Source organism: Solanum lycopersicum, chromosome 1 (assembly GCF_036512215.1).
Source record: "Solanum lycopersicum chromosome 1, SLM_r2.1".
NCBI classification, from domain to species: domain Eukaryota; kingdom Viridiplantae; phylum Streptophyta; class Magnoliopsida; order Solanales; family Solanaceae; genus Solanum; species Solanum lycopersicum.
Genome location: NC_090800.1, coordinates 71977846 through 72049934, shown reverse-complemented (window position 1 = coordinate 72049934; position 72089 = coordinate 71977846). Strand labels below are relative to the sequence as shown.

At 34.3% G+C, this 72089-nt stretch overlaps 5 protein-coding genes and 1 long non-coding RNA gene across 8 annotated transcripts; 4 read left to right on the top strand and 2 right to left on the bottom strand.

The window, feature by feature from the left end:
- Window positions 1-30670: 30670 nt before the first annotated feature.
- Window positions 30671-39089, bottom strand: LOC138340869 (uncharacterized). The gene is made up of 2 exons (XR_011213713.1): window positions 38957-39089; window positions 30671-30947 (listed from the first exon to the last, which is right to left on the bottom strand). It is a non-coding gene; the product is annotated as an uncharacterized lncRNA (long non-coding RNA).
- An 873-nt stretch (window positions 39090-39962) lies between these two features.
- On the top strand, window positions 39963-40863 carry LOC101247655 (fruit-specific protein). Its single transcript, XM_004229172.5, has 2 exons — window positions 39963-40308; window positions 40412-40863. Exons 1-2 carry the CDS (start codon window positions 40242-40244, stop codon window positions 40699-40701), a joined length of 357 nt encoding a protein of 118 aa, XP_004229220.1. The 5' UTR covers window positions 39963-40241; the 3' UTR covers window positions 40702-40863.
- A 5635-nt stretch (window positions 40864-46498) lies between these two features.
- On the top strand, window positions 46499-48814 carry LOC138340868 (uncharacterized). The gene is made up of 2 exons (XM_069293043.1): window positions 46499-47086; window positions 47159-48814. The coding sequence occupies exons 1-2, from the start codon at window positions 46582-46584 to the stop codon at window positions 47587-47589; spliced, it is 936 nt and encodes a 311-aa protein (XP_069149144.1). The 5' UTR covers window positions 46499-46581; the 3' UTR covers window positions 47590-48814.
- Window positions 48815-57315: 8501 nt separating this feature from the next.
- Window positions 57316-61712, top strand: LOC101247363 (CASP-like protein 1). The gene is made up of 3 exons (XM_004229171.5): window positions 57316-57624; window positions 60869-60995; window positions 61271-61712. Exons 1-3 carry the CDS (start codon window positions 57386-57388, stop codon window positions 61493-61495), a joined length of 591 nt encoding a protein of 196 aa, XP_004229219.1. The 5' UTR covers window positions 57316-57385; the 3' UTR covers window positions 61496-61712.
- LOC101247061 (divinyl chlorophyllide a 8-vinyl-reductase, chloroplastic) lies at window positions 60709-65199 on the bottom strand. 3 transcript variants are annotated; one of them, XM_010322908.4, is made up of 2 exons: window positions 63568-65199; window positions 60709-61943 (listed from the first exon to the last, which is right to left on the bottom strand). In XM_010322908.4, the coding sequence occupies exon 1, from the start codon at window positions 64871-64873 to the stop codon at window positions 63611-63613; it is 1263 nt and encodes a 420-aa protein (XP_010321210.1). In that variant the 5' UTR covers window positions 64874-65199; the 3' UTR covers window positions 60709-61943; window positions 63568-63610. The 3 variants fall into 3 exon arrangements, with proteins under 3 accessions (XP_010321210.1, XP_069154890.1, XP_010321216.1); XM_069298789.1 differs by having other exon boundaries at window positions 61636-61933; XM_010322914.4 differs by having other exon boundaries at window positions 61636-61895.
- Window positions 65200-68422: 3223 nt separating this feature from the next.
- On the top strand, window positions 68423-68914 carry LOC138346988 (uncharacterized). Its single transcript, XM_069294766.1, has one exon. The coding sequence runs from the start codon at window positions 68423-68425 to the stop codon at window positions 68912-68914; it is 492 nt and encodes a 163-aa protein (XP_069150867.1).
- The last annotated feature ends 3175 nt before the right edge of the window (window positions 68915-72089 follow it).

The window sequence follows — 72089 nt, the reverse complement described above, 5'->3', positions numbered from 1 at the left end:
TTTTTTTGGGCTTGTATTACAATTTCTTGATAACGTATGCCCCAATATTTAGAGTTTGAGGATAAATATATGATCTTGATAACGTCACCAATAAAGGGAATCATGAGGTTTAGAAAAATAGAAAAATTAAAGGAAAAATCACTCACACATCTATTTAGGGCTTAATATTACAATTTTTAGATAAAGATATTCTTTTTTTATATTACTACTTATAATAGTTTAATTACAAATATAAACAGATTAGTTTTAATCTATAATTTAATTTAATTCATTTAATTAATTAATTATTATTTTTATAATTACCTTATATAATTGATAAGTAAGAGAAATAACATTAATATTGAAGAATCAATTGTCATTAATATTGAGCCCCATGGATGTGGAAAGAAAAAAAAAATAAGATAACATACTTTTCTTTCTGTATGAAAGTTTTGTTATGTTTGATAATTGAAAGAAGCGAATGCTTACTTGTGCCCCACTAGAAGTGGATATGTATTCGTTTTAAAAAAAGAAAAAAAATAAGATAACATACTTTTCTTTCTGTATGAAAGTTTTGTTATGTTTGATAATTGAAAGAAGCGGATGCTTACTTGTGCCCCACTAGAAGTGGATATGTATTCGTTTTAAAATTAGCACATATTTTAAATATTTTATGTGCAGAAAAGAATGTCAATTATAAATTCTGATTTTTTTCTTTCTTTTCTTTTGTTCTCTGTATCAACTCTTTTGATATGTATTCTATTCATATCGATGCAAAATATCATCATCAAAGATATGCCACAATCATATGACATTATAGAAAAACAAAGAATGATGATGGAGCCCAGTAATAGTGAAGTAACTAGAATTGTTTCTAGCAAATTTGGTAGACCTCGCATAGCAAAAAAACATGCTTTGGACACCAACAATTATCCTACACCTAAAGCACGGAGATCAAATTTGAGATAGTAGATTGCACCTTAGACTTTTTAGAATCATGAGTTTTTTTTAAAAAAAAGTTTTTGACGATATTTTGAGTTTTGATACAATTTTAAGTATTTGATGACATAATATCCACTGTTTTCTTCCAGTCAAATATCAACTACATAGGAATTATAAATTGAATATTATAATTTCAGGATACTAGTTATATACAGACTGCAATACCAATTAGATACACCATTCTAAAGATAAATTACATATTGAGTATAACAATTTTCGGGATAACAATTATATACAAACTTTATACCAACTGGATTCAACATTTAGAGTTCGTGATTTTACAATGTCTTATTAACTGAATAAAAGCTGCAAATAAAACTTTCAAGTTGTAACAAGAAAAAAATTTGCATAAAATTTAAATTTATATACAATTGAATCGAATTAAAACATATTTATATAAAGTCTCTCTATGCACGCGCTTTATACAACACAAATTATACATTGTAATTTGTGTTTGTATAAAGCAAGAAAGAGAGAAAGACAAAATATGAACTGGGTAGAGGAAGATCCATAATATAAGTATATATGACGAAAAAGATATGTATTTGTATTTGTATTTGTATATACACCTCTCTCTAGCTTTATACAAACGCAAACACAATTTATATATATATGTGTTAGTATAAAGTGCGACGGATGAGTGAAATTCTCTAAATGGCAAAATGTTTGTTACAAATTAAAACTAAATGAAACTCTAGTTGTAACATTTATTTTGAATTAATAGGTTGCTATAATGCATAATTTTCCCTATTATATATGATAGATATATAGAACTAACAATTCTTATGATTTGAGTTTCTAAGAAGAAAAGACTTTTTATTTTTTTCTTTCTTTATTTATTTTTTGTCTTTATTTATTTATTTTTTATTTGCTCTTTTTTTTTTTTTCATTTTTTAAATTTATTATTGCTTCAATGGAGTTCTTGACCAAACTACGCCATTATATAAAGCCATTCACCAAAATAATATGTTTTTCTAAAATTTTACAAAACTAGCATAAACGTATTACACAATAACGTTTTAGGATATATTTTATTTTTTAAAAGTTGATGGCATCAGATTGATATACGTTACTCACAGTAACATTTTACTCCTAAAACGTTACTCATAGTAACGTTTTAGGAGTAAAACGTTACTGAAAATAACGTTTTAAGAGTAAAACGTTACTTACAGTAACGTACATCAACCTAATGCTGTTAGTTTTAAAAAAATAAAATATACCCTAAAATGTTACCGTGAAATATGTTTATACTAGTTTTGTAAAATTTTAGAAAAATGTATTACTTTGATAAATTATTTTATATAATGGCTTAGTTTGGTTAAAATACGAAGTTTGCAACTTGATTTGAAGAGTTGCAACTGGTACATATTAATCAAAATGAATACGAAAATTAAATTAATTAAAATGACATCAATCAACATGAAGTTGTTAAGTGGAGTGCATTCAACAGGAAAAACAAAAGCAAATTAAGGGCTAAAAATACGTTTCCTTCTTCCACAAGACAAGTCTTTTACTTACATGGATTTTTTAGGACATACCTTTCTTAGACTTCAAAATAAAGCTGCAAGTAAACTTTCCAAAGGTGAAGAATACATAATTAGGGCAAGTAACGATGAAATATGTAACTATATAATAAGTTCAGTGAAATAGAAAAATACCAAATTTGATGTATGAAGGAAATAGTCTATCTTACTGAATGGTCAAAAAGGAAGAAGTTAATGTCTTAGTTTCACTTCCTTGAAAAGGCTACTAGCGTGCAACATGCTACTTGTGGTTTGTTAATTAATCAATTTCAAAAAGAGGAGTGTACCATGACAAATAATTGGTCGAAGGAAATGCCCATCATAACTCCCAACAAATATAAACTGTTGGCAAACCAATATTCACAGTTGAAAAATCAATTCTTATCACCCCTTCAAAGGTGACACTTTCAAGAAAACCCAATTATCAAACTGGAACTCTAATTCGCTTCTCCTTAAATTTGCATAGGTCTTTTGGTGCCTTTGGGCTATCTTAAGTCTATCTCTAATGAGTTGCACTTTCTTCATAGCATCATGAACTTAATTTGGCCCTACCAAGTATGCTTCACCTACTTTAAAACAACCTACTGGAGATATATGTTTATGCATATACAATGTTAGGATCGAATTCACGCACACACACTAGATGAATGAAGAACACAAGAACTTTCAAGAGAAAGAGATGAGAGATCTAGAGAGAGAAAGAGAAAACCCAATATTTCGTGGTAACACCCCGTGAGTAAACTTCCACGGCGGTGAGGTATATTTATATTAATAAATCAGAGTATTTTTTGATTATAGAGAATAAATAGAGAATAAATAGGAACGCCTAAAATAGAGAATAAATAGGAAATCCTAAAATAGAGAATATATATTAATCAGGCTCCACTACCTAACAATTTTTCCACTTGGAGACTGACTCAGTCATCCAAAAAATACATTCTCAAAAAAAATCTCTTCATCATCAACATCTTTACCGCATCGCAACATCTGTAGGAACAACTACAGAAGACCAACCGAGGTTTTACATAACCTCAGTTTCCCAACATCAACACATTTCGTCAACATGTCTGTCGGTTTCTTTGCACCCTCTATCTTCTCCAAGCACATATCACCATCCCTCACTGCCCTGCGAGTGAAATGGTATCGCCTTCTGATGTGCTTTGTCTTCAAATGATAGACTGTATTTTTCACCAAATGTATGACACTCTGGCTATCTGAGTAAAGAATCTTCTCGCTCTCCTTCTTGCCCAATTCCTTAAGATAATCTGCCAGCCATATCATCTCTTTCCCAGCTTCAGCTATTGCCACATACTCAGCTTCAGTAGATGAAAGAGAAACACACTTCTGAAGCTTGGACATCCAACTCATTGCTGTTCCACCTATGGTGTAAACGTACTCGGATGTACTCTTGCTCGAGTCAACATTTCCACCAAGATCAGCATCCACAAAACCCTGTAGAGTCACATTGCCTTTGCCAAAACAAAGTGAAGTACTGGATGTACCTCTCAGATATCTCAGAAGACACTTCACAGCTTCCCAATGCTTTTTCTCAGGGTTCGCCATGTACCTGCTAACAACTCCCTTGGCATGTGCTATATCAGGTCTAGTGCAGACCATAGTATACATCAAACTACCAACGTCTGAAGCATATGGAACAGTGCCATGTGATCACGCTCCTTGGCAGTCTTGGGTGACTGCTCCTTTGACAATTTAAAGTGATTTGCCAAGGGAGTAGTCTTGGGTTTAGCATCATTAACCCTGAATCTGCTCAGCACCTTCTCAATGTACAATTCCTGAGATAGATTTTAAGTGCCAACAGATCTATCCCGAGAAATCTTCATCCCCAAAATCTGCTTTGCTGGACCCAAATCTTTCATCTCAAACGCTGTAGACAACCTTGTCTTCAGATTATTAATCTCCCTCATACTAGATCCTGCAATCAACATATCATCCACATACAGGAGTAGAAAGACATATGAATCAATGTGTTTCTTGAAGTAACAACAAGGATCCTTTTCAGCTTTGCAGAATCCAGTCTTGGTCATGAAGGAGTCAAACTTCTTGTACCACTGCCTTGGTGCTTGATTTAGTCCATACAAGCTCCTGGTGAGCTTGCACACCATGTGTTCCTTGCCTGGAACCACAAATCCTTCCGGTTGCTGCATATAGATCTCTTTGTCCAGATCTCCATGTAAAAATACTGTTTTTACATCCATTTGCTCTAGATGCAAATTCTCCGATGCAACAACACTCAACAAAATTCGAATAGAGGTTAACTTCACAACAAGAGAGAATATTTTGGCATAATCAATACCTTTCCTTTGTGAATATCCTTTAACCACTAAACGAGCCTTGAACCTTCTTTTGCCATCTAGTTCAGTCTTGTTTTTGAACACCCACTTGTTCAGCAAAGCTCTATTCCCTTCAGGTAACTCAGTCAACATCCATGTGTCGTTCTTCTCAAGTGACCTCATCTCATCATCCATGGCTTGCTCCCACTTGATCGAATCCTCCACCTGTAGGGCCTCATCAAAAGACTCTGGTTCCCCCTAATCAGTCAGCAATAGATAGTGTAATGAAGGTGAATACCTATCTGGTGCCCTGATGGATCTGGATGATCTCCTTAACACCTTCTCAGGTGTAACTTGCTCCACGTCACATTCTTTAGTAGGAGTTGGTTGAGTATCTTCTTCGACATCTTTGGGTTACTCTTCTCTAACTCAACCTCAACTCCCACTTGCTTTGTAATCTCTAGAACCTTCTGCTCTCTGTCCTTGTACAAGACAGACTCATCAAATGTCACGTCACAATGTCTCAGGATCTTTCTGTTCTTATCATCCCAAAACCTTTAACCAAACAAATCAGAAGCATAGCCTATGAAGTAACACTTCACAGTCTTGGCATCAAACTTGTCTCTCTTTTCTGGATCAACATGAACATAAGCAGTGCAACCAAATGTCCTCAAGTGTGAGTACTTGAGTTCTTTTCCTGTCCATACCTCCTATGGAATCTTGAACCCTAAAGGAACTGATGGTCCCCTGTTGATCAAGTATGCAGATGTGCTCACAGCATCCACCCAAAGTGTTTTGGGCAGCCCACAATGTATCCTCATACTCCTTGCACGCTCATTCAATGTTCTGTTCATCCTCTCAGCAATTCCATTCTGCCTTGCCTTACCAGGAACTGTTCTCATCAATCTAATTCCCTCAGCTGCACAGAATGCCTTGAACTCTGATTTGTCATACTCTCCTCCATTGTCAGACCTTAGGCATTTGACTATCAAACTGGTCTGATTCTCAACTTCAGCTTTCCACTTCTTGAAAGTTGCAAACACATCTAACTTATGCTTCAAGAAGTGAACCCATACCTTCCTGCTGAAATTATCAATGAAGGTAACATAGAATCTGGATCCTCCAAGTGATGATACTGGAGGTGGTCCCCAAACATCTGTATGGACCATTACCAACCGCACTTTCTTTGGCTCTCTAGGAGTCTTTGTGAAACTTACTTTTTTCTGTTTGCCCATAACACAGCTCTCGCAAAGACCCATATCAATAGACTTCAGACCCTCTAATGCTCCTTTTGCAACCAACATCTTCATTCCTTTAGTACTCATGTGTGCAAGTCTATTGTGCCACAAACAAGAACCGGAAGCACCTTCAGCAACAACGGCCATGTTTATACACCCTGTAGTGGTGTACAAGGTTCCAGATTTGGTGCCACGAGCTACTACCATAGCACCTTTCACGATCTTCCACGAACCTTTCCCAAACTCTGCTGCATATCCCGTGCTATCCAACTGACCAACATATATAAGTTTTTTCTTGATCCCAGGAATATATGTGACATCCTCCAATGTCCACTGGTTTCCCGAGGTGGTCTTTATGTAAACATTCCCCTTTCCTTCAATCTCTAAGGCTTTATTGTCAGCAATATATACTTTTTCAAAATTTCCAGATTTGAAATTTTGGAACAACTCCTTGCTTAGAGACAAATGGAAAGATGCACCAGAATCCAAAATCCATGATTCAACCGGGCTGTTCACACTAAGGATTAGAGCATCCCCAATGTCCTCTGCTGAATTTACGGGATCATTGTCATCTCCAAATTTCTGATTCTATTTCTTTTTTGGCTTTGTACAGTTCGTCCGAAAGTGCCCTTTTTCTCCACAGTTCCAACAAGTCACATTTGATCTGTTCAGGGATTTTCCTCGATTCTTTGATTTTGATCGACCGTGTTGATTTTGGCCTTTCATCTTACTTCTCCCCCTTCGATCAACGCTGAGAGCACTGCCCGATGAATATCCCAATTCTCGTTTGTAAATACTTTTGCTAAGAACAACATCACGGATTTCATCAAACTTCAGTTTCTCCGATTCACGAGAACTGCTATTCACAGCAACAACAGTATCCCAAGACTCGGGCAGAGATGACATCAAAATCAACGCCTTAATTTCATCTTCGAAATTAATATCCACAGAATTGAGTTGACTCACAATCATGTTGAACTCGTTTATATGATCAAAAACGGATCCATTCTCAGACATCTTTAAATTGAACAATCTACGCATCAAATATACCTTGTTCATAGCCGATGGTTTTTCATACATGTTTGACAGTGCCTTTAACAGACCGGACGTAGTCTTATCCTTCACGATGTTGAATGCCACATTTCTTGACAAAGTTAACCGGATCAACCCTAGAGCCTGACGATCCTTGAGTTTCCACTTCTCCTCCCTCATGGATTCCGGCTTCACCCCGGTCAACGGTTCGTGAAGATCTTTCTGGTACAGATAATCTTCGATGTGCATCTTCCAGAAACTGAAATCGGATCCATCAAACTTCTCAATTCCAAGCTTCGAACTAGCCATCTTCAGTGATCGTGTTGAATCTCCTTAGCTCTGATACCAGTTGTTAGGATCGAATTCACGCACACACACTAGATGAATGAAGAACACAAGAACTTTCAAGAGAAAGAGATGAGAGATCTAGAGAGAGAAAGAGAAAGCCCAATATTTCATGGTAACACCCTGTGAGTAAACTTCCACGGCGGTGAGGTATATTTATATTAATAAATCAGAGTATTTTTTGGTTACAGAGAATAAATAGAGAATAAATAGGAAAGCCTAAAATAGAGAATAAATAGGAAAGCCTAAAATAGAAAATATATATTAATCAGGCTCCACTACCTAACATACAATGCCTCACAAGGGGCCATCTGAATGCTGGAATGGTAGCTATTATTGTAGGCAAACTCTATAAGAGGAAGGTGATCATCCCAACCACCTTTGAAATTGATCATGCAATCTCTCAATATGTCCTCTAAGGACTAAATGGTATGCTTTGCCTGGCCATCCATATGTGGATGAAATGTTGTGCTAAGGTTAACCTGAGTACCAAGATCTTTCTGAAATGACTTCCAGAAATGAGAGCTAAATTGAGGACCTCTATTTGAAATGATAGACAAATGAACCTTATGCAAACTGAATATCTCATTGATGTAAAGCTTGGCGTATTCCTCCACCAAATTTGTAGTTTTAACGACCAAAAAGTGCACAAACTTAGTAACTCTATCAACTATAACCCAAATGGAGTCATGCTGTCTGTGAGTATGAGGTAAGCCTGTAATGAAGTCCGTATTGATCACTTCTTACTTCCAAGTACGAATGTTGATCTCTTGAGGCATACCTCCTGGTTTCTGATGTTCAAACTTCACTTTCTGGCAATTAGGGCACTTACCCACAAAATCCGCTTTATATTTTTCCATACCATTCCACCACAAGACTTTCCGCAGGTCACAATAAATCTTAGTGGCACCTGAATAAAAAGAATATCTGGAATTATGAACTTCTGCAAGAATCTACTATCTCAACTCACCCACCTTAGGAACACATAATCTACCCTTATAGCGAATCACACTATTTCTCCCTTGGAAAAGAACTCAACTCTCTGCTGATGCACTATACCCTTTAGTTGAAGTAATATCATATCATTGTCTTTATTTTCCTTAACCTCCGCTTCTAATGAAGATTCTAACCCTTTCTGAAATGCTACACCACCATTTGATATGCTTATAAGACGAACTCCTAAGTGAGCAAGTCTATGGACATACTTTGCTAGTTTCGTTCTTTCTTCCTCAACATGTGCTACAGTACCCATAAATAGTCTAGTAAGAGCATATGCTACTATATTGGACTTACCAAGATGGTAATGCACACTCATATCATAATCCTTGAGATACTCAAGCCATCTTATCTGTCAAAAAATCTAACTCTTTTTATGTGAAGTTATACTGAAGGCTGTTATGGTCTGTGAACATATTGACATGAACACTATACAAGTAATGTCTTCAAATATCAAGTGCAAACACCACTTCAACAAGCTCGAGGTCATGGGTTGGACAATTTTTTACATGCACCTTAATTGTCTAGAAGCATAAGATATAACCTTACCTCACTGCATCAACACACAACATAATGAAACTTTGGATGCATCACAATAGATAACATACCTGTATGAACCCTCTAGTAGAGTTAAAAACAAGAGCTATAGTCAACCTAGTTTTCAGTTCTATGATGTTTTTCTCACAATCATCTAACCACTGAAACTTAACCTTTTGCCGTGTCAGCTTAGTCAATGGAGAGGCTATGGATGAAATTCCTTCCATGAACCTTTTGTAATAACATACTAGACCTAAGAAACTTATGATATCATTTGGAAATGTAGGTCTTGTCCATTGTTTCAGTGCTTCTATTTTCTGGGAATTCACTTCGATCCCTTCGCTAGACACAATATGCCCAAGGAAATCAAAAGATTGCAACCAAAACTCACATTTGCTAAACTTAGGAAATAACTAGCAATCTTTAAGAGTTTGCAAGACAACCCTCATAAGATTCACATGTTCCTTCTTTTTCGTAGAGTAAATGAGAATATCATCAATAAAGACGACAATGAACAAGTCCAAATACTGCTTGAACACTCTATTCATTAAATTCATAAAAGTTACAGGAGTATTGGTTAATCCAAATGACATAATACAAATTCATAGTGGCCATACCGAGTTTTGAAGAATGTTTTCGGGATGTCAGTATCTTTGATTCTAAGCTGATGATAAACAGATCTGAGGTCTACTTTGTGAAATGACTAGCACCCTAAAGTTGGCCAAATAAGTCATCAATCCTAGGGATGGGGTGCTTATTATTGATGATAAATTTGTTCAACTGTCGATAGTCAATTCTCAATATGAGAAAACCATATATCTTTTTCACAAACAACAGTGATGCACCCCATGAGGAAATACTTTGTCTGATGAAGCCCTTATCTAGAATGTCTTTCAGAGGCTATTTCAATTTCTTAAGCTTAAATGGAGTCATTTGGTAGGGAGGAATAAAAATAGGTTGGGTATCTAAAAAGATATCAATTCCAAAGTCGATTTCCATACCATGAGAAACTCCGGAAAGATCTTCTGGAAAAACATGAGGTACTCATTAACTACTAGGATTGACTAAAAATTTGGGGTTTCAGAGCTTGAATCCTTAACTCGAATTAGATTATAGAAATAACACCTAGATATTATCTTCATGGCTTTTATGGTGAGAAATGAATTAACCCATAGGTGCTAAACTACGACCCTTCCATTCTAAGATTGATTCGTTTAGAAATTAAAAATGAACAATCTTAGTTCTACAATCTATTGAGGCATAATAGGAATGTAAGCAATCCATGTCTAGAATTCTATCGAAACCTACCATTTCTAACTTTACAAGATCTATTGAGGTAAATTTTTAGGAGATTGTGATAGGGAAATTTTTGTATATTCATCTAGCTATAACTGGGTCACCGACTATAGTAGAGACAGAGAAAGGTTTTGAGAAGTTTCTACATTGACACCGAAGCTGACTGCTATATAGGGAGTTACGAAGGAAGAAGTAGCCCCTAGATCTAACAAAGCATATAAATCTAAGTTAAAAACTCATAATGTACCATTGACTATATCAGGAGAATCTTCCTGAACTTGGCGAGCCTAATGATCATGCATCTGTGTTGGCGCTGTCAGCCACTTGTACATAATGAGTTACCTTGCTTAGTTGGGCGACCTACTGGTTCTACTGAAGTTGTAGACTTAGCTCTACTATTATTTCCCCCTAAACCATGATTAGGATAAGGACAATATCTCAACCTGTAACCAGATGGAACATACGTAAAACATCTGTTCCTTTCGTACAAGACACTCGCTCGGATTGTTTCTACCATACTTTGGACAAGTTGGGTAGGTTCTGGTGCTTGAAACACTTTCCCGAGACTTATAGCCTGATGCTGTACCATTCTAATCGTGTAGAAACTTGGAGGATGGAACACTAGCTTATGAAGGTGAAGAATTTTCCTAAAATTCTGAGTGATTTCCACCACCCGATTTAAGTTGAAAATCCTCATAGTTGACTGTTCTAGACTTGTTATTATCCTTATCCTGTTCCCTAAGCTTATCTCCCTTAGCATACTGAGCATGAGTCATGATCCTATAGATGTTTATATTTTCCAACAACATAACATTCCTACACTCTATTTTCACTAAGTCGGATACTCCATATAGAAACTTGTTCATTTGAACCATGGAATAGACAACCATGTGAGATCATGCCGAGAGAATTGGGTGAGATTGAGTCCATACTCTTGGAATGTTATGTTATCATGCCTCTAATTCATGAGCTCCTGAGCTTTTGCCTCCCTCAACTTTCTTGGAAGAGTCTATCCAGAAAGATATCACTAAATCATATCCAAGTGATAGGAGCTACATTTATACCCATGTTCTTTTTCCATTGAGTACACCAGATATGAGCTATATCCTTAAGCTGTTATAGTGCCAAGTCTATCCTATTATTACGAGTGACTTGCATCACTTTGAAGATCTTCTTGAACTCATTTATGAATTTTTGGAAATCCTTACCAATCTGTGATCCTAAGAAATCATGCATATTCATCCTAACAAAATCTAGAACTCTAGTTGCAGCTGATCCACCACTAGAAGTTGTAGGAACTAGAACCTGCTAATTGTTATAGTTCGTAACACTGTGAGCCAAAAGTTTAATTACGTTCCAAAACTCTACATTTGAAACTTCTTGATCTAGGACGGGAGGAGACGAATTAGCATTACAGTCATTCACATTCTTAGCGCATTCTCTATGATGAGGCATGATATGAAACACATAACGTCGAATAAGAAACAAGAAGTTGGATTATATCTTACACATAATAAGAGTAGCAAAGAAAGTTATGTTTCCCTACACACTTGTAGCTCACTTTCATAAGATTTGGTGCACTTTACACCCATGAAAAGAGCTATACTTAGTGCGGCTTTTCAAACATTTTTATCACACTTAAACCTAAGGCTCTGATAGTAAGTTTATCAAGCTCTGAGTCTACCCCACTGGATGCTGACATGGGACTTAAGATCACGAGTGACCTCAAGCTAATTCTACTGGCATATCATAAGCATAGTAAAAGACTTAAAATGGAAATATAACATATGAATCGTCCTCAAACAATGAAGACTCACCACTGATGTTGTTAAATCGGAGATCAAGAACCAATGTATGTGTGATGTAAGTGTTGAGGACTTGAACCTACATCATGAGTAGATGTAGCACAAAGTATACGTTAGTAGTTGAAAGGTATTGAGCATGCAAGATTGAATAAAGCTAAATAAAATATATAATTGAACAAACAAATAAACAATGATATAATCTGAACATGATAAGAATATTGAGGTATACTGAATATGAACTAAATTGAATGCAATGACCAAGTACATGACATGCTGAGACTGAATACCAAACTGTAAGTGATAACCTGGTCAATGCACTAGAATATCACTGTGGGAGCTACTAATAACCGACATAAACCACGTGAGCTAAATGTGGAGTCTGATGTATATGCCTCATCGAGAAGACCCAATATACCTTGCCAAGGGTGTAAAAGCATGAGAATTCGATGTATATGCCCCATCGATAGGACTCAATATACCTTGCCAGGGGTATAAAAACACGAATGATGTGATCACTTAGGCAGATGCCACAAATGGGATTTAACCTATGGGAGCACATAGTTATTGGACTATAAAGGTGAATGACCCTTGTCCAACTTGGTATTAAGTCCAACTGATTATGTAAATAATACATTTAATTTATTTAATACTTGATAGCTTAAAATATTGACTTGCTAACTGAAAATGCAACATTTATATACTAATAATGAAACATTCTTAACTGGAGCATGTGTAACTGAATAAACTAACCTAGCAAGTATAATTCATGAACTAAAAGAATCTGCACAACTAGGGTTCTTAGTTTCAAGGAAGAACTAAGTAATAATTCCACGAAAACATGATAGTCTTATTTGGATTAGTCTAATAGCTTAATCACAACATAAATATAAAATTCTAGAAACCCTAGATCTAAACATGATATTGAGAATCAAGAATCTCACTGAATTCTAAGGACGTAATGGGCGAAAGAAATCACTAGTAAAACCCACATACCCGGTGATGAAATTCATGATGAAATCTTTTCATTTTGGAGCAAGAATTTAAGAAATTTTTTTGCGTTCTTGGAAGGGTTGGAGTCATCTCTTTCTCCTCTATTTTTCTTTACGTTTGATGAATTTTTGGTGAATAACTGATTAGGTTAGGTTTTTAGTAGATTATTAGGCTAAAACTGACTAAAATTACATAATTTAGGGGTTAAACGATGTTGTTCAGGGGTCCAATGCATGAGGAAAATACCAAATAACCCCTAAACTAAAATATGCTAAAGCCACATACGAACTAATTAATGGTCCGTGGACTTATCCATAAACCGTCCTATCATTTGGTCGATTGTCTTCTAAGGATGGGTTCTATGGGGTAATGAGGGTCTCGACCTATGGACTGACCGATGATCAGTTCAATGATCCACGGTTCATGTTGTCAATCCATCGATCATCTTTGAGATGGGTTCTGAAGGGTCTCGACTAACGGACTGATCGACGATCCATGGACTGATCCACAATCTATCTTGTTTGTCTGTTGATTATGTTCAAAGGATGGTTTCTGAGGAGGGTTGCAGGTGGCCATCCACGAACCACCAAGATGGACTATGCCTTACCCTACGGTCAGTGGGTGAAAACTGTTGGTTGCATCTGTAACTTCTAGAAATGTGTTGGTTCGGTTTATTTTCTGATATGGGGTTTCACACTAGTCAGATATTGTAAAGTCATAAATTTAATTAGAACCCCATTTGTATACATATGATCTTTGGTACACCTCCTAATTCTTTTGTTAATATAAGGACTTAGCTACACTTCACTATTCTTCTAAAAAAGTTAGAATCTCGTTCTTGTACCTCTCACATTCATTGTAACTAATCTCTTAATTCATCACCTACTCTATGTCAAACCTACCACATTAGGTCAAACTAACATCATCATTCTCATGTTTTCATCTTTTTGGAAAAACACTCATCTCAAATCCAAGATTAGTGTTTATTATTAAATACGGACCTAAATATGACTGCTCACTTACTATTCTATCTTACAACTACTAGATAAATTTAAGAAACACTCGCACACTAAGATCTCATGATGATTAGGCAATCCTTATCTCTCAGTCTACATGCTTACACTGTATTGTCACATTCCATTTCACAACTTATGTACTATTTACCGTTTTGCTATACATCAACTCCTAATTAGTTCTACAACCCTCTCAATATCATAGGGTTCTCCATTTATAAATACTAAGCCTAGATTAGGTCTATCACCTCTTGAATACTGTACTCTTTTATTTAATAACTATAATTTATCTTCACTAACACAATGACACATCAACAAAAACTCTACCCTGGTTAAGGTATACTCCAACTTATCTTGACTAGTTACTTTAACACTATCTACTATCATGAAATCAACACAAACTCATCACTTCTTAGTATATATAGAAGGGAAAACTTCTTATTAATAACTTACTAGGTGTATGACTACAACAACATAATTTTCTTCATCAACTATCTTTCTTTCTTAGATTGCTATACCTCTACATGCATTTTTCTAACTTCGGGACCTTTTACTATTATTTCTTAAAACATCATAATTCATACTCTTATTTCAGGTGAAATTACTATCCAATCTATAAAAAACATTTCCTCATAAAGGCCTCAACTAAATCAAGGTTTAAATAAGAGAGTCTAGGATCATATCTTTCTTTTAGATTGAACACAAGGTTCATATCAACAAGAGTGCACTCTTTCAAATCTAAACACTTAAGCCTACTCACAGGTTCTTTCAAGCCCTTCTATAGTCTCATGACTTTCTGAATTCTTTTGCTGAGAGTACCTCATTTAATGGATCCATGATTTGCTTTTCAACTACCTTGAGTATGAGGGGTAGTCAAATGGATCTGGGAAATGCACGAGTTTGAATAAGTTCGTGATGACACAGTTCCATTGCACAATTCAGAGTATGAAAGAATGTTAAATTTTCTTAAGTGTCCGCAGTCCCTCATTTGTAGAATTAGGCTCCCCACAACCATAAATAAGATCATACATGGCATGACTTCATAGACACCTTAAGACACTTGAATTTTGTGCTCTAATACCAAGTTCTTCACGATCCGTCCCTATACCCTAGACGTGGTCAGCATTAGAGAACCATTGCTGGGCCTTAAGCAAATCCCCATCCTGATTGACTACAAGTGATAGATTAAATAAAACATACATAAGCATAAAATTAAAAAAATGTTTAAAAATAATTTACTGAATCTCAAAACTTCGTTGAATATACTGAGTATGAAACATACGTTTAGTGAAAGACTCCAAATTTTTTCATCTATGAAGCCTTTACTATAAAAAATGATTGTCAGGATAGAACCACTACTAGAAATTTGACTTACTGCAACGCTTATGTAGCAACGATTATATTATCGTAGCAATAGCTCACCTATTACAACGATTATAACCGTGGCCAAATATCCTTGAATCGAATAGAATAATTCTTAAAATAAACTGTTGCATCATCCTTATAAACGTCCCTATGGAGAATCTATAGCAACAAGTTTTAGAACTGTCGCAATAGATAACTCTATGACAACAGTTATTTTTAGAAAAATAATTCTGATTTTTTAGTGCTAAATATATTTCCCTCCTAAAAATATATTTCCATCCAATATAATTTCGCAAATATATTAGTCCCTTTTAAAAAAATGTAAAATAAAAAGAAAAACCCTTATTTCCATAACCTTTCATCCAAGAGCGATGTGAGAGCCTTTCTAAAGCTTTTGTAGAGAAAAACGAAATCTATAGGTGAAGGTGTTAGTGAAGGTGTTGGTGAAGCTCGTTGGTGAAGCTGCTGGTGAAGCTCGTTGAGAAAAACAATAAGAAACAACCAGCTCGTTCTTTTTGGTGATGTTTTTGAGGTTTCACTACAAATTCGTCTTAAATGTGAATAATGTTTAAGTTTTCTACGCTAGTTCATGATTTCTAAGTCCCTATTGAATTACTTTTGAAAAATCTTTAGGAATAATTCATGGGTTAGTCTTAGATCAATGTTATTTGCTCTAATATAGGTAGTGTATAGACTTCCCCTATTTGATTTTATGATATATGGTGAAATAGGAAAAGAAAACACTCTGAATTTGAAGTTAAAGTTGAGTATTTAGGGTTAAGCATGAAGTGAATTTAGGGTAAAAATTTAAGAGGATTTGGGACTGAGTAATGCTCTAGATTCAAAACATTAATGCTTTTTGGTTGTCTGCGCTATATGCAAGCTGACTCACTATGCCTAATGACTTTAAGATAAGCTAGATTTCTGTTGAACATACCCTCTTTATTGTTTAAGAGTTGTCTTGTCTTTATTGAAATGAATTTGATGGACAATCTTTGAGGGTATGGTAATAAAATATTTATTTGCATTGCAGAAGTCACAAAAGATACAAGAAGCCAACTCTTGGTAAAGTAGTACTGTAGAAGAATCAATTAGAAACCTTGATGTGTTCTCGTCTCAGTGTCGCTGCCACAAAAAGGTAATCCTTTTGACCTCTACTTATTTTAGCCGACATTTTTTTTGGTAATATGAAGCTTATTCTCCTTCGCTCCAATGCTTATTTTCTTCTTTGATTACTGTTGATGTCTAGTGATGGACTGTTTTATTTCAAATTGAGTGCGTCTGAGTTATTGGAGGTATAATCTATGCTCTTATGTTTGTTGTTGTTTTGTTCGTGAAAAATATGGTTTTAATCACTAGTTCCGTCAAATTTTTTAGTCATTTATGTTTTAGGAGTTATCTATCAATTTTATTTATGTTTAGTTAGCATGGTTTATAATTTTCTGGTTGGTTTACTGTTTCTATAGTTTGGCTTGTGTGCTTGCTTCCTTTTACACACCAAAAATCATTTGGCTTGATCTTCGGGTAGTTTGGTTTGTGCTTTTTTGTTTCTTGAGGTAAGACTTTTTGAATATTTTTGTGTTATTTTTTTTTGTCAAATATGGATTTCAACCAGAAAGAATCTGAACTGGAACTGGTCCAAAAACTATTGGTGTAGTAGTGGGCCTTGTTCATGCTTTTCTCTATAAGCTCTTGGGTGATAACATACTCAGGATCCATATAACCTAAATAACAAAGCAAAGTTCCCTATACATCATCAAGGTAATGAATTATTCTTGAATGTTACTCAATAAGTAGACAATTCCCCAACCTAGAGTTCCCTTGATCTCGGTTTTTACTGGTTCAAAGCAAATAGAACCATCATTTAAAGCATGAGCAAGGCCAAAATCTGCAACCTATCATATTACAATATTGAAAAGAATAATCTGTTGTGCCAACTGATTTTATAAAGCAGTAGAGAATGTTTTAGAGTTAACTTTTTACCAAATCAGCAGGCAATAACATAAGAAATATTTGACTTTCGTCCTTGTAAAAAAAAAAAGAAAACTAGGCTAACCCTTGAATTAATGTAATTTACCTTTGCAACAAAGTTTTCATCCATTAATATATTGCTTGATTTGTACAGAAGTGTTTGCAACATCAATATCTTCTTGATATCTAGTATGCCAACTGAAAGGAGTTGTACCTGGATCTTCACATATATTTAGAAGTCCAAACAAGAAAATCAGCAAATACTTTAATATGCAATATGTATTTGTCAACAATAAATAAGACTTTAAGATTAAGAGCTTACTGTGAAGCTTATCCTTTAGCTTCCATTTGGCATGTACTTATACATGAGAAACCTGCTCCATAATAAATGTTCAGTAACGAAAAGAAAATATTAATGTGTGAACTAGTTAATAGGTCACCTTACATCAAAAGATAGACAAAGAGAGAAGGTAGAAAAAATAAATAGAGAAATTTACAAGTATGATTCCCAAACCTCTCAAGCCTTTTAGTGCAAAATCCCCTTAGAGAAACAAGTTGACAATGATGTAGTTGAGCAAGCAGTTCTATTTCTCTGCAAAACTCATACTCATGCTTCTCAGAAACCTTGTTCATTCTTTTCACTGCTACCACGGAACCATCCTTAAATTCATCTTTTTATATGTCAAATCCTCTCTGTCCAATAACTATGCTGAAGTTGTTGGATGCTTTCTTTTTCCCCTTATAGCTGTATTTAGTAAGAAAAGAAGTTGTACCTGTGTGAATTTTACTTACAAATAAGTAAACAGGATAAGAAACCTAAAGAATCAATGAACAGATCTTGTAGTTCGAATAATACACAAATTGTCTAAAATAACAATAAATTAGCTTCCTGGAATATTTTTGGTGGATGTGTGAAGGATTTGGAAGCTATCTTATTAGTTTCATCATAATATTCCAGTTCTTTGCTTTTACTCCAAATCAGAAAAATTAAGATAAACAACATCACGACAACCACAACTGTAACTACTATGCTAATGACTGGAAATAATATAAGGTGGTAAGTATGGTTTTTTATGAGTGTTTATGCTTTTTTACGTGTGTTCATGCTTCTCTGTCTCACTGTTACCATATGGGCGCTGCAGGTCGAATCTAGTTACAAGAAACCTTGTTTTTGATACTAAGCTAGTAAAAATGTAAAATGTCAATAAAATTACATTAGATAATCACTTTTCAATCCTTTAACATAAACTAAGATGTGTTGGCTCTTATTGTAAACAATCATCTTTGTTACTATTTTAGAACACATGAAATGGTTTGCTAGAATTAAAATAAATGTATTGAATAGTTATTTGCTTGTCTTGATACAGCATGTTGCATTGTGATGTGACTACTTAAATTTTGTTCAAGAGCACGACCAATAAAATTGTACACTTTCTACAACTGGAATTTCTAAGGTAAGCAATTTGTTTGAGCTTGCCCTTATTGCTAAATATAATCTATGTTATTTTCTCTAATATAGGTTTGCCATATAATTTATATTCTTTTCTCTAATATAGGTCTGCCATATAATCTATGTTATTTTCTCTAATATAGTCTTGCCTTTTTGCTTTGAAATTTGTTTTAGCAAGCCTTTTGTTGTTCATTTGAATTAAGTTTCTTAAATGGTAGAATCCTCTAATAACTTTAACTTGTCAATTGTGATCTACTATTAACTCTATCAATTTTTGGAGTTGAATTGATATGAAGGTATGAGATTCGATTAATCTAAAAGTTCGAAAGGTTAAGTACTATCGATATTGCTTGTACTCATGAATTTATTGGATTTAATGTTTTTCTGATGTCATGTAGGATATATATTCAATGGATTTGGGAGATAAAAGTTGGATGAATCTCCGAAGATCCACCAATGAATATATTCATGGAGTTAATGATTTTCTTGATAAAGCATTTGAACGGGCTTCCCAAGGAAATGAAATATTGTGTCCTTGTGAGAAGTATTTTAATAGTAATTGGCATTGTCGAGATATGGTAGAGGATCACTTGATTTGTCATGGATTTATTCATGGATATACCAAATGGGTTTTTCATGGAGAAGGATTTTCCTCAAGAAATACGCCACATTCAACCAATGACGAAGACACTTCTAACATGCATGACGACATTGATAGACTACTTCATGATACTTTTAGAGATGTAGTAGATGACCAGAGACATGAAGGAGTGAGAGAGGGGCCACCGAAAGATGCAAAAAGACTTTTAAATTAGTGGAAGAAGGGAAAGAAGAGTTGTATCCAGGGTGTAAAATTTTTTCTAAGTTGAGTTTTACCATCCGGTTATACTTGTTTACATGCATTCACAAGTTCACTGATTTGGCATTTTCAGATTTGTTGGACTTGATAAGAGAGACGTGTCCATTTGCTCAGATACCCGAGTCATTTTACAAGACAAAAAAGGTCATAAAAGATTTGGGTCTTCATTATGAGAAAATCCATGCTTGAACTAACAATTGCATGTTATTTTGGAATGACAATGCAAAGTTAGATAATTTCTCTTCAAGATGGAAGAATGTTCGTAATGACCTAACTAATAAGGTCACTAAAATCCCATTGAAGGTTTTAAGTTACTTTCCTTTGAAGACTAGACTTCAGAGGATATTCATATGTTATGAAACTTCTGTAGCTATAAGATGACATGATACTGACAACTTAAAGATGAAAATTTAAGACATCCTGCAGATGGTAAAGCTCGGAAGGATTTTAATTCCTTGCATTCTGACTTTGATAATGATGCTTGTAATATTAGATTGGGTTTTCAAGTGATGGTTTCAATCTATTCAGAACTATGAGCATTTTCCATAGCACATGGGTAGTAATGTTGATGAACTATAATTTATCACCATGGACTCTCATGAAGTGAGAGAATATTATATTGTTAATAATTATTACAGGTTCATCTTCTCCGAAAAATGATATAGATGTATACTTGCAACCACTGATTGCATAGTTGAAGAAACTATGGGAAGCAGGAGTTGAGACATATGATGTTGTAACTAATCAAACATTTCAAATTCATAAAGCTTTGTTGTGGACAATTAGTGATATTCCAGCTCTAGCGATGCTTTCTGGATGAAGCACCAAGGGGAGATGGGCATGACCAACTTGTAATAATAATACATGTTCCCAATATGTCAAACACAGTCGTAAGATGTGTTACTTGGGTCATCAGGCATTTTTACCTCCTGGTCATCCATTCAGAAGAGATAAAAAATCATTCAATGGTAAAGAGGAGCATAAAGTTGCATCTACTCCATTATCAGGGGCACAAGTTCTTGAAGAGCTTCTTTAATTCAATAATGTTTTTGGAAAGAAAAAAAAGAAAAGAAAACGAAAGAATGATAGTCCATGGAAAAAATCCATATTTTTTGAGTTTCCATATTGAGCAACAAACAAATTGAGGCACAATATTGATGTGATGCACATAAAGAAGAATATTTGTGACAATTGGATATACTTGGAAAGTCCAAAGATCATATAAATTCTTGCTATGACTTGTACGAAATGGGGCTACGTAAAGATCTTCAACCTCTAAAAGATTGTGATACAGGAAATATCCATCTAGCTAAAGCTTGTTTCTCTATGACCTTAGATGAGAAAAAGTTATTTTGCACTGTTCTAAAAGATGCCAAATTACCAAAAGGATGTGCTTCTAATATATCAAGCCGTGTGCAAATTAAAGAGATGAAAGTCTCTGGATAAAAAAGCCATGATGCTCATTTGATAATGCATTATTTGATCCAGGTTGCAGTCAAAAAAGTGTTACCCAAGAATTTAGCCATAGTCTTGATTAGATTGGGGAATTTTTTTTAAAGCCATATGTAGCAAGGTAATCAGAAGAAGCGATCTTGATAAGATGAACGCAGAAATCATAGATATTGAATGTGAGCTTGAAATAATTTTTCGTCCATCTTTTTTTTATATAATGATACATTACCTATCCATCTAGTAGATGAAAGTAAGCTTGGAGGCCCGAATCATTTCCGTTGTATGTATTCTGCTGAGAGAACTATGTGTGACTTTAAGGGGCTCGTTCGTAATCAAAAAAATCTAGAAGGATCAATAGTAGAAGGTTTTTCGATTGTAGATTGTTTGAACTTCATTTCGATGTACCTACATAATACGATGAAAGCTAAATTAAGTAGGTATGAGATAGATAATGATGAGGACATTCATACAGATGAAGGTGGTGTTTAACCTTTATTTCCTAAGACAGGCCATCCAATAGGAAGTGAGAATATAAGGAAAGGCAAGGTTATTAACACGGAGCAAGTAGAGGCATTTATCAAGTAAGATAAAATAGTCGTCTGTTTTTAAACTTCATTTAGATGTTATGATAATTATTTCATATTTCATTTATTTCTTCTTTTACGATCTCTTCTCTGTTGTGACATGTTGCAGCTTCTTTCTTCATTTGTTGTGATGGTCACATGCGTTAAAACAACTTGTTTACAAGACATATGACTACTATAAAGGATTGGCAGACTGATATTGACCTCGTTTAGTACACTATAACACTAATATTCTTTGGTTAACATTATTGATTCCTTTCTTTGCATAAAATGTCAACAAATGCAAGGAATCGAAAAAAGCTGATGAATCCACACAGTGCTGGCAAAAAGAGTTTCTCTCTAGTTCGTAATAAGCTGGTGTTTTATCTTATGTATTGTCTAGTCTCAACATGACATTTAAAGAATTTCTGATATACATTTAATGTGACTAGAGAAAATTAAGGAGACAGTAACATCTAAGGATCTCTTTGTGGTTACAAGAACAAGAAAATCTGGGCGTTTGTACAAGGCTTCAAATGAAAATACTACAAGTAAAATTGTATGTGTACTGTGTATTTTCATTTTTTTTATTGAGATCAATTATTTATTTCATAAGATTGTGTTTGTTGGATATGCTTTGGTAGGCTGAAATGGAGGAAATTGAAAGACACATTAGTATAAATGGTGAGTACGTTGATGCGTTTTCAAGCATCATGGGTCCTGAACATCCGGGATATCTAAGACTATATGGTGCAGTAGTTACAAAGACTACTTTGAAAAAAAAGTTGGCAATTCAAAATCAACTTTAAATGCAACAACTGATGGAATGCAGCAAATGCAGAAAATGGAGAAACAAATGGAGGAACAAAAGAATATTGTGCGACAAGAATTTATTACAGATGTAATTGCACAATTTAAGCATGCGAGATTAGTTGATCCTAACATACTGGAAACATTTTCCACTCCTTCACCAAGAGAATCTACTTCTGTTCAAGGTGCTGAACAAGGTTGGTGTCGCTAAATCTATGTTTTGATTGTTTTTTGTTATTGCTACTTGTTCTAGGATTAGAATGGAAAAGTTTCTGGAGTTATAAACAACAACTATGACTGTTACTATGCTATTGATCCAAGGAAGTTGTGGAAAAGTTAGGCGGAGGATCAGTAAATATGGGATATTAAGGTTGGGTTCTCGAGATGGTGTTCAATTAATGCATGTTTGTTTTCTGATAGTTTAATGACTGAGTTGCTTCTTGTAGTCTGGTTCATGAGTTTTATGGTACTTGCTGCTTGTAGTCTGGCAGAGGACCAGTTGTTAGATTCATGAGTTCTCTGGGTTTTGTTGCTTGTAGTCTGGTTCTTTTTTCTGCTTATTAAACATGTCTCTTTTCCTCTCTTTTTATATTTTTCCTTTTTATCTAAATGTTGCTCCTTTTTGTTGGGGTTCTGGATAATCGACCTAATATAGGACAGAAGTTATAAGACAACTGCATAGATATAAGAATCAGTATATCTTAGCATGATTGTGTCACGACCCAAATCCGGGCCGCGACTGGCACCCACACTTACCCTCCTATGTGAGAGAACCAACCAATCTAGACCTTAACATTTCAATGTAATAACAACAGAAAATAATGCGAAAGACTTAAACTCATTAATAAAAACCAATTCAATAACTATCAATATTCAACATCTACTATTCCCAAAACCTGGAAGTCATCATCACAAGAACATCTACGATCAAATTACTAGACTAAGAGTATTCTAAAAGCTAAAACAAGTAAAAGCTAGTCCATGCCGGAACTTCAAGGCATCAAGACATGAGGAAGAAGATCCAGTCCAAGCTAGAAGCATTAGCTCACCCTGAAGATCCGATGTGACGAAGACTGGCTAGAGTTGCGGTTGAGTTGAAGACGATGGCACGTTTGCTGCACTCCACAAATAAACAAGAAGAAAACAATAAAAGTAGGGGTCAGTACAAAACACGGGTACTGAGTAGATATCATCGGCCAACTCAAAATAGAAAACAGTATGTATTAAGCAATATCATAAAATCAACTAATATCCTTAGCATGCAGCATTTATAGTTACCATAACCCTTGGTTACAACACCAAGCACATCAATGAGGACTCACACCTCCTCATCATACTCATTTGGGAATTTAGTTCATTAGATTTGATATATTAACATATTTCAAGATTCATTATCTTTATTCCCCTCGTGTCGGTACGTGACACTCCGCTCCTCGATATACTATCCTGGTGTCGAAACGTGACACTCCGATCCTCATTCTATCCTGGTACCAGAACGTGGCACCCGATCCATATTCTATCCTGGTACCGGAATGTGGCACCCGATCCATATTCTATCCTGGTGTCGGAACATGACACCCGATCCATATTCTATCCTGGTACCGGAACGTGGCACCCGATCCATATTCTATCCTGGTGTCAGAACGTGACACTCGATCCATATATTCTATCCTGGTACCGAAACGTGGTACCCGATCCATATTCTATCCTGGTGTCGGAACGTGACACCCGATCCATATATTCTATCCTGGTACCGGAACGTGGCACCCGATCCCCTAATCTCACCACTTTCGTTCATCGAGCCTTCTTTTATACCAAGGCATCATCATTAACAAAGTAGATTAGGGTTTCTTTTCAAGATTTTGGGATTCAATAGCTTCATCATGCTTATTTATTCACAATTACATAATCACATCATTCATGCAAGCATACAATTAAGCATATAGAAGGTTTACAATACTACTAACACATATCATTCGCTATTAAGAGTTTACTACGAATAGCATGAAATAACCATAACCTACCTCCACCGAAGAATTGAAATCAAGCAAGTTAATCCTAAAAGCTTGGTGTTTTCCTCTTCTTCTCGATCGCTTCTCTCTACTCGTTCTCTTTCTTTTTCTGTCTCTCTTCGTTCTTTCTATTTTTCTTATTCAAACCCTCTTTCTTTTACCCTAATTAGTATATAATTAAGAATAAAAGGTGGCAATAATACCCCACTAATTAACTTAGGGTTACCTCTTTTAACCCCCAAGAATTTGAGTTATTAATATAAACCCACGAAATCTATAATTAAGGAAAGAATAGTCCAAAAACGTCCCTTAAAACTTCACCAGAAATCCGACTCTGCCTGGGATTTGCGCAACCTGTGACGGGCCGTCGTGCCTGCGACGGGCCGTCCTGCAGGTCGTCGCAAGGTTCAGAGACCCAATATTTCCACCAAGGGTCTGTGACGGTCCGTCCTGTCATTCCGTCACAAAGTTCAGAGAGTCGTTCCCTGTGCCAAATTCTCAAGAGTTGAAGTGTTTTGAAACGGTGGATCACGACGGTCCGTCGTGCCTATCACGGTCCGTCCTGCGTGTCCGTCACAGAGTTCAGAGAGTCGTTCCCTATACCAAATTCTCAAGAGTTGAAGTGTTTTAAAACGGTTGATCACGACGGTCCGTCGTGCCTATGACGGTCCGTCCTGCGTGTCCGTCACAGAATTCAGAGAGTCGATTTCAGCACCTAAATTTCAGAATTTCTAAGTGTTTTGAAACGAGACCCTGCGACGGTCCGTCGTGCCCATGACGTTCCGTCGTGGGGTCCATCGCTTCTGCCAGTTTTTCCAGAATTGAAGTCTGTTGCTCAAAACGACTAAACGGGTCGTTACATTAGATACCAATTTACCCATCGTTCGTCCCCGAACGATCAAAAGAAGGAAAACAAGGGCGAAAAGGAGTACCTGAATCTGTAAACAGATGTGGGTATTTTTCTCGCATATCCGCCTCCTTCTCCCAAGTGGCTTCTTCAACCGGTCGATTCTTCCATTGCACCTTGATGAATGTAATCTCTCTTGACCTCAACTTGCGAACTTCTCTATCTAAAATAGCAACAGGCTCCTCCTCATAAGACAAGTTCTCATCAAGCAAAACTGAATCCCAACGGATAATGTAGTTTCCATCCCCGTGGTATCTTTTCAACATCGACACATGGAATACCGGGTGTACTCCGGACAGCCCTGGAGGCAAGGCTAACTCATAAGACACCTCCCCTACTCGCTTAAGTACTTCAAATGGTCCAATGTACCTTGGACTTAGTTTACCCCTTTTACCGAACCGCATCACCCTTTTCATGGGCGAAACCTTCAACAAGACTTGTTCACCTTCCATGAACTCTAAGTCTCTAACCTTTCGATCTGCATATTCTTTTTGTCTACTTTGCGCCGCTAGAAGCTTTTCTTGAATAGACTTCACTTTCTCTATCGAGTCCCTCAAAAGGTCAGTACCCCAAGGTCTAACCTCGAACGCATCAAACCAACCAATGGGAGACCTACATCTCCTACCATACAATGCTTCAAATGGAGCCATATCAATGCTTGAGTGATAGCTATTATTGTATGAAAACTCCGCTAAGGGTAAGAAGCTATCCCAATGGCCACCAAATTCTATCACACACGCACGAAGCATATCCTACAACACTTGAATCGTTCGCTCAGACTGACCATCGGTCTAGGGATGGAATGCAACACTAAGGTCCAACCTAGTACCCAATTCTGCAAGCAATGTTTTCCAAAACTTAGAAGTAAACTGCGTACCTCTATCTGATATGATGGATAGTGGAACCCCATGCAATCGCACCACTTCCGAGATGTAAAGTTTGGCTAACTTTTCTGCATTGTAAGTCACCTTGACCGGAATGAAATGAGCAGATTTAGTTAACCTATCAACAATCACCCAAATGGAGTCATACTTCCCCACTGTCCTTGGAAGACCAACCACAAAGTCCATTGCAATTCTTTCCCACTTCCATTTCGGAATGGGCATTCTCTGAAGTGTTCCTCCGGGCCTTTGGTGTTCATACTTTACTTGTTGACAGTTTGGACACTTAGCAATAAAGTCAACAATATCACGCTTCATTCTACTCCACCATGTTGTTTTAGGTCACGATACATCTTGGTTGCACCCGGATGTATAGAATACCTTGAACTATGAGCCTCTGTCAGAATAGTGTTGATCAAATCATCGACGCGGGGTACACATACCCTTCCCTTGATTCTTAAAACACCTTCCTCATCGATTTGTGCTTCCTTAGCCTCCCCTCGCAGTACTTTATCTTGAATTCTTCTTAGTTTTTCATCATCAAACTGTTTTCCCTTAATTTTGTCAAGAAAAGAAGATCTTGACTCCACACAAGCCAACAATCCTCCCTTCTCATTTACTTCTAATCTCATCAAGTCGTTAGCTAGAGTCTGAACCTCTCTAGCTAATGAGCGTCTAGAGGCTTGCAAGTGAGCTAGATTTCCCATGCTTCCCGCTTTTCTACTTAAAGCATCCGCCACAACATTCGCCTTCCCCGGATGATACAAAATGGTGATGTCGTAGTCCTTCAGTAGTTCCATCCATCTTCTCTGTCTCAAGTTCAAATCTTTCTGAGTAAAGACATACTGAAGGCTACGATGATCCGTGTAGACCTCACACTTAACCCCATATAAATAGTGTCTCCATTGCTCTAATGCAAACACTACCGCAGCCAATTCCAAATCATGGGTTGGATAGTTACGTTCATGCACTTTTAATTGCCTCGAAGCATAAGCAATCACACTCTTCTCTTGCATTAGTACTGCACCCAAACCCGAATAGGATGCATCACAATAAACAATGAAGTTCTTACCCTCTACTGGTAAGGTAAGGATAGGTGCGGTAGTCAACAAAGTTTTGAGCTTCTGAAAGCTTTCCTCACATTCGTCCGACCATACAAATGGAACATTCTACTTAGTCAAGTTCGTCAATTGGGAAGCAATAGAAGAGAATCCCTTGACAAATCGACGGTAGTAGCTAGCTAACTCAACAAAGCTCCTTATTTCTGACACATTAGTAGGTCTCACCCAATTCTTCACTGTCTCAATCTTAGAAGGATCCACCATCACTCCATCCTAAGAAACCACGTGCCCCAAGAAGGACACTGCATCTAGCCAAAACTCACACTTAGAGAACTTGGCATAAAGCTTTTTCTCTCTCAACATTTCCAATACCATTCTCAAATGCTCTTCATGTTCCTTCTTGCTCTTTGAGTATACTAGTATATCATCAATAAATACGATCACGAAGAGGTCCAAATATGGCTTAAAAATCCCGTTCATCAAGCTCATGAACGCAGCAGGGGCATTCGTTAGACCAAAAGACATCACTACAAATTCGTAATGCCCATACCTCGTTCGAAAAGCAGTCTTTGGCACATCCGCTGCCCGTATTTTCAATTGATGATAACCGGATCTCAAATCAATCTTAGAGAAGACACAAGCACCTTGTAACTGATCGAACAAGTCATCAATGCGGGGAAGAGGATACTTGTTCTTTATGGTTACCTTGTTTAGTTGTCTGTAGTCTATACACATTCGAAAACTCCCATCCTTCTTCTTTACAAACAAAACCGGAGCACCCCAAGGAGATGCACTTGGTCTAATAAAGCCTTTGTTCAATAACTCTTGAAGTTGTGCCTTTAACTCTCTTAACTCCGCGGGAGCCATTATATAAGGGGGTATAGAAATGGGGCGTGTGCCCGGTTCGAGATCAATACAGAAGTCAATATCCCTATCCGGTGGCATACCAGGAAGATCTGCAGGGAACACATCCAGAAACTCATGAACTACTGAAACCGACTCAATCGAAAGTACTTGGGTAGTTTCATCCTTGAGATGTGCCAATAAAGCTAAACACCATTTACTAATCATTTTCTTAGCACGAAGAAAGGAGACGATGCGGATCGGATTGGAAGTGTAGTCACCTTCCCACACTAACTGGTCTGTCCCAGGCTTGGCTAACATCACCGTTTTAGCATTACAATCCAAGATTGCAAATTGTGGAGAAAGCCAAGTCATACCCAGAATCACATCAAAATCATCCATTTCTAAGATAACCAAATCTACATAAGTGTTGCTCCCCACAAAGTTTACCAAACAAGACCTATATACCTTTTCAACTACCACAGACTCACCCACCAGAGTAGAAACACGAATAGGCATATCAAGAAATTCACAATGTAAATTTAGACCATTAGAAAATGAGGAAGATACATACGAAAACGTGGATCCAGGATCAAACAATACGGAAGCCATGCAATCACAAACCAGAAGATTACCTGTGATGACAGCATCAGATGCCTCCGCTTCAGACCGCCCAGGGAAAGCGTAACAATGGGCCCTATCGTTCGTCTGTTCGTTGCCCCTACCATGTTGTGATGTGGTGGCCCCAATTTGCCCATTACCTCGGCCGTTTTGGTGACCACCATTTCCTCGACCACCACGTCCTCCAGAATAACGGCCTCTGCCATGACCACCTCTACCTCTAACATTTGGAGGTCTGTAACTCTGTTTTGGACAATATCTCTTAATATGTCCAATCTCCCCACATCCATAGCACTCTCTGGGTTCATGCATAGGTCTCTCAGAGAAGTGTTGACCGGTCGGAGGTGGACTCCGAACTACAGTCTGTAGTGAAGACTGAATTGGTCGGACTGAGTAACTTCCCGAACCCTGTCCTCTAGTGTAAGTACCATTAAACTCACCTCCCCTTCGAAACCTTTTTGATGTCGATGTCGTAGTGAAGTCGTCTGGCTTCACTCCTTCCACTTCTATCACAAAGTCTACCACCTCTTGGAAGGATTTTGTCGTTGCCGCTATCTGTAAGGCCGAAATCCGCAATTCTGACCTCAACCCCTTCACAAACCGGCGAATTCGCTCTTGGGGACTGAAATATAATTGAGTGGCATATCTGGATAGTGAGCGAAACCTAGCCTCGTAAGCATTTACCGACATCCTACCTTGCTCTAGGCTCAAGAACTCATCCCTTTTCCTATCCCTCAAAGTTCAGGGGATATACTTCTCCATAAACAAGCTAGAGAATAAGGCCCAAGTCATAGGTGGTGCGTCTGTTGGTTGACACTCAATATGTGACCGCCACCACATTTTGGCGTTCCCTTGAAACTGATAACTCACAAACTCCACACCAAACCGTTCTACTATACCCATCTTGTGTAGTAGCTCGTGACAGTCAACCAGAAAATCATAAGCATCCTCCGATTCAGCACCCTTGAAGACTGGAGGTTTCAATTTCAAGAACTTACTGAAAAGTTCATGCTGATCATTTGTCATTATAGGCCCAGTATTAAGACGTGGAAACGTGCCTATTTCCAATGGAAAATCCATGCGGGGAACCATAGTAGCCGCATGTGGTACCTCCGGAGCCTGAGGTGCTGGTGCAGAAAACACTAGGGTGTCTGGCCCTGATCAGACAACCCGCTAAGATAAGCCAGAACCTGATTGACCATCTCTGGGGTAGGTTGGGGTGGCATTTCCTCATTTTGCACTTGTTCAGTTTCCCCATCCTCCCCTTCTCTTATTACCTCCTCAGTCGGTGGAGGAGTCACTGCCCTAGTATCAGATGGGCTAGGTGCTCGTCCTCTTCCCCTAGAGGACGTCCTCCCACGACCTCTACCACGGCCTCTTGTCGTTGTTCTTCCTCGAGCCACAGCCCCAGTGGCTGGCTCAATTGTTTCTTGTCTGGCCGGTGTTGGTGTTGGCGTAGTCGTTGCTCTAGTTCTAACCATCTGCGAAAGAGAGTGAAGATGGTCAGATACCAATTTGTATCGCCTAGATACCAATTGGACTCAAGTAGTAGCACGAAAGAAGGAATGAAAGAGTGAAATTTTCCTAAAGTCTTATAGCCTCTCAAGGAAAAGTAAAGGCGTCCCCCTACCGTTCCTTAAGACCCTATTAGACCTGTTCTTGTGTGATGAGACCAACGAACCTAATGCTCTGATACCAAGTTTTGTCACGACCCAAATCCGGGCCGCGACTGGCACCCACACTTACCCTCCTATGTGAGAGAACCAACCAATCTAGACCTTAACATTTCAATGTAATAACAACAGAAAATAATGCGAAAGACTTAAACTCATTAATAAAAACCAATTCAATAACTATCAATATTCAACATCTACTATTCCCAAAACCTGGAAGTCATCATCACAAGAACATCTACGATCAAATTACTAGACTAAGAGTATTCTAAAAGCTAAAACAAGTAAAAGCTAGTCCATGCCGGAACTTCAAGGCATGGAGACATGAGGAAGAAGATCCAGTCCAAGCTAGAAGCATTAGCTCACCCTGAAGATCCGATGTGACGAAGACTGGCTAGAGTTGCGGTTGAGTTGAAGACGATGGCACGTTTGCTGCACTCCACAAATAAACAAGAAGAAAACAATAAAAGTAGGGGTCAGTACAAAACACGGGTACTGAGTAGATATCATCGGCCAACTCAAAATAGAAAACAGTATGTATTAAGCAATATCATAAAATCAACTAATATCCTTAGCATGCAGCATTTATAGTTACCATAACCCTTGGTTACAACACCAAGCACATCAATGAGGACTCACACCTCCTCATCATACTCATTTGGGAATTTAGTTCATTAGATTTGATATATTAACATATTTCAAGATTCATTATCTTTATTCCCCTCGTGTCGGTACGTGACACTCCGCTCCTCGATATACTATCCTGGTGTCGAAACGTGACACTCCGATCCTCATTCTATCCTGGTACCGGAACGTGGCACCCGATCCATATTCTATCCTGGTACCGGAACGTGGCACCCGATCCATATTCTATCCTGGTGTCGGAACGTGACACCCGATCCATATTCTATCCTGGTACCGGAACGTGGCACCTGATCCATATTCTATCCTGGTGTCAGAACGTGACACCCGATCCATATATTCTATCCTGGTACCGGAACGTGGTACCCAATCCATATTCTATCCTGGTGTCGGAACGTGACACCCGATCCATATATTCTATCCTGGTACCGGAACGTGGCACCCGATCCCCTAATCTCACCACTTTCGTTCATCAAGCCTTCTTTTATACCAAGGCATCATCATTAACAAAGTAGATTAGGGTTTCTTTTCAAGATTTTGGGATTCAATAGCTTCATCATGCTTATTTATTCACAATTACATAATCACATCATTCATGCAAGCATACAATTAAGCATATAGAAGGTTTACAATACTACTAACACATATCATTCGCTATTAAGAGTTTACTACGAATAGCATGAAATAACCATAACCTACCTCCACCGAAGAATTGAAATCAAGCAAGTTAATCCTAAAAGCTTGGTGTTTTCCTCTTCTTCTCGATCGCTTCTCTCTACTCGTTCTCTTTCTTTTTCTGTCTCTCTTCGTTCATTCTATTTTTCTTATTCAAACCCTCTTTCTTTTACCCTAATTAGTATATAATAAAGAATAAAAGGTGGCAATAATACCCCACTAATTAACTTAGGGTTACCTCTTTTAACCCCCAAGAAATTGAGTTGTTAATATAAACCCACGAAATCTATAATTAAGGAAAGAATAGTCCAAAAACGTCCCTTAAAACTTCACCAGAAATCCGACTCTACCGAGGATTTGCGCAACCTGTGACGGGCCGTCGTGGGCCGTCCTGCAGGTCGTCGCAAGGTTCAGAGACCCAATATTTCCACCAAGGGTCTGTGACGGTCCGTCACACCTGTGACGGTCCGTCCTGTCATTCCGTCACAAAGTTCAGAGAGTCGTTCCCTGTACCAAATTCTCAAGAGTTGAAGTGTTTTGAAACGGTGGATCACGACGGTCCGTCGTGCCTATGACGGTCATTCCTGCGTGTCTGTCATATAGTTCAGAGAGTCGTTCCCTGTACCAAATTCTCAAGAGTTGAAGTGTTTTGAAATGGTGGATCACGACGGTCCGTCGTGCCTATGACGGTCCGTCCTGCGTGTCCGTCACAGAGTTCAGATAGTCGATTTCAGCACCCAAATTTCAGAATTTCTAAGTGTTTAGAAATGAGACCCTGCGACGGTCCGTCGTGCCCATGACGTTCCGTCGTGGGGTCCGTCGCTTCTGCCAGTTTTTCCAGAATTGAAGTCTGTTGCTCAAAATGACTAAACGGGTCGTTACAGATTGTGTTGAATCCTAGCTTGACGATTATGTGTAGTCGAGCCAACATAGTAGACAGGAAGACCATATGGGGATATTAAACATGAAAGTTAAAGAAATTGGTTAAGATGTCCTTGAGCTGGAAATGAAACCATAACTATAGCTACTCCATCTTGTTTCTCATCGCTACACATGAATAATATGATAAGAGAAAATTCAGACCTTTGAAAGAAGCATACAAGTTTCCCAAATCAAGGGGATCTTGGCTGTGTACGGAGGATTTAAGGTGTTGGGTCGAACCATAGCCTGATGGTTGTAGTTGGCTAAGCCAACATAGTAAACAGATCTAGAGAAGAAATTAGACAGGCAAACAGATCTAGAGACCAACTGAGTAAACAGATCTAGAGACCATGAGATTATCGACACAACATAATACTAAAGACATTATGAAGTAAATTACAGTGAACAATAAAAACTACAAATGTAACAGGCTAGGTTTCATAGGAAAAAGACATATTATCGCTAGTCATATACTATAAAAGAGATAAGGAAGAAACCATAGTCTCTGGGCTTAATCACTCCTAGATTAAATTCAATATCTGTAGCTTAAATTCATTATCTAAAACTAGTTTGAATGTGCAACCTTCTAGCTAAATCACTTCTCTGGGCTACCTTATTGGTTGTTACTGTAATTAATTCCCAAAGTCTCCCACATTACACTCATCGCAATAAAACATGAAACACTCATGATTAGATTAGTCCATACTCCAAATAGTATATTATTTGAGTTTATTGATTTCATATATGTATGTATTATATATATATATATATATATATATATATATATATATATATATATATATATATATATATATATAGAGAGAGAGAGAGAGAGAGAGAGAGAGAGTAATAACTTTCTACTATATAACTATTGTGGATCCACTAAGATTTTGTGAAAAATTTGCTAAATTATTTATTTTTCTTCTAATTGTATGTAGGTGATGAAATCGAAGAAGGCGATGAAAGTAGTAGTGAAGACTTGACATAGGAGCTGAAGTATTGATGTTAACTTTATTGATGTTCTAGATATCTTATATTTTTGAAGATAGAAAACTGTGTGGTGCATGTGTTTCACCTTTTTTAAATGCTATAAAAAGATTTGTATATTTTATTTTTATTGATATTAGAATCACGGATCTTTAATTCTAATTTTGGTGATAAATATTTATTCTCGTGAATGATTTATGTGTATTTTTATGTTATAAAATCACTACAATAGCTCAGTAATATAATATTTGTGGAAGTGGACCAATAGTATATATACGTATCAATATAGCTTAATAATAACTGTTGCATAAAAATCGTTGCAATACCATGTAATAACCGCTGCAATAGACATTAAGCAACAATTATATAATTATTTAAAAGTGTTGCATTACAATATAACAACCGTCGCAATAGAATGAAATGGTATGTTCAATCGAAAGAAAAACTATAGCCATAGCCTCAATAGAACTGATGCATAAACCTCTATTCCAACGATTCAAAACCGTACCAATACGACCATAATTGTTGGAAATTTAATTCAAGTGAGAACCGTGGCAATAGGTCCATCTATGAATATGGTTATATGAATCATCGCACGAAATTCTAGCAACAGATCTATTGCTACGCGATCTATTATAGCGGTTAACATAACCGTAGACTTAGACCTATGACTACAGTAGGAATGTCTATTGCAACGGTAAGTGAACCGTGATAGTAGATCAAATTTCTAGTAGTGAACCCACGACTCATCAAAATAACTACTACTAAAAACTTATAAAATTGGAGTACTCTGAAAAATAGTAGGTCTCACTCATAAGAATATGAAAAGACAAATTGATCTCAATAAATTCTTGTTGATGATCCTAATAGCCTGTATTTGTATAATTAAAATATGCAGGTCGATTGACATCGGTACACTGAATGTACGAGCATGTAATATACCTGAATAACAAATAATTGAAAAAAAGACTGGAATAGATAACAATGTACTTAAGCTGAATGCAAATAAATAACGAATCTAAATCATTTAAATCTTTACAAAATACTTTCTCATCAATAAACTCAACATAATAAGTGATATAAAAATACACTTTAACTCTATTGGGATATCCTCCAACCGACAACTATCACTATGAACTATCTTTCCCATGCATCCAGTACTATCTTATACCTTGTAGGGATATAGAAAACCTCAACTAAGTGGATCCACTAAACTCTGTCCGAAGGCACATAGGATTCATCTAAAAAGTATGATCATGCCTATGTTGGCATACATGGTTTACAAGGAATGTGAGTTGTCTGAACTTATCCCCTATATCAGTGCTCAATACTACTCCCAATTATATAAATACTCATGACCAATGTTAGAAAACATACTGTTTCTCTTGCTTGAAATAATTGCTCAAACTATCCTCTTAAAAAAGGTATCTGCTCTTGAAATACTTTTGAACTCATAACTCATTTAGAAATCAATGTTTTTCTTTTATCAATGTAAAAACTTATACATTTGGAAATACTTAGTTTCCTTATACTCTTACTTAATTCATTTTTGAAAACTCTTCCTAAAAAATTAATCAAAATTATATTGTAATATGATCATTGATGACTCGGGAAGTCATACTACATAAACATTGATGACATAATTAGATACCATATTGCTTAAACATTGATGACATACTCGTCTGTCATACTAATCATGTTTTAGAATCTCTTTCTGAAAAAATATATCAAAATTATATTGTAATATGATCATTGATGACTCGGGAAGTCATACTACATAAACATTGATGTAATAACTAGATACCATATTGTTTAAACATTGATGGCATACTCATCTGTCATACTAATCATAATTTAGAAACTCTTTCTCAATACTCATCTTTACTTTCTCATAAACTCAGTTTAAAATTCAAGTGTTGACTTTAAAAAACATGTTAAGATTTATAACTCAAGTCATAGGGTTCATGCAGGATTGTAGACATGAACGACTCAACTCAAGGATACTAATAGCAAGATGGAAATGCAATACTCAGAACTCAGTGATACTACTCATCTAAAAAATACTTAATTCATAGGGTTAATTTTGAAATATAGACATGAACGAATTAACTCAAGAATCTTAATGAATAACATATAGCGATTCAATATTAAGAATAGAATTTCAAAAAGAGTATACTCATGAACTCAAAGTTAACTCATCTCAATAATACTCAAATCTAGGGATAGAATCCTAGATTACTTTTTTACTCATTTGAAAGTAGATGTAGGGCATGAGGACGAACAAGTCCAACACTATGATAGTCTTACATACCTAAAAAACAAGGTTCTTGAATAATCTTAAAAAAGTACTTGAATAGAAATCTTTAAACCCTAGCTTGAAGGTAAAAAATCAGGAAAACCTTTCTTGGGATTCTTGAATTAATTTCTTGAAATCTCTATTGCCAAGAATTATAGTTTTCATTAATGATTCATAATTATATGAAACAGTGAATTGTAAAGAATATAATTAGGGAGACAGAATCATCTTGAAAATATGAAAAGGATCTTGAATGAAGTCTTTAACATTGAGTTTTTTCCCTTAGGGTTTTGTCTTAGGGTTTTAGAGAGACGAGAATATTGTATTAATAAATGAAAATCTGATTGGTTTTACTCTTTAATTACACATAAAATTACTTTAGGGTTTTCTTACATGTAAAAAGACAAAAATGACCCTTGTTAATGTTTTCCGTTGATTAATTCGTCACTATACTCTATCAGGTTACTAAAATGGACATACCTTTTGACTAGAAACTTGGATTGATGCAAAATTGGTTGTGTTGGAAAAAATATTCAAATAGCTTTAATTTTATAGGTTATGCGCCACATAACTCTTTATATTCAAATATATATGATCAATTAAAGTTGATCAAGTAATATCTTACATCAAAACTTAATCAGTACGGAAAATTTTAACTCAACTTAGTGCTAGGAGATTTTAGTGATCTTAATTGATATCCAAAATCATACCCAAAGTAAAAAATCTACCTCTACACACATAGAAAATTTAAGAATCACCTGATATGATCCTACATATTAATGAATAATGGTTTAGGTCTTAGAAATTTTTGGGGTGTTACAACATTAGTAAGGTTTATGCTTTGAGATTACAAAATAATCTTGAATTGTTATGACATTCTTCCTTAGACTCATCCGTTCTTGTTTATCTATTTCTGAAAACTTAAATTGCATGTATTCCATATTGATTCATGAAGAAGTTGAGATTGTGAATGTATATTGTATTCTAATTGTATAGTTACCTTCAAATTTTACTAGTGTAAAAATCTTTCAAATTCTACAATTAAGTATGTTGTAACGGAAAGAAATTATTGAATAAAAATAAGGAGTCTTGTGTAATGAATGTAAGGATTAATCTTGTCACGCCTCGAGCCTACACCCTAGACGTGGCCGAAACCCAATGATCATTGTTGGCCTTGAGCAAACCCTTGACGTGGCTTACTTAACTCAGTGGAAGACTTAACTCAATGGTAAAACGAGAACATTCTCATATATAACTTAAATTAATGTTTGGCCAAAATGACACTTTAGTCTAAAAATGAAATATTTGAAATAAAAGAGACACACATGAACTAACTGATTATCTATCTATGAAACCTCTATAAATACTAAGTTAAGTGTAGGGACAGACACCACAACATTCTAATAAAGAAACAAGACTGAAAAGCATAAAATGGATCCTCCGGAACGTAAGGAGGCTCACCAATGACTCTGAGTGCTCAAACAGGATCAATTAGACATTGGATGATGATCATGGTTACCTGTGTTTGCATCATAAAACGATGCAGGCCAACTGGCATCAGTACATTGAATGTACGAGTATGCGAGTTGGAATTCTCAACAACAGCTTAGGATTGATAAAATAAGATGAACTTACCTTGGCTCTGCTCACTCATGAGTAATCAACTCAATGTATATATACATGAGGATATTAAAACACATGCGATGTATATAAACTTGTAAAGCAGTAAAACAACTCAGATCATTATAGAAAATGCAATAACAAACTACATTTTACTTATGTATGAAAGTAATATAGTTTCTGTGGGAGATTCTCTAACCGACAACCATTACTATGAGCCTAAATGGTAGTACAACATCTTACATCACCTTGTTAAGGACCATGCTATACCTTGCCAACAGTATAGGTCCTTACTTAACTTAGTGGATCCACTAGCTTAACTTACGTGATCATCTAAAAAGTATGACCTGTTAATACCTATGATGGCTACATGGGGACTTGAAATTATATGAACTCTTATCCCGACATTGGTTCTCAATACTACTTGCAAAAATATAATTTAACTTATGCTTTTAGAATAATGTTCTTTCTTTGGGTTGAGATAATTTGCTTAACACTTTAGCTTTAAAAAGCTATCCTGGAATCAATGTTCCCTTATCTTATTTGAAACTCTTTTGGGAAATCTTAGTTCCCTCTTAACGTGAATATGAAAACATTTATTAACTTTCTAGGGAATATTTAGTTCCCTTATAGCTTTTGAGAAATGAACTCAACTTCTTACTCTTTACTTTAACTTTAAAACTTGAAACTTAAAACGAAGTCAAAACGTTTAATAAGGACTTTTGAAACTATAAAAAACTTTGCATTGAATTACTTCTTAACTTCTATTTAACTCTAAACTTTTTTTACTTTGAACTTAACTTTCCTTGAATTGGATTATGGATTCAACATTCATGATTTCATTTTTATGAATGATTTCATGATGTTTAGATGTACCTTGGAGTATTGGAATCGATTAGGAATTGTTGGTACATCACTTAGGAACTAGTACGAAAAGATATGGAAAGAACGAGGTCTCCAGGCATCCTTAGGGGCTCTAGTAAGCACGACGCCCCAGGGTCTTTCAGATGAGACCTCTGACTTTTCTTCTCCATTTTTCATCTCCAAACATCCTAAACTTCCAAGGATCTCACCCCAATCACTTAGGATCACTAATAATTTCAATACCCAATATATACGACTCAAAAAATAACCCAGAAACATGAATAAAATTGACTAGCATGCTACAACTCAACCAACAAGAGTTCAATAATTATTCATCAAGAACTTCGATATTCATTGACCAATCTATTCAGAACTCACCGAATCAAACATGTTAGTGTGTGGGTGAACGAAACCAACACACAAAGATCTCACATACCTCAATAGGGATCACCCCCGACGAATTCCACTCGTGAAACCTTAGCTTTCTTGGTGGATTCTTGATCTTTCTCTCCTTTTCTCCTTTTCTATATTTTCTCCCAAGCCCTAAGTGTGAATTGGTTTTCTAAAACTGACTTAAGGCTTATTTTACTCCTAATAAACCCTTAATCAAATTAGGAAATAGTTGTGTGAAATGACAAGTTTACCCTTACTAAAATCCGGATTGGGACCTACCTCAATTCAACAACCCAAATTCCGATGGGCATATCTCCCTCATACGATATCAAAATTGTGCAAATTCATCGGCGATGTGAAGATCTATCCAAGGAATTTACAACCATATAAAGATTTACTCTAACTTATCCTGAGCTAGAAGTTATGACCGTTTGAAAATGACGAAGGAAATTTTTCAAATTTTTCCTGTTCTTTTCAAAAGTGATTATTTTTAGTTTCTTCACTTATTCTTGGCTATACGAGTTACGAGATGTTACAAATCTTAACATTGATTTTTTTCTGAGGATCTTCAATCAATTGAAACGGTTTTGGCTTTTGCACACAATAATGTTTTTTCAATATTGTCTTTTTAATGATGAATTAAGAATGGTCATAAAAATCAATTGTGGATACCATGTAGGCTTGATTATATATTTAATGCATCAGTATTTTACTAATCTATTTAATTAGCACACATGGATTAGTTGTTTTTGGGAAACTTAGGATCGTTAGTTTGGTTTCTCTTTCTTTTGGCCTTATTTTGATTGCAATCTTAGCCTATTTCTTTGGAAATTATCCACCATTGATTATTGTTATAGCCCTCAACTAATTGACTATTTTACCACTCTACATAAATTATTTTTATAGCCTTCAATTAATTAAATCTAAGTTATTGATACAATATTAGACATATGAAAATTGACATTCATTCGAGAATATGTTGAAAAATAAGAATGGTAGGTAAATCCTTTTTTTACAAAAATATATTTCTCTTTACACTATAACAATTTTCCCCTAAATAATAAGGTAAAAAAAATGTAAATATAGATAAAATAAAAATAATAGAACTCACACAACATATTGTACAATTAAGTACTACAATGTTAGTCCTTTTTGTTTTAGGCTTCACAAATAATGCTTCATAAAATATCTTTATTTTAAAAAACCAAAAAAAATATGAACCAAGTGTAGTAATATGATCCTATAAATACAACATTGGTTGAGAAGGAAATTCACCCTTCACATATTCTTCTTTTTTCCATTTTCCAATCAAAGTAGCATCACATAATATGGATGGAGCACGTGCTTTGCTTAACTTTGCATTTTACTTTGTTGTGGTCCTAGCTGCAACTACTGGTTCATTATCTTACCTTCCATCTTATTATAAAATTTATGAATTTTAATTGATTAATGTCCATTTATATTATCAATATTTGTTAATTATATTCATGATATGCAGTTACCATGTCCCGTTCACCAAAGATGCAAGCAATGGGTGCACGCGATATGTCAGTTGATATTGTAGAGATTGAACAAAAATTAGTTCCGGTTGGTTCTATACTAACTTGCTTGAAAAGATGCTACAAGCATAGTGATTGTCGCGATGGATGGTTTTGTAAAGATTGTGCAAATGATGCATTTGATCAAGGTGGAAAACATTGCGACAAATTTACTTCTTCTGGACAAGGATATTTTGCGATGCTCAATCGTCGTCAAGCTAATCACGGGGTTTATGAATTTGCAGTTTGATGATGCAAATGAAGAAATAATTTGCAGTTCACTTGATGTATTTATCTAGTTTTTTTTTCCATGATGGCCTATGAGTCCTTTATCCTTATCTTTGTTCCTCTTTGTGTAATAAATAATAATGCAAGTGAACTTATAAGAACTTTTATGGTTCTTTTACAATAAGTTAATGTGAGAAATTTGACTTTTGATTGCCATTGTTTGTGATCAATTAAACGGTTGAGTTTCCCTTTCATCCCTAGTATAATTCTTAGCGAAAGACTTATTTTGAAGAAGAATTTTGAAAAACATGGAAATAATCTTGAATGATATCTTCTACTTTGATTTTTTCCTCTTAAGATTTAAGATAGAGGAGGGTAAAAAGACAAAAAAAAACAGTTTAATATTTTCTCGTCGGTTAATTCGTTGCTGCACTATAGTTACTAAAATTGTCATTGGCTTGATGCAAAGTTGGTGTCTTTAGAAAGTGGACCACCTAATTCTTTGTATTCTAAGAGATATGTCTATTTAAAGTTGATCCAAGTAAAATCTTATATCAAAACTTAATCAGTAAGGAATATTTCAACTCAATTTTGTGCTAGGAGCTTTTAGTGATGTTAATTGATATTCAAAATCATACCCATACTAAATAATTTTTCTTACACATATAAACATTTAAAAATTACCCGATATGACCCTATATAATAATGAAGAATAATTCGGGTCTTAACGTAGAATTTTTTGGGGTGTTTACAGTATTTGTGATGTTCATGCTTTTAGATTACAAAATAATCTTTGAGATGTGACATTCTTCCTCAAAATCGTTCTATATTGTCCATCTATTTCTGAAAATTTATATTGCATTAATGTAATGATCCATTTGGTCGTTTTTAGTATTAGAGCTTTTTAGTTTATAAAATATTTTTCGATTGATTTTAAATTGATATTTTAGACTATTCGTAATTACATTTATGCATTTAGTGGGGTACTTTTAATAATTAATTTAGTTGATGGTTAAAGAAAATAAGACTAAAATTAATAGAGGGTCACTTTCACACTTTTATAGTTGGTCTTATATAATAATTAAGGAGTAAATATTCTGCAGAAAGAATAAGGGTTTAGGAGAAAACCACATCTGCAACAATCACGAAGCGGTTGTTCCATCAGGTAATCAAGCTTAAAGTTGTGTATTTGATATATTGGTATGGATCGTTTGATTGTTAATATTATTATTGTAATATTGGGGTAAAAGGATGAAAGTGTAGTACTATATGTATATATTACTGTCAAGTGCAATTTGTTGTTGTGATGAAATTGATGTGAATTGGTGTGGATATTCAGGACATATTTTATTTAGTGTGTCATAATTTTGGTTTTAAAGAGAAAATGATCTTGATCTTGAAGAATAAATGTACTTGGAGATGATTTTTAAGTCCAGTGAAGAATGATCTTGATCTTGAAGAACGACATAAACTTACTTGATTACTGATATACAAAAGATATGTCTTAGATTGTTGATTAACATTCATCTTCTCCATACTTTTTATTCATATTAACTCTTTTATATGTTTAGTTTCTATCTTTAGTAGGATTGGAAATTGAAGTGTCAGATTTATTATCAATTAGTGAACATAGAACGTGTGCCAGGCCTGTTCTTATGAATTGGTGCAAAAATTAGAAGGAAATACAGAAAGAAATATTTTCTGAAAGATTTGCAAAGTCTTTATTTGAAGTTGAATTGAGGGACTACATAAAGGCTTTGAAAAAATTGAGAAGAGGGTGCTTGAATGGTCTTTTGTATTACAATTTAGAAAAATGGTGCAAAAGGTACTTCAAATGACATAGTAGATGTGACTCTATTGATAACAATTAGTTTCCGTGCACGCGCTTTGCGCGTGTAACCCATGAGGGTATTATTTCTTAAAAGATAATACTACTAAATAATAAAATATGTCTAATTGAGATTTTTTACTTTGTTTTACTACTAATTGTGACACTTCAATTTTCTGACCTCCAAGTGAATGCATCGAGATAATAATATGAGAAATTAATAAAATAAACTTTGTTTGTAATTCAAAAAATAAGTTTGCAAAGATAAAAGGAAAAATAACAACTATCTAAATTAAATTTCTTGATAGTTCCATTTTATTGATAGAATAATGCTAGATAGTGTAAGATTAACTTTGAGTGAAGGAAAACAAAACCTTTTAACTTTTTTAATGAATGTGTTTTAAGTACTGTATTAAATTTTTATCCACAAACACATTAAACTAATTAGTTTACTATAAATATTTAAAACTAAGATGTAAAAAGTTTTATCATTTATATTTTAAAAATCATGATATTTATGAATAACTACTATTTTTATATAAAATTTAATTTGTCATACATAAATTATCCACCATTAATCTAATATTATATGTTTCACCTTTTTCTTCTATAAAAAGAAAAGAAAAGAGTAAACATCCTATTTTATCACATTCATTCTTAAAGATGAAAATTAATGTATATGTAAAAATTATAAGTATGGAGAAAAGAAAAAAAAGGTACACATGAGCAAGATAATTAGGTATTTCATTTTGTTTGTCTCTATAGTGAAACTGAACATTTGAGCATACAAAATACAAATATAAATTTAGAGCAACTTGCTAATAAAACAAGAATTCAACTATATGAAGAGAGACAAAAAAGTCTTATTATAATTCTTACTACAAATAAGTATAAAACTAACACATCAAGCTCCGATGCTTCAGTAATTGAATTCTTTGCTATTCTCGTAACTGAATAAGGGAATCTCACAACTTTCACCTCAAATTGTGACATAATATCACATGTTTAGAGTTCCTACATACAAGAATTGTAGGAGTGGTAAATAAAAGTTCTTATTGAAAAAGTTAAATTTATAGAACAAAATTATGGAAACATGAAAAGTCACATGAATTATTGTTAAAATAAATATAAAAAAGATAGAGATGAAATTTAATTTTAAAGATACATGAATCTACTTTAATTTCTTGATAATTACTCATTTTTATTTTTATTTTTATTTTTATTTATGTTAGAAATTTGAAAGGTCATTAATTTATTAGAGGGGCAAAATGGTAATTCAACTTTTAAGTTTTGAGCTTCATGCTTATAATAATATATGATATGATATGTCGGGAACTTGAATGCGTGAATATTCATTAAGTTCTTTTAATCTACTAGCTAGCGTAGGTTGCTGGGAACCTCGCCCATGAACTTCTTGGATGACTTATCGAATAATGCTTCCCAATGGCCTTTGTTTCTTTTGAAATATTCTACAGTTCCGTTGTATCCACAAACAATATAATGCGCTTGCAAGTGTCACTCTGTATACCTGCATCATACTACTTTTCCTTCTCATGTTCCTCAATGCCCATCGAACTTCCTCCTGCCAGTTCAGGCTTTGCCTCCGAACACCTTGCCAAACCAATAGTTTAGACCATAGACTTCCAGCATAAGAACATTGGAAGAAAAGATGATCAATATCTTCATCTGACACCTAACAGAGTGGACATGTTACTTCATCAGCTAATCCACATTGTATCAATCTGTCTCTGGTCAGCAATCTCCTATTCAGAGCAATATACATTATAAACAACCATTTACGAGCTCCAAAATTTGCCCATACCAACTTCATCCGTCCACTTTATCCATATCACCTCTCATCTTATAGTAGACCCTCTTAATAGAGTATTTATCCATCAAATCCTGCTCCCTATAACCAACTTACTGGAAATATTTGTGGATCTTCAAAATTCTCTAAAACCAGCCAGGATGTTTGCTTGGCCTGCACACCCCACACGGAGTTCTGTCTTCCATAGTAACTATGCACCCATATCACCCACAATTTGTCTTTTTTCTTGCTTAAGTTACATAGTAGCTTCCCAAGAGCAGCTTTGTTCCAGGTATGGATGTTGAGGAAATTCAAACCTCCATTATATTTGGACTTGCATAATATCTCCCAAGCGATTAGTGCTTTTTTTAATAAATCAACATTTTCTGACAATAGAAACCTCATGCATATAGACTCGATTTCTTGTATAATGTTCTTTTACAAGAAAATTATGTATAAAATAAGTTCAGGGGTAATAGCACCTTAGTATAGTATAAACGTGTCTCTGAGATTTTAGGCATAGTTTGAGGGGATACTTATATATTTTCCCCGATAAAAATGATAAAAAGAATTGGTCAATTAAGAAAGTTTCCAAAAACATGGATCGCTGATATTTCTCCAATGACTTTGAAGATTTTACAAGAAAACAAAAATAATCCAATGCAATGTAACTTATCATGAAATGGAGAAAGATGGTTTGAAGTTGTAGACAAGAGCTTTCCACGTTGTGTAGACATTGTTAAACACACTTGTAGTTGCAGAGCTTGGCAGCTTAAAAACATAGCATGTCCTCAAGATTTTGTTGCCCTACGTTACAAGCAATATGAACCAATTCATTATACAGATAATTTCTCTAACAAGGAAACCTATGTGAGAACATATGAATATTTTTTTTAGACTATATGAACATGTTGCCACCATCTGGTAATTCAATAGTTCAACAACCAACAATTAAACAGTTACCAGGAAGGTCAAGTAAAGCTAGAAGGAAAGAGACAAATGAAACAAAGAAAACTGAAAAGCTTAACAAATGTGGAGCTATTATCACTTGTAGCAATTGCCATGCAAAGAGCCATAATAAAAGAGGATGCCATACTCCTCCAACTGTTTCAAGTCAACCTGCAACAACTTCTTATTATGTTAGGATTTAGCAAGTGTGAATGGGAAAAGAAAAGAGAGAATATGAAAAGTGAGAGAACTACTTTGGAGGGAAAGTCATTTGCAAAGTGCAAATGAAAAGTCATTTGCAAAGTGCAAATGAAAAGTCATTTCTCTCATATTGGCAAAAGAAAGGGAAATTGTTGTCTTTATAGAAGGAAACACTTTCATTACTTCTTAAAGAGCTAAGAAGAAGATGCCCCCTCGCGCCGTCGTCGCTCGACTTCGGCTTCGGCTTCGGCAAATGATGTGACTGATTGATAAATTTTTTGGACAAAATTTATTTAATCAGTTTTTTTGTTAAATCAAATAAATCCTGTTAAAATTATCTCTTATAAATTTGCAGGTAACGGTAACATTCCGAAAAGTGGTTACTTTCCAAAAAATCGTTACTTTCCAAAACAAATGTTATTTTCCTAACAGACACAATTTTTTAAAAAGTTATTATTTTTTCCAAAAGACACAACTTTCTGGATAAAATGGGTCTGAACAGATTTCACTGAACAGACATGTTCCTTGCTGAAAATGGCTATAAAAGGAAGTCAATTTTTGATTTTTTAATACACTAAAATTTTTTCTTTCTCTGCATTTATTTTTCTCTCAAATAAAATCAAAGTGTCGATCGACTGAGTCTGTGTGACTTGTTGTTGTTCTTAAGTTCGTTGAAGTTAAAGAAGTTTGAGGTACCGCTATTTCTTTAACAGGTTTAATCCCTTTTATCTTGGGAGAAATTAATCCATAACCTTGGTACAGTGAGGGGATTAAATTTCTTAAGGACACACAGTAGTTTCTGTGGACTCGGATTAATTTTTGTATTTTATATTTTGTATGACTTCATCTTATTTCTGTTTCTGTTTATTAACCTTATAAATACAGGTTATTGTAAGAATAACAATCTTAAGAAATTTAACAGTTTCTGTATTTGAGGTTTCTGGAGATTAAAACCTTCATGGTTTTCTACTCTGCTTGAATTTTTAAAATTCATTCGATTAATGATTAAAAGAACATAAAAACTTTCTCGTTAAATCAGAAACAGTTTGTGTAAAGATTTTTTCCTTACTGTTAGTATTTCAAATACTTAACTTATCTGCCATTTGTGACAGAAAAAAATGACTAATTCAAGTCAAACAAATGCTGGAACAGTAAGTGCTGCAACAACATTGGTTGCACATAATCGTTCAAATGTTGCCTTAGCGCCGGCTGAGAAACCTGTAAAGTTTTCTGGAGTCGACTTTAAGAGATGGCAGCAAAAGATGTTCTTCTATCTCACCACAGTGAGTCTGCAGATGTTCATTAATGAGAATGTTCCTGTAATGTCAGATGAAACTCCGGCTGATGAACGGTTCTTGGTTACAGAAGTATGGACACACTCAGATTTTTTGTATAAAAATTATATTTTGAGTGGTCTGCAAGATAATCTGTACAATGTGTACAGCAATGCCAAAATCACAAAAGAACTCTGGGATGCTTTAGAAAAGAAGTACAAAACAGAAGATGCCGGAATGAAGAAATTCATTATGACAAAATTTCTGGACTATAAGATGATAGACAGTAAGACTGTCGTCACCCAAGTTCAAGAATTGCGGGTCATAATCCATGATCTCCATGCTGAAGGTATAAATTTATTTAATGCCTATGTTAGAAATATTAAGTTTTCCCTTAATACTCACATAACCTTTAATGTAGGATTGATTGTGAATGATGCTTTTCAAGTGGCTGCAATTATTGAAAAGTTACCTCCATTATGGAAGGACTTTAAAAACTACTTGAAACACAAATGCAATGAGATGACTGTTGAAGATCTCATAGTAAGGTTGAGAATTGAAGAGGATAATAAGGCTGCAGAAAAGAGATCACATGGTAATTCAGCAATATCTGGAGTAAATTTTGTTGAAGAAGATCCCACAAAATTAAAGAAAAGAAAGAAAGCATCTGGTCCAAAAAACAATCCTCCTAAGAAGAAATTCAATGGAAACTGCTTTAATTATGGTAAACATGGTCATAGGGCTAATGAATGTCGGGGTCCTAAGAAAGACAAGAAAAAGAAGGATCAAGCAAACTTGGCTGAATGCCAACGAAGAATTATTTTCATCATATACTCTAGCACTTACAGATGAAAAATTGTTTATGAAAAACTCTGTTGTTGCAAAGGTGGAAGGAACTGGCAAAGTCCTATTAAAGATGACATCAGGCATGGTGGTGACTTTGAATAGGGTCTCATATGTTCCAGAATTGAAAAAGAATTTAGTTTCAATTCCAGTTCTAACCAAGAATGAATTTAAATGTGTATTTGTTTCTGATAAAGTAGTAGTAAGCAAAAATGATATGTACGTAGGAAAAGGCTACCTTAGTAATGGTCTTTTCAAACTCAATGTAATTGTAGTTGATATGAATAAAGATTTTGCTTCTTTTACTTGCTTGAGTCTAAATGCTTATGGCATGAACATTTGGGACACGTTAATAACAAAACCTTGCGAAAATTGATTAACTTAAATATTTTGCCAAAATTTAAGTGCAATAAATGAGAAAATGTTAAAATTGTGTTGAATCTAAGTATGCTAAGCATTCTTATAAATCTGTTGAAAGGAATTCAAACCCTTTAGAATTGATTCACACTGATATTTGTGACATGAAGTCAACACCATCACGTGGTGGGAAAAAGTATTTCATAACTTTTATTGATGATTGCACTAGATATTGTTATGTCTATTTCCTAAATAGTAAGGATGAAGCAATAGATGCATTTAGGCAATATAAAACTGAAGTTGAAAATCAGTTAAATAAAAAGATCAAAATGATCAGAAGTGATAGAGGTCGAGAATATGAATCTCCATTTGCAGAAATATGTTTAGAAAATGGAATAATCCATCAAACTACTGCTCCCTACACTCCTCAGTCTAATGGAATTGCAGAAAGAAAAAATCAAACTTTAAAAGAAATGATGAATGCATTACTTATAAGTTCAGGTTTACCACAGAACTTGTGGGGGGAAGCTATCCTTACAGCAAATCAGATACTTAACAGAGTGTCTCACTCAAAGAAAAATGTAATTCCATATGAGAAATGGAAAGGTAGAAAACCCAATTTGAAATATTTCAAAGTGTGGGGGTGTCTAGCCAAAGTCCAAGTTCCTATACCTAAGAGGGTAAAAATAGGACCTAAGACTGTGGATTGTGTATTTATTGGATATGCCACAAACAGTAAGGCATGTCGATTTTTGGTTCATAAGTCCGAACATCCGGATATTCATGATAATACGGTAATGGAATCAGATAGTGCTGAATTTTTTGAACATATCTATCTGTATAAAACTAGACTTGAGTCATCTAGTGGGGGATCTAAACAACCCGGAGAAGAACCAAAAGAGAATGAACAAAATGAAGAAAGTCCAAGACGCAGTAAACGTCAAAAGACATCTACTTCATTTGGATCAGATTTTGTAATATTTCTTCTTGAAAGTGAGCCTCAAACATTCAAGGAAGCAATGTTGTCTAGCGACTCAACCTCTTGGAAGGAGGCTGTTTATAGTGAAATTGAATCAATCTTAAACAATCATACTTGGGAGTTGGTTGATCTTCCTCTAGGGAACAAACCCTTGGGTTCAAAATGGATCTTTAAAAGGAAGATGAAAGACAATGGAACTATTGACAAATATAAAGCAAGACTTGTTGTCAAAGGTTTTAGACAAAAAGAAGGTCTTTATTATTTTGACACATACTCGCCAGTGACAAGGATTACATCAATTCGGATGTTAATTGCACTAGCTGCAGTATACGGTCTTGAAATTCATCAAATGGATGTGAAAACAGCCTTCGTAAATGGAGAGCTTGAAGAGGAAATTTACATAGAACAGCCTGAGGGTTTTGTAGTTCCTGGTAAAGAAAAGAAAGTGTGCAAACTTATTAAGTCACTTTATGGGCTAAAACAAGCACCAAAACAATGACATGCAAAGTTTGATCAAACCATGTTGTCAAATGGATTTAAGATCAATGAATGTGATAAATGTGTTTACATTAAAGATACTCCAGATCAGGAAGTTATTTTATTTCTATATGTAGATGATATGATTATAATGAGCAAAGACATTGCTAATATAAAAGATACAAAGTGTATGCTTGCTAGTAAGTTTGATATGAAAGATTTAGGAGTTGCTGATGTGATATTAGGAATTAAAATCCTTAAAACTCCTAACAGTTTAGCATTGTCTCAAACTCATTATATTCAAAAGATACTTGAAAAATTCAAATTTTTGAATTTTAAAAGGGCAAAGACTCCAATTGATGTAAATCTTCATCTTGCAAAGAATAAAGGTGAAAGTCAATCTCAATTGGACTATGCTAGCGTATTGGGAAGCTTAATGTATGTCATGAATTGTACACGACCAGACATAGCTTGCGCTATCAGTAAACTGAGTCGATACACAGTAATCCTAATCATAATCATTGGTTGGCAATGAAGAGAGTTTTGGGATACTTAGATGACACTCAAAACTATGTTTTACATTACAATAAATATCCAGCCGTTCTTGAAGGATATAGTGATGCAAATTGGATTACTGGATCAACTGAAACAAAATCCACAAGTGGATACGTTTTTACTATTGGTGGAGGAGCAATATCTTGGAAATCATCCAAACAAATATGTATAGCTCGCTCTACAATGGAGTCTGAATTCATTGCTTTAGACTAGGCAGGTGAAGAAGCTGAATGGCTACGAAATTTCTTAGAAGATATTCCATTTTGGCCCAAACCAATGGCCCCTATATGCATACATTGTGATAGTCAAGTTGCAATAGGAAGGGCTGGAAGCATTATGTATAACGGCAAGTCTCGTCACATAAGACGAAGACATAACTCTGTGAGACAACTACTCTCTAGTGGAATTATCACAATTGACTATGTGAAGTCAAAAGATAATGTGTCGAATCCACTTACAAAAGGCCTAAATAGAGAGGGAGTTGAGAAATCATCGACGGGAATGGGACTATGGCCGAGAAAAAGTCATCGTGGTGGTAACTCTACCTAGAAGACTGGAGATCCCAAGATCTAGGTTCAAGGAGATAAAACAAAGTCATTGATGACGGTTCAACATTGTCAAAGGAAAAGAAAAAAATATTATTATTTTATGGTCCATTCTCATGATGAGACAATGTTTAGTAACCAGGATAAAGACATAAGGACTTTTTAATGGTTCCTAAGTTTGATACAGAGAATATCAAATGGTGTATCTATGGGATAACACATTTAAAAATCACCTATGTAAGTGTGAAGTGTAAGTTGCTTCAAGGAGAATCCGGTAAGGCCAGTTCTTTAAACAGTTACTATATAAGATGTGTTCATGGCTGAAATGAACAAAACAATGAAAACTAAGAACAGTTCAAGGGTTAATTGTGTGACATATGTTGTCTAGGTATACACCAAAGCTCGACTGTTCAAAGATATCAAATCTACCGATTAACCGAGTATATCCGATATATGTTCACTATGGAAAGTTTAAAGGGAAACCTACTTATCTAGATACGATTAACCTTTACCTACAAGACACACAAGTTTTTTCATGCATATGTTTTAACAATAGCCTTCCTCATTCATGTGGGTGATTGTTGGGATTTAGCAAGTGTGAATGGGAAAAGAAAAGAGTAAATATGAAAAGTGAAGGAACTACTTTGGAGGGAAAATGAAAAGTCATTTGCAAAGTGCAAATGAAAAGTCATTTCTCCCATATCGACAAAAGAAAGGGAAATTGTTGTCTTTATAGAAGGAAACACTTTCATTACTTCTTAAAGAGCTAAGAAGAAGATGCTCCCTCGCGCCCTCGTCGTCGCTCGGCTTGGGCTTGGGCTTTGGATTTGGCAAATGATGTGATTGATTGAAAAAAAATTTGGACAAAATTTATTTAATCAGTTTTTGTTAAATCAAATAAATCCTGTTAAAATTATTTCTTATAAATTTGCAGGTAACAGTAACATTCCGAAAAGTTGTTACTTTCCGAAAAGTCGTTACTTTCCAAAAAAAAGTTATTTTCCTAACAGACACAATTTTCCAAAAAGTTGTTATTTTTTCCAAAAGACACAACTTTCTGGATAAAATGGGTCTGAACAGATTTCACTGAACAGACATGTTCCTTGCTGAAAATGGCTATAAAAAGAAGTCAATTTTTTATTTTTTTAATACACTAAAATTTTTTCTTTCTTTGTATTAATTTTTCTCTCAAATAAAATCAAAGTGTCGATCGACTGAGTCTGTGTGACTTGTTGTTGTTCTTAAGTTCGTTGAAGTTAAAGAAGTTTGAGGTACCGCTATTTCTTTAACAGGTTTAATCCCTTTTATCTTGGGAGAAATTAATCCATAACCTTGGATACAGTGAGGGGATTAAATTTCTTAAGGACACACAGTAGTTTCTGTGGACTCGGATTAATTCTTGTATTTTATATTTTTTCTGTTTCATCTTATTTTTGTTTCTGTTTATTAACCTTATAAATACATGTTATTGTAAGAATAACAGTCATAGGTAAATGTAGCAATTGTCATTAATATTTAGTTGAATATATGCTAATATGTTGTATTATCATAAACAGATCAAAACAAATAATGAAAATGATAGAGGAAGAGGTAGAGGAAGCGCCAAAGGAGGTGGGGAAGCCTCAAGAAAGCCAAAAGAATGAAAACACTTGCAATAGAATAAAGTTTCCTCAACAAAACCAAGTGAATGAGGAGGAAGAGGGAGAGGAAGACACATATGAATGGACAGAGAAAGGGGATGCCTCAAGGTAGACAAGAAAATGATAACAAGCAATGAAAAAAAGATGTCTCAACAAAACCAAGTAAATGAAGGAACAAAATAGAGGAAGAGACAGAGGAATAGGTATGTCTCAAGAAAATTACGAGAATGAAGGCACTAGTGGTGGAAAGACTTCAAGACCTTTTAAAAGGCCAAGGATGGCAGGATTTGGAGTATTAGTTGGTGATAATGGTTTTACAACTCTTAGAGTGTGTTTGGTACGAAGGAAAACATTTTTTGGAAAATGTTTTCCAATTTTCTCATGTTTGGTTGGGACAAAAGTTTCGGAAAATGTTTTCCAAATTAACTCATTTTCCTTAAAATTAAGGAAAATGACTTCCCTTCAAAAATTAAGGAAAACATTTTCCATAACTCTCCTCCATTTCAAATTACATTTTTTTGGGGGAAAAACATCAATTTAAATAAATATTTTCAATTTCAAAATTTTATTTTTTCACCTGATTCTTGACCCTCCCCCCACTCGGCCAACCCCCCCCCCCCCCAACCCCAACCCCTCCCTAAAAAATTAATTTTGCTTTTTAAAAATATTTTCAACTTCAAATTTTTATTTTTAAACTCCTACCCCCCCTCCCGGCCAGCCCCCCTACCAGCCCCAGCCACCCCAATCCCCAAAAAAATTAATTTTGTTTTTTAACAATACTATCAACTTCAAATTTTTATTTTTTCACTCCTATCCCCTCCCCTCCCCTCCCCCTCCCCCCACCACCCCCAAAAAATAATAATTTTGATTTTAAAATATTTTAATGTCATAAATTATTTTTTACTCTAGTAAAATTAAAAGATGTCTCTCAAAAACATTTTTCATTCATAAATCAAACACTAAATATTTTCTACTCACCAACCAAACATGATAAAATAAGTCAAAAATTCACTTATTTTCCAGGAAAACATTTTCTAGGAAAACATTTTCCATGGAAAACATTTTTCTCCATACCAAACACACCGTTAATGTAAGTACAATCATAAATTATTAATTAGATTAGAGATTTCTAACTTAAATAATTTTACTAACCTTTGTGGTTTATTTATACAATCTGGAATGCCAAGTAGAAGAGTTGTTGATATTGGTACAAGAGTTTCAGAGAGGTCTGATGAGGCTACTGGAGATATTGACTATCAACCACGTTTTGAAGTGAAATGGAAAGGAGAATCAACCATTATCAAAAATAGACTTCAACAAATGAGGGGTGAAAAAAGAATTCAAACAAGATCTGAAATTGTTGCTAATAATCAAAGCCAAAGAAATTCAACTACAAATAAGACCAATTTTTCAGGAAAATAGTTGACTTTGGTGTTGTTATTGTTGTGTTATTTACACTTCTCTTAATATTAAACTATATTTTGGTGTATTATTGGGTATCAATTGTGTGTTGCCAAGTTTATTTAGGCAACAACTCTCTTCATTGTGACATTTAATCAAAGTTGTATCAACTTCAAACTTTCAATAAGGATGAAGTGAAGTTCTCATATGTTATGGTGATTGACATTTTGTTTAGTTTTTTTTTATTAAGTATGAAAGAAAGTTGGCAAAAGAGATTAGAGAAAAGGATCAAAATCGTCATTTATGTTTGAGTCAAGAATCAAAGTAGTTTTTTTCTTTTATTATACAGTACTAATAGTTCTTCATGTTTCAAGAATTGGTACACTTTTAGTATTTTCTCTAATCATCTGGAGCCTTCCTTTGCACGCGAAAAAGCAAATACATGATAATCTTACTTTCACCGTTGCGAGTCAGATTTTATCGTCTTCTTTGATAACTCCATTTTCAGTTGGTGTAGACCCAATTTTCCCCTTCTTCTCCATAGTATCCATCTCTAATTCCATAACTTTGATTTTTCTATTATACAAACAAAAAAAAAAAAAATGAAGGAAATTGTAAGCATCTTGAAGGGACCTACTATAAATATACATGTAGTTTTTTTTTAGTATTTATAAAAACAAGTGAGCAAAGGAGATTATTGATCTACAAAAGCTCATTCTACATACTCTGTGATCAACTCATCGTAGGATTTCTTTTTCAAATCTTGTCGACGCTAACAAGTTTTTATATTCGACGTTGTCACTCTCGTTTTTCCTGTACTTTTCTTCTGTCACTCTTCTTCTCTAATATATATACGATATAATTAAGTTGATTTATTATTTTTGTATTAATCTTGCTACCAAGTTTTTGTTTCACGTGTATATATAATACAAAAGCAATAACAATGATCAAAAAAATAATTATAAGTAGGAGTTGATTCTTTGTCATTGTTGTGCCTCAACAACATAGTTGCTTCCAAGGATTGACCAAGCATTTAATGGAATTTTGAATAAAATTTTAACTATAGGATTTGATTGAAGAAGAAAGGGAAGAGAAAATAGAATCCTGACGAGGAATTAGGGATAAAAAACTGAGTTTTGGGGGAAACTTGCAAAAAATCTCCATTGAAAAATCAAACAGACGTTTGAAAGAATACTAAAAATGTACTAAAACATGAAGGATTATCAGTGTTCTGTGTTAAAAGATACGGATTATTTTGATTCTTAACTCAAGTATAAAGAATGATTTTGATCCTTTTACTCTTTCAATTATTATTATCATCCACAAGATTTATCAGTCGTTATCAACCATTAATGTTAATCACTCCACTAGCTACTTTCTATAATTATAAACATATTTAGAATGATATATATACTCTGATGATATTAGCAATGGTTCAATGAATAAAATAAGGGGAGTAATCAGGTAAATAATTGGGTCGTTAATCCAATCAAAGTTAACATATTGAATTTGAGTGCAACTTAGATAAATAATTGGGTTGTTAATCCAATCAAAGTTAACATATGAAATTGAGTGCAACTAGGATAAATACTTTGTCTATTGGGTCTAATTTGTGTGATTTTCTCTTATTTTTAGCCTTCTAAATGTTTCCTTTTAAATTGGGCCTATTTGGGTCTAATCAACTGTAGAAACTAAATGGACCAAAAACATAATGAGCAACCATCATATGTAGCAAAAACAAAAATTATTTTTATATATTATAGATATAGTTTGTATAATTGTGTTTTATAGCAAATATAAATATGTATATTTTGCTATGAAAATACAAAAGAAAACAACAGATATATATAATTTATTTTTGTTTCGGTATACATATACAAAAGATAAATTGTACAATCTGTGTTTGTATAAAGCGAGAAAGAAAGAAAGGCAAAATAGAACTGACAGGAAAATATTTCTATTGTATAATTATAAGTGTATAGGACGAAGATATATATATTTGCAGGTGTATATACAATATTTTCTCGCTTTATACACAATTATATTTCTGTTTGTATAAGCGAGAGAGGCAAGGGAGAGACCGGCGAGCGAAATCTGTGAAAGTGACGAGCGAGATCTGGGAGAGGAGAACAAAAATATATGTATATATACATTTTTTTCTTGCTTTATACAAACACAAACGTATAAAAATACGTTTGTGTTTATATAAAAGCTAAACAGGCGAGAGAGAGAACGAAAGTGGCAAGCGAGATTCACCTGGAGAGAGGCGAAATATCAACAGTTTGCTATGGGGTACAACTAAATTATACTATATTTACAATATTTAATTTGAATTGATAGTTTGCTATTATATGCATTTTCCCCAAACATAATTCAACCGTACAATTGATGTTTTAATTTCATAACAAAGTCATTTTAATTATTATCTTTTAAATTAAAAAAATAGCTAAATATGTGTTGTTTGATTTTAATTTTTTTGGTGCACCTAATTATTGAAAAATATAATATTATTTGCTATTCAAAGTTCGAACACCATATGAGAAATTTCTAACTATCGACATTACCTCCAACATCATATGAGAAATTTCTAACTATCGACATTACCTCCAATGAACACTCATAACCACTAGTATTAGCAGCACCTTCACCATCACCATCACCAACCGTCGTCTAATTTTTTAAAAATATTATATTAACATAGTATCTTATTTGATTCTGTATTTATTAATTTTAAAATAGAACTAATTTATTTATTCAGATATTGAGATTAAAGAACAACTTTATAATTTTGTAATTCAAAGCTTGATTTAACATCTTAATATTCAAATTATACTTAAAGGTTAATTAGTATGTTTTATTTTATTTATGTATATTTAAATTTAAATATTTCAAACTTAATAATATCAATAACGTAAAAGACATAGACCCAAAATTAAAAGGAGATAAAAGTCCAATCATTTGTTAGAAAAATGTTGAAAATAATGTTAAAGTTAATTAGTTGAACAAACTAGGCCCCTTTATCATTGTCCTCTGTCAACTCTCTTTTGGTAGTTAGTAGTTACCTCAAGTAAAAATATATACCTAAAATTCTCATGAACAAGTCCCATCAACCTTAATTTACTCTATTACCAAAAAAAAAAAAAATTTACTCAAGTAATGTCACAACTTTGATAGGGAAAAGTATATTAATCTTTTTGACTTACATGACATCTAAATATCTCTCACACGCTTTAATTGTATGGAGTTACATAAGCCAAAAGGTATAAAAAAAATTTAAAAAAAAATTAATTTAGAAATAATAAGACATTAATTTAATCAAAGTATATTTCTAAAATTTCGGTCATATAATGTGATATACTTGTGCCTTTATCTATTGATACGGAGGAAAAAGGGAAGTTAGGTAAATGGGTGATTCATCAAATTACAAATGATTTTAATGATTAATAAGACTACAAGGAAGTGTTAAAGTTGAAGATAATCATTAAATCATTTTCAACTTTATGTAAATTAAGGTTCTAGTCCTTCACGTACAAAATTGGACATAAACATCAACAAGAAACCCAATTATATAATGTATGATCATTGATTCTACATCAATCCTAGCGTCACGAATATTTTCCACATCGTTTGAACATTAACGTAGTCGAACTAGCATCAATATAATTATGTTTTATTATCCAATTAATCAAATAAAACTTGGCGTGTGGGCAATTCCAACTACCTTAATTAGATTAAGTTTTTTTTTATAAAAAAAAAGTCTATAAATATCACTATCTATTGTGTTGATTATCACTAATTAACTTAATTATCATTTAATACATAATTTTTGGTACCTCTAGTGTTGTGTACCTATGGCTAGTGAACCTGCAAAGGTTGTTCCCCCAACCGAAGCTCCGGTGGTGGAGCCTGAAAAGGCGGCTCCACCACCTACAACTTGGCCCACTGACTACTTTGCGGTGGCTGATGTGGTGTTAAGGTTGTTAGTGTTTGCTTCGGCGGTTGTGTCTGTGGTGGTCATGTCAACTAGTAAGGAAACTAAAATGCTCCCAAACCCTCGTCCTGCTAAGTTCACTCACTCACCGGCACTCATGTAAGTTTTACGTATCTTTGTTTTGGTCTAACGACAGTGACGATGTCAGAATTTTTACTAAGAATTTCGAAAATAGGCTATGGGAGGAAAACATACTGTATGGGAAAAAGATTGATATGCTTTGGAAAACAATGTAATAACATGTTTGGCCAAGGTTTTGGGTGGCCAAAAATGTTTATTATTTTGTTTTGAGAAAGCACTTTTTTTTTTAAAAAAAAGAAGAAGAGATATTTGATTTAGCTTTTGAGAGAGTGAGTGTTAGGAGGGGAGTAGTTCTTTTTAGAAACCAAATAAGAGTAGATTTTTTTTTTCTTGGAAAAGGGTCTGATATACCCCTTAACATAATCATTTGGAGCTGATATATTCCTCGTTGTGAAAGTGGTTCATATATGCCCTTATCGTTATACAAACGGCTTACATATACCCGTGCCATTACAAAATGACTAATATATATCCTTCATTTAACGGAAATTAAAAAAAATAATTTTAAATTTATATTTATTACTTTTAATTTTTTTAAAAAATTATTTAGGGGTATATATGATTCTTCTATCAAAATACAAGGTATATTTTAATTTTTTTCATACATAAATTATTTTTTAACCTCTTTTATTATAATTATTTGAGTTTCTTATTCTTATTTTATTTTTTTATTTCCTTCCCTAGTTTAAAGAAAAAATTTAAACTATTTTTTTTGTCTATATTGTAATTTGATTTTTGTATTCGAAGAAAAAAATTTGGTCATCTACAATAAGTTTTACAAAAATATTAGTGAAACATAAATAAATTTGATTATCAAAATAGTAATTTTAAATTAGTCATTGAAACAAAAAAAAAGTCAAAAAATATGTTTGACGAGGATTAAATTTACTCATATGGAATTATATTTTTGTAGAAAAAAATAATAAAAAGTTAGATTAAAATTATTTTTTTCATTTCCGTTAGAGGAAAAGGGTATATGTGAGACATTTGTTTACAAGTAGAGGTATATATGAGTCACTTTCATAACAAAGGGTATAATAACTCTAAATGAGAAAGTTGAGGGATATATCAAACTCTTCTCCCCTTTTTCTTTTTCGAAGACACTTTGAAAAGCTTTTGAGAAAAATACATTTAAAAACACTTATAATTAGCTTGATCAATCTCACAAGTGATTTAAAAATTATATTGACCAAACATAATTTGTATTCCATCAAGTATACTCCTAACCATCTTTTTTTAAAAGAACACAAAAATATAAGTTGATTTTAAAAGTTTGTTCAAACAAGCAAATATTGTGATTAGATTTAAGGAACCTTAAATGTGTTTTTATCGGTTATAGTATAGCAGATAATATCAATAGGTATGATATGCTGATAAATTCTGAGATTACAATATTACTAAGGGGTCGTATAGTACAAACATGATAACACATGAATTAGTAATGCATGAATTAGTTACGCAGAGATTAGTAATGCAGGGATTGATAGTACATGGATTATTTTTGATCAAATGTTTGGTTCATTACTTTTCACTTAATCTTATGTTTGAGTTGTAACCTACGAACAATTTCTTTCCTATTATACCCTTGTGTAATTATAAAAAATTTTATTTCATATAATTGAATCAAAGTAGATAACCGGACTATAACACTATAATTTATTTATATTAAAAAATAACAAAAAAAATATATGTTATATAAATTGAAATAATTTTTTTTTCTTTTTTGTGCGTGATTAATAACAAGAATTTAATACTACGCAACAGTTGAATAGAATTCATAGTAAAAAAAAAAAAGAAGCTAAATCTTTGTTTATTTCTTTTTTTACAAATTTAACCCTGTATAATTATTGTATATGGCAACCGGATGTTGACAAAAGAGTTTAAACTTAAAATGGAGATCTATAAATATACTTATACAATTTTATACCAAAGTCGCTTACCTGGATAATAATTAATCAAAGTTGTTGTGGACAATGTTATTTTTTTTTAGGATTTTCTATTTCATTTAATAACTAGCTAAAGTTAAAAATATACCTCAAGGAGATCTTTGATGACATATTTCTAATTTTTTGTTGGTCAAGTATATCTTAAAATTAATATAGATTTAAAACTACTAATATTGTTCAATAGCTAAAGCTTATTAAAAATATAGTTCAAGTGATTAATGACGAACTACATTGAAAAAAAAGAGAAAAATATTAGTGAAATCATTAAATTACACTTAATGAATTTAGAGCATTAAAAAGAATATTTATAATTATTTCAATATTAATAAAAGAAAATGTAATTACAACAGAAATTTAAGAAAATGAATAAAGAGATAGTTTTGTCATTTATGGGTCTTATCCAAAGTTTAACAAATCTTTGATTAGTTATCCCTTCATTTACTAGGGATTAAATAAGACCACACACATATCATGTATAAGCAATTCATTGATTAAATAAAATAATGTAACCAAACAATGTATTAGATGGTTAAATTTTAATCCATGGACTATTCTACTTAAGGCCCCCTACCAAACGAGTCCTAAGAGTCCGGTTGGATTGACTTTAAAAATATATTTTAAGTCAAAAAAGAAAAAGTCAAACTTAAATAACTTTTAAGTCAAAAAATAAAAAATAACAAGGAGACCTACTTTTAATTTTTAAGTCATTGTAAACTTATTTTAAGTTATTTTTAAATTGCCAAACACTTTAAAAGATTAAAATGACTTATAAATAAGTATGATTAACTTCTAAATCAATCCAAACGGACTCTAAAAAGTGCTTATTTAATTTGGTCATACGTTTGAAAAGATAGTATTGATTGATACGTAAGAGAAACTGTTAAAATAAAAAAAGAATTATGACTTTTCTTTAGAGTAGAGTTGAAATCCATGATGTGTTCCTAATTCACGCGTATACTCTTACAAAAGCCAACATTTTCTTCACGTGTATCTGTTCTTTTCCAATTTTGTATAGTAAAAATCTGAAAATATGATTATAAAACAATTAGCAAGTGGATTTACAGCTGCCACAACAATTATATTTTTTGAGTCACATCTCATAATTAGGATTCTGTCAAAATTTCTTATTTTTATAGCATCATTTAATTTAATGCATAACATATCTTGACACTTGGCTATTCTATTTCACCTTCCTTATTTTTTCTTGTTTATCTTTTTTATTCATTTTGACTATAATTTGCATTGATTAGAATTGAACTTTAATTTCAAACTAGTTTATGAAAGCTAGCTAATTCTAATGAATTTATGTGTTGCAGCTATTTTGTAGCAGCACTCTCTGTGGCTGGTTTCTTCAGCCTAATTACTACACTAGGCTCATTGTACTCCCTCATCAAGCCTGGTTGCTGTGCAAAGATCATTTCCCACTTCATTGTCATTGATGTAGTAAGTTCTGATCGCCTTTTTCTTCAACGATAGATTAAGATGGAATTAGGTATCTCCAAGGTAACGTGTATTGTGCTTGAGGCCTCCCGAGCTTTCTGTTGTATCACTAGTTCCATACAATGTTTTTAGGAAGTAGGTTATGAAATTTTGGTGTGGACTATACTATCACAGTCAAGACACGCGTAGAATATTGTTCACTGTGACTGTGGCACGTTTATTGATTAAATCTTGGGTTTACCAGTACTTACTAGCTTAATGTTAATGTAAACTTGCAGCTTTTGCTAGGAATAGTGGCATCAGCAACAGGAGCAGCAGGATCGGTGACTTACGTGGGACTAAAAGGCAACACTCATGTGAGGTGGGGAAAGGTTTGCACACTGTATGGAAAGTTTTGCAGATACGTAGGAGCTTCTATAGGAGTCTCATTGTTCGCGAGTGTTATGCTTGTGCTACTTGTTCTCCTCTCTGTATACTCCCTTTCTAAGAAGATCCCCAAGTGACAAGACAGATGAAAAGTGAATTCTTCATGTATAGCAGAACAACCCTTGGTAAATGTCAGTATGTGAAAGTGTGTGTGTATGAGTTGTTCAAATTTGGGTAATGTTTGGCCATTTTCTTGTGCAGCTGGTGAAAGTAGACATTGTACCAGTTCTTGTATATGAATTCATTGATGTACTTGTATTGATATTAAACAGAAAATTCTCTATCTTCGATCAATTGTTATCATACAGCAGAGGACCAAAAGCATTTTGGAGTCAATTGTGGTATACCAGTTAAGCAGGTAAAATATGAAGACTGGCTAAGACATGAAATAGCCACAGCTCCATATCTAGGACTTAGATTTGATTGCAATGTCTTTGAAGCTTACCGATACTTGAGGCTTCATAGTCATCATGGGCCCTAAATTTAAGATGGGATGTTTTGATGAGGTCCAAATCCTATAGCAACCTTGAATGAACACCTCAACTATTAAACAGAACTCGCTATAAAAATGAGAAACTATAACATTTGAGAATTGGCATCTATTGGGATACAAGTAACACAAGTACATATATTGAAACAATGGAGCATTTCCAGTATCTATACACAGAGACTAACAGTGCATGCATAATCTTCTAAATAAATAGTTCAAAGAAAAAGAAGAAAAAAGGACTATAATATTGGACAACGTCCAGAATCAAATAAACGTCTCTGTTCAGACTAGCCAAGAAAAAGATAACCTATTATCTACATAATTATCCTTATCAGATTTTGAGTTAAACTACTCTCACGATTTTTTTTCCCGCAAGCATAAACCTTACCATATTAATGTAATGAAAGAAACATTTCCAAAGACAAACCAGAGTAATAGTAAACCTTTCTAGGATGCTATCATTATATTAAGATAGCAACCAGAGGAGTATTTCAAGTGAAAAGTATATGTGTTAAACAATCTTGAGTATCCTATGGAGTGTAACGTAGGGCACATATCACCCTTATCTTTTCGCCCAGGAACCCTGCTATATACTTGTTGGAAGCATAAGACAAGTAAATACCACCTAAAATTACATATATTGCACTATCTAAGGAGAGAAAACTTAAAAAAGAATGAAGAAGGGAACCTGATAAGTAATTGCTAGTAGTCCCAACCATATAACAAACATAAGTGATGAGTCTTACAGATGTAAGGTTGTTTATGTACTCAACCTCAATTTGAATACCTCATCTAAAAACAACTAAACCTGGTCATTGCAGGCAAATTAAGTCAACTGTGATAGCAATGACCAGTCCTATAAACATGTATATTAGTTAACTCGTACAAATAGTTGTCTCAACATACTTATTAGTATATATTATCAGAGAATAAGATCCAATCCAAAATAAAATTTATGAGCTTCTGAAATTGAACTCAAAAACAGAAAGGTGCCAAATAAGCATCACCTTTTGAGTACATCCACTTGTGTCATAATTAGTCACTCCAGCTCATTAGAAATTTAAACTTGCAAGTGAAAAGCTTTTCCCAGTTCAGTTATATCTCTCCCAAGTTTGCTTGAAATTCCATCAAGAGGAGTTGCAAGGTAAGTTATCTAACTGTTTAAGCAAAACTACAAAAGAGATCACCCTTTTATCACTTAATTAGCTCCCTCTCCACCATTCTGGTCTTAGACATTACCCTCGAAAAAGGATTATAAAGTGCACACATGGTATAAAAATCACCTTTTTCTAGCTTAAATACCACCAAATGGCTATCTATAGTAGATCCTATTAAATGCAGTTTGACAACAGGGTAGTTTCCATATTTGTATGCAGAAATAGAACTCTCTAATTTGAGACAACACTGTTCAACAACAGTTCTACTCCGCCATCTGTTTTCTAGAAGATCTTAGACTCCGCAGTTCGATGGCAGGATAATTTCCATTTTCTGTATGCAGGAAAAGAATTCTCTAATTTGACACAACTAGTTGATATGTGCACATTATAACTAAGCTGCTTAACATTTCAGAATGTAGCATATATTCATATTAGAGTATAATTTACACATAAATAAATTGTAAACTTATTAATATCTGCTACAGCCGGACAAACTGCATACCTCAAAATTGATTTGTCAGAGAGTATCCTCTTTGATGGAGTATTTAGAATATTGTTTGCTCTCCCAACTCCTGACCAGCCATTCCTTCTTTCAGTACTCTTTGGAAAAAATCTTCCAATGTATCATTTCCATAACTTGGTGTTGCCTCAGCATTATATTCACCAGTGTCAGGATCCCAAATCAACATGCTCTCAGCAGCATAATACCTACCAATCTTCCCAAACTCGGCCGCATCTTCCAACGAAGGAAATATTTTTACAAGGAAGTCAAGAAATCCTATTGCAAAATCCATTATTTCAATTGGCACCTTGAGAAATTTGGGTTCTTTCCCCACAAGTTTAAACAACATTTCCCCTTGTTCTAAAGGTGTCAATGCCTTCCCAGGTCCTCCAATTGGCAAGACCTGATTGATTTTATCCTCTTTCAGTACACAATCAGCCATAAAAGAAGCTAAATCTTGTTCGCTTATCGGCTTGCAAGCACACAACTTTCCATCCCCAAACATCACATAAGGTTTCCCATCTTTCACCAATTCAACCTGACCTCCTAAGCTCTTGAAAAATGCAGTAGGTCTAACAATACTATAAGTAAATCCATTATCTTCTTCAGCTTCTTTCATCAATTCCGCCTCGAATTTCAGCTTAGCTCTTTGAAATTCAAGAAGGGGCTTTTGAACACAAATTGCAGACAGCAAAACAAAGTGTGAAGCCCCAAACTTCCTCCCAGCAACAAGACTATTCTTTGTTGCCTCATAATCGATATTCCAAGAATCTTTTACCCCACCATTTCGACTAGCAAGACAAGACACAACAACATCAATTGAAACCCCTAAACCTTGTACACTTTTCTCCAAAGTCTCCAAATTGGTAACATCAGAAAAACACACATTAGCTCCATTTAACTGTTCCAAGGTATCATCTTTACTATTCTTCCCTTTAATACCACTTTTTTCTCTAGCAACAGCAATAACATTAAATCCTCTACTGGTTAACTCCTTAACCACAAATTTCCCAATGTACCCAGTTGAACCCACAACCAAAACATTGATATCTTTTGGATTTTTACCTCTGAATGAAATCTTGGGGGTTTCGACAGTAGAGGCAGCTGAAGCTATGATGGGTTTAAGCTTTCTTGAACTAACTCTAAAGGGTCTACCAGATACATTGACAGAAAGAAAAGGAGTTGCATAAGGGACTGTTCTTACTTGAACATGATTGATGAAATGAGATGAAAAAAGTTGCCTAAAGTTTTGATCTTTAGTTGATTGAAGAAGTGTGAGTCCACTGGAAGGAGCAAAAAGAGACATTTTCCTCAACTAGTTCAAGAAACTTGGATGCTGGCCAAGAATTTTGGTGGTCTTAATCAGTAGCATTTCATAGGAAAAATAAGAAAAATAAAATTTTGAGGTGGTTGATGACAATGGAAGTTGAGCTCATCATGCTAGAATTAGAATGATTGGTTGAAATTGGAAGGGAGAACCTGGAGAATCTTTATCCTGTTCAAAAACAATAAATCCATTGGGCCTTAGATCTTTTATCTCATGGCAAATGATGGTAACTTACATTCAATATCACTAATTAATTCGAGAGTTAATTATGTAAATACACTTTAATTTATAATATTATGTGTCTAATTAAATTTTGATGTGTTCATATAAATATATGTATCTTGATATATCTGAGTTAAAATTAAAGATAATTTATTTTAGATACATTATATTTAAGCATAATACATATATTAGACCTTAAACTTGGCTTCAAATTTTAACTTTGTCCTCCAACTTTCATAATGCATAAACAGACACTTTAACTATCCAACTTTTAAATAAATAGACACATGAGTCCTACATGGAACAATACACGTAGGACAAAAATAACATGTAGGATGACCAGGGGCGGGCCCACAGAGGGTCAAGTGGGTTCACATGAACCCGCTTCGTTGAAAAATAACACTGCATATATATGTATATTTAATTATTTTTTAAAAATTTATATGTATAGATTAACTTTTGACCCCACTAACGCAAGTGTGACCCTTGGCCTAGTGGTAAAAAAAGCATAATCTCCCGTCTACGTAAGTTCAAATCCTCATTCCCACTTTGTGAAAACCCTGGGTACGCCACTGAAGATGACATGTGGAACATATGTGTCTATTTGTTCAACTTTATACAAGTTTAAGTGTCTATTTGTTAAATCTAAAGTTGAAGGGCATAAATGTAATTTAAAACCAAGTTAAAGGGTACATTTATGTATTATACCTTGTATTTAAGTGAAATTATATATATATATATATATATATATATATATATATATATATATATATATATATATATATATCTTGTCTCTCTTTCATTTCATTCTCACATGTATCTGGTATTTCACATAGGTGTGAATCACACTAGATACACACAAATACATGTATCTCGTATGTATTTAGTGTAACTTATATATATTTGAGATACACTCACTTTCCTCTTCATTTTAGTGTCTCCCGGTAGAAAAAGTATATCTAAATATATTTTTCTTAATATATTAAAAGTAATAGTAAATTTGTATCATGAAAGTATAGATAAATAGAGTAGTATATATAATAGTGATTCCCAAAATGATTTGTTGTTGTCCATCATCCATTAACAACCCAAAATGCCCGAAACAAATGGCCCAATATACAGAATTTTATAAGTGTAAATTTTGTATATAGCATTATGTGTAGTATTATTATCAAGTTATAGCATTAGAGTTTCAATTTCATTTTGTAGTATTTAATATCTCACTTTATAACATTTTATTAGTAATTATATTGTTAATTATAATTTATTAAAAAGAGTTGTTATTAAAAATTAATTAAAAATTAAGTGGATAAAGTGATAATGAGTAATTAATTTTAACGATTAAGAATTCTGACAACATAAATTAAGTGGCTTTTGTCAGTGATAATTACTGCATTTATTCAATGTTGCACGCTTGAGAATTTGAAGAGTTTAACTTTTTATTGAGTTAAATTAAAGGTAGATAAATGATTAGCATTACAATTATTCTTCATTCCAAAAATTCTCTATTATTTTCAAATTTCTTTCAACATATAATTCATTTTTTACCCCAAGAATTAAAGATTATTTTCATAGTTGCATATTTCACTTCTGATGTATAACTTTGTGTCAATTTTAATTAAACACGGTGAAAAGTGAAATTTTGGGCTAGTTTTTAGTTATGATTTGTTTCTTTTAATTATAAATTGTTGGTTTTATTTAGATTTGTTGTTTTTTACATTTAAAACAGTGTTAAATTTTTTTGTTAACTGTATTATTTGTAATACAATTTGTAAGTTTTTTTTAAAAAAGAAACAGTATGTTCTATATAGCGTACATGAAGTCTGAAGTTTATCTTTTTAGTAAATCAAATGTATATGAAACATGTATCATTTGTGTATGAAATTTTTTTCTTTAAAAGTACAATATTTTATTTCTATTTAAATTATAATATATGTTATTGTATGAATTTTGTTTTTAAAATGTATTATGTATCTTTAATTGGAGTATTGTATAAGTTAGTGAATGATATAATTAAACGTGTATGAATTATATGAACTGTTTAGTGTATAGGTAATTGAATCATATAGTAAATGTGTATGAAGTGTGTATGAATTATGTAGTAATTATACATTATATTTTACTAAAATATTATTTTAATATTATGAAACAGGAAAATACGTCGATTTTCGGATGGAGGGCATCATATATGATGCGTTTACTCTCTATATTGGTTTAGTTAATGCAATAATAACTCAACTTAATATAGAAGAAAATATAAATTCTATTGAGATAAAATACATTGTTAACGATATTTGTCCCCTATTACTATTCATAATGATGTTGGGGTAAAGGTTTTTAAAGGATCAGAAAAAGGTTCATTTGGATTTCTTTTCAAAATATCCTTTGTGCATCTCTTTGGTAGATCATAGAGATGCATAATGAAAGTCATAGTGTTATTTGTAGTTTTGATGATTTGACAAACTTAGGGACCTCATAAAGGTACTGGGTTTTCTACTTGAGTATTGCAGGTGTCTTCTTTGAAGTATTGCAGATGAAACAAACCCAGGGACTTAGTAGAGGTACCAGACCCTCATGATGATGAGCCAGTCAACTGCCAGCTGGAGACGTACAGAAAGTAGGTGCACACTTCCCGATGGCGTCAGAAAAGTGTGACCTTTCCAACCAATGGCAAAGAAGTTTAGGAAAGTGACTTTCCCATATAAAAGGCACTTTTCTAAACATTTGTGTTTTAGTTTTTGCAACTTGATAAAAACTTTTCAAGAACTCTTGCGAAGGCTACACAAAGCAAAGGCAGAATCATTCCTAGGACAACAGCAACATCTGGAGCTTTTCGTCTAGTTGTTTAGGAATCTATTCTCTTGTTCTTAAATTGTAAACCACTCCTAAATCTATAAAGGAATTGGTGTGTTGTGTTAAAAGTCTAGGTTGTCCAGGTGGGATAGCTTAGTGGGTAGATTGTTTTTCTACTTTGGCTTGTTGAGCAATAGAGGTCTATTGCTTAACAGTAAGATTGATAACTCTTTCTTACGTTTGGTGTAATCGTGTTTCGCTTTTGCTTTTGAAGATTAGTGGAAACGATTGAAAATCCTGTGAGACAGGTCGTGGTTTTACTCCCTTAAGCAAGGAGGTTTCCACGTAAAATCATTGTGTTGATTTTACTGCATTTAACTTTCTGGTAATTTTCTGAAGTAAAGTAAGGGACCTGGTCCATTACTATTAAGTGAAGCCACACATTCTATCAAGTGGTATCAGAGCAGGCACTACCTATTTGGTTAACACCAAGGAAGTGATTTTGTTCTAAGAATGACAGCTCCACTTAACCTCAAAGAAGGTCAGTCATCACACAGACCTCCTCGTTTCAATGGACATTTCTACAGTTGGTGGAAAGTTAGAATGCACGACTATCTCATGGCTGAAGATAGCGAGTTATGGGATATTATACTAGATGGACCCTTTGTTCCAATGATGGAAGTAAAGGATGGAGAAAAGACCATTACTGTTCCAAAGCCCAGGCAGAAATATGATGATGCTGACAGGAAAAAGATTGAAAAGGGTTTCAAAGCTAAAACTCTTCTGGTCTGTGGGATAGGACCTGATGAGTACAACAGAGTGTCAGCCTGTGAGTCTGCTAAAGAAATTTGGGATTGCTTATTGACTGCACATGAAGGAACTGAACAAGTCAAAGAATCCAAGATTGACATGCTCACCTCACGATATGAGAACTTCAAAATGAAGGAAGGAGAAACTATACATGACATGTTCACCAAGTTGTCTTCTATTACAAATGAGTTGTGAAGTTTGGGTGAACCTATAAGCATGACCAAACAAGTCAGGAAAGTGCTTCGAATTCTTCCAAAGTCTTGGGAGAGCAAAGTTGATGCCATTACTGAAGCTAAAGACTTGAAGGTGCTGACCATGGATGCCTTGATTGGCAATCTTAAAACACATGAGATGAATCGAAACTATGATTTGTCAAAAAAGGAAATCAAGAAGGACAAATCATTGATGTTGAAGTATAAATCGGATGAAGATTCAAGTGATGATGATGATATGACATATCTCATCAGTAGATTTCAAAAGATTGTGAGAAAAAACAAAATGTATAAAAGAGGAACAAATGGGACTCGAAATGCTGCTCAAGGAGATACTTGCTACAAGTGTGGAAAATCTGGACACTTCATCAGAGAGTGTCCTTTACTCAAGAATGAAAACAAGGAACATCAAAAACACAGGGGTGACAAAGAAAACAGAAGGGACCTGGTACTTGGTAACAGAGATCGTAAAGCTGCTGCTGATATGGTTGTCAAAAGGGCTCTTGCTGCATGGGGGGATTCTTCTAGTGACTCAGAAGATCTTGATGAGCCAAAAGATGTGTCGATGGTTGCTGTGCATGAGGAGGAAACTGTCTTCAATGAAATGTTTGCTCTCATGGCACACACAGAAAATGAAGAAGAAGACAATCAGGTAACTCTTCTTGACATGAAAATTGACTTGGATAAATATTCTCTTAAAAAATTGAGAACCTTGGCAAAAGTCATGTTAGATTCTGTGAAAGAGTTGACATCTGAAAGAGATACCATGATTGCCGAACTTGAAATTTTAACTGAAAACAAAGGTCAATTTGAAGACACAATGTCAAGAATGGTGTCTCTAGAGTTAAAAAACTCTGAACTTAAGAACCAGTTGTGTCAGATTACTGAAGAAGCTGAAAATCTGAATGGAAAGCCAAATAGTCTGCAAGCTGAAATTCAAGAAAAATTGAAAAACTCTGAGAAAAATCTTAGTTTGTCACTTGAAAAGAATAACAAATTAGAATAGGATGTTGTGAAACTTAAGAAAGAGCTTGAAAATTCTCTTAAGTGGACCAAATCCTCAAAGTTGCTGTCAAATGTGACAAATCAGAGTAATTTCAATAAGAAAAGACTAGGAAGTCTGAACATAAGTCCTCCTTATAATCCTCACAGTAAGTATGTGTTTGTGTCCAACAATCTGTTGTGTCTGCATTGTGGTAAGAATGGACATTTGAAGAATGAGTGTGTTAGCTGGAGAAACTCATGTGAAAGATATTCTAAGTATGCTGAAAGACAAAATGTACCAAATGAGAGACCTGGTCCTACAGAGCCTGTCTCAACTCACAGATTTTCAAAGAAAAATTCTGTTCCTGCTCCTAGGTCCTTTGTTAGAAAGATTCAAAGTCTACCATACTGGACCAAGTACAATCTAATCACTCCTTTGTCTGCCTACTGGGAACTCAAGCTGAAATGGGTTCCCAAGCTTAACAAGTGATTTTTGGTGCAGGTGAGTGAGAGGAGCAGCAGTCAATGTTGGTATATGGATAGTGGCTGCTCTAAACATATGACTGGTGATGTAAAGAACTTCCTCTCACTCAAGACCCTCCAAGGAGGAGGTGTCTCATTTGGTGATGGCAAGAAGGGGTACATTCTGGGAGTTGGGAAAGTAGGAAGATCTCTTGAAGATTCAATTGACAATGTTTACCATGTGGATGGGTTGAAGTACAGCTTACTAAGTGTGTCACAAATCTGTGACAAAGGGAATGAGGTCAAGTTTACTTCTGAGAAATGCACTGTGGTGAGTTTAACTACAAACAAGGTAATTCTTACTGCACACAGAAGTAAAAATATGTATGTGGCAAACTTGGAAATCTCTCATGGAGATGACTTAACATGTCTCAGTGCTCAAAATGAAAATGCTGATCTCTGGCATCGTAGGCTGGAACATGTGAGTTCATCTTTATTGAATAAGTTGATTTCAAAGGACCTGGTCCGAGGGTTGCCCAAAATGAAGTTTGCTGAAAATAAAATATGTGAAGCTTATGTTAAAGGAAAGCAAATCAGATCATCATTCAAGCCCAAGAATCAGGTTACATCATCAAGAACCTTAGAGCTGCTTCACATGGACCTTTGTGGACCCTTGAAGGTTCAAAGCAGAAATGGCAAGAAGTATATCTTGGTGATTGTTGATGACTATTCAAGATACACCTGAACGAGATTTTTGAGATCAAAGGCAGAGACAGCTGATGAACTGGTGGTGTTCTTCAAAATGATTCAAACCAAATTGAATCAAGTTGTTTGCAGCATTAGATCTGATCATGGGACAGAGTTTGAAAAATCAACATTGGATAGATTCTGTATGGAAAATGGTACAAGCCACAACTTCTCTGCTCCAAGAACTCCTCAACAAAATGGAGTGGTGGAGAGAAAGAACAGAACCTTGGTGAATATTGCCAGAACTATGATTATTGAATCAAATCTTCCTCAAAGTTTCTGGGCTGAAGCTGTTAACACAGCATGTGATGTTACCAACAGGTGTTTAATAAGAGTTGTGTTGAACAAGACTCCATACGAACTGCTCAACAACAGGAATCCAATGCTGAACTATCTTAGAGCTTTTGGATGCAGATGTTTTGTGCTGAATAATGGGAAGGATGATCTGAGAAAATTTGATCCCAGAAGTGATGAAGGAGTATTTGTTGGATATTCTTCATCCAGCAAAGCCTACAGAATATTCAACAAACGAACACAATGCATTGAAGAAAGCATTCATGTTGTGTTTGATGAAAATGGAAGCTTGAAGAATGATGGATCAAATGATGATGATGATGTACTCAAAATGCTAATATCCAAGAAGATTGAAGTTGCTGAAACTGATGCAGATCAACAACTGAATAATGATTGTGATGATCAGAATAACAGTCCACCTGAAGAGGATGCTAAGGTTGAACAGGATGATGGGGTACCTGGTACTACTCAAAACTCCAGCCAGAGTACATCAGACTCCCCAGAAGATGATGTCACTCCTGATGAAGAAGATCATGATGATCTGCCAAATCAGTCTGCTACAAGGTCAGGATGGAAGCATAGTTCATCACGCCCTCTTGATAATCTCATTTCTCCCTTCAATTCTGGAATTCAAACTAGATCAAAAACAAGAAATGTAGCTGCATTCTCAG

Bases quoted from the DNA above. Each gene is read 5' to 3' on its own strand.
- LOC138340868 (XM_069293043.1), top strand. From the start codon at position 46,582: ATGACTAATTCAAGTCAAACAAATGCTGGAACAGTAAGTGCTGCAACA. The intron at 47,087-47,158 runs GTATAAATTTAT...CCTTTAATGTAG, and splicing joins CCATGATCTCCATGCTGAAG to GATTGATTGTGAATGATGCT.
- LOC138346988 (XM_069294766.1), top strand. From the start codon at position 68,423: ATGACAGCTCCACTTAACCTCAAAGAAGGTCAGTCATCACACAGACCT.
- LOC101247655 (XM_004229172.5), top strand. From the start codon at position 40,242: ATGGATGGAGCACGTGCTTTGCTTAACTTTGCATTTTACTTTGTTGTG. The intron at 40,309-40,411 runs GTTCATTATCTT...CATGATATGCAG, and splicing joins GGTCCTAGCTGCAACTACTG to TTACCATGTCCCGTTCACCA.
- LOC101247061 (XM_010322908.4), bottom strand. From the start codon at position 64,873: ATGTCTCTTTTTGCTCCTTCCAGTGGACTCACACTTCTTCAATCAACT.
- LOC101247363 (XM_004229171.5), top strand. From the start codon at position 57,386: ATGGCTAGTGAACCTGCAAAGGTTGTTCCCCCAACCGAAGCTCCGGTG. The intron at 57,625-60,868 runs GTAAGTTTTACG...TATGTGTTGCAG, and splicing joins ACTCACTCACCGGCACTCAT to CTATTTTGTAGCAGCACTCT. The intron at 60,996-61,270 runs GTAAGTTCTGAT...GTAAACTTGCAG, and splicing joins ACTTCATTGTCATTGATGTA to CTTTTGCTAGGAATAGTGGC.